The 72,089-nt window shown below is 46.6% G+C and overlaps 1 protein-coding gene and 1 pseudogene across 1 annotated transcript; both read left to right on the plus strand.

The window, feature by feature from the left end:
• The first annotated feature begins 18,776 nt into the window (after window positions 1-18,776).
• LOC116979349 lies at window positions 18,777-20,092 on the plus strand (annotated as a pseudogene).
• A 7,337-nt stretch (window positions 20,093-27,429) lies between these two features.
• LOC116979350 (interferon-inducible GTPase 5-like) lies at window positions 27,430-45,004 on the plus strand. Its single transcript, XM_033030953.1, has 2 exons — window positions 27,430-27,530; window positions 43,751-45,004. Exon 2 carries the CDS (start codon window positions 43,758-43,760, stop codon window positions 44,964-44,966), a length of 1,209 nt encoding a protein of 402 aa, XP_032886844.1. The 5' UTR covers window positions 27,430-27,530; window positions 43,751-43,757; the 3' UTR covers window positions 44,967-45,004.
• The last annotated feature ends 27,085 nt before the right edge of the window (window positions 45,005-72,089 follow it).

Below are 72,089 nucleotides of genomic sequence, written 5' to 3' on the forward strand. Positions count from 1 at the left end.
ACATCCATCCATACACACACACACACATGCACACACACACACATGCACACACACATCCACACATACATACATCCATACACACACTTCCATGCATGCACACACACACACATCCACACATCCGCACACACACACACACACACACATCCACACATCCATCCGCACGCAGACGTACATGCATACATCCACACACACACACATCCACACATCCATCCACACGCAGACGTACATGCACACATCCACACTCACACACACACACACACACACACATACATGCACACATCCATCCATACATACATACACATTTACATCCACACATCTCCAGATACACGTTTGACAGGTACAAACAGACACACACAAACTACAGATACTCAAACACTTTTAGGGTTATTTTAAGTTAAAGGTAATAGCCCTCATTTGCAAAGGCACCGTGGGGGGTCTCTCACATAAATATAGGCTCATTGTAGCTTAAAATGAATACTCATCGAGTAAACATCAGAGATATGACATTTACATTATAGAAACATAGAAACTTAGAAAATAAGTGCAAGAGTAGGCCATTCGGCCCTTCGAGCCTGCACCGCCATTCAATATGATCATGGCTGATCATCCAACTCAGTATCCCGTACCTGCCTTCTCTCCATACCCCCTCGTCCCTTTAGCCGCAAGGGCCACATCTAACTCCCTCTTAAATATAGCCAACGAACTGGCCTCGACTACCTTCTGTGGCAGAGAATTCCAGAGATTCACCACTCTCTGTGTGAAAAAAGTTTTCCTCATCTCGGTCCTAAAAGATTTCCCCCTATCCTTAAACTGTGACCCCTTGTTCTGGACTTCCCCAACATCGGAAACAATCTTCCTGCATCTAGCCTGTCCAAACCCTTAAGAATTTTGTAAGTTTCTATAAGATCCCCCCTCAATCTTTTAAATTCTAGCAAATACAAACCGAGTCTATCCAGTCTTTCTTCATATGAAAGTCCTGACATCCCTGGAATCAGTCTGGTGAACCTTCTCTGTCCTCCCTCTATGGCAAGAATGTCTTTCCTCAGATTAGGAGACCAAAACTGTACGCAATACTCCTGGTGTGGTCTCACCAAGACCCTGTACAACTGCAATAGAACCTCCCTGCTCCTATACTCAAATCCTTTTGCTATGAATGCTAACATACCATTCGCCTTCTTCACTGCCTGCTGCACCTGCATGCCTACTTTTAATGACTGGTGTACCATGACACCCAGGTCTCGTTGCATCTCCCCCTTTCCTAATCGGCCACCATTCAGATAATAGTCTACTTTCCTGTTTTTGCCACCAAAGTGCATAAGCTCACATTTATCCATATTATACTACATCTGCCTTGCATTTGCCCACTCACCAAGCCTATCTAAGTTACCTTGCAGCCTCCTAGCATCCTCCTCACAGCTAACACTGCCCCCCAGCTTCGTGTCATCCGCAAACGTGGAGATGTTGCATTCAATTCCCTCGTCCAAATCATTAATATATATCGTAAATAGCTGGGGTCCCAGCACTGAGCCTTGCGGTACCCCACTAGTCACTGCATGCCATTCTGAAAACGACCCGTTTACTCCTACACTTTGCTTCCTGTCTGCCATCCAGTGCTCTATCCACATCAATACTGAACCCCCAATACCGTGTGCTTTAAGTTTGTATACTAATCTCTTATGTGGGACCTTGTCGAAAGCCTTCTGAAAGTCCAGATATAACACATCCACTGGTTCTCCCTTATCCACTCTGCTAGTTACATCCTCGAAAAATTCTATAATATTCGTCAGACATGATTTACCTTTCATAAATCCATGCTGACTTTGTCCAATGATTTCACCACATTCCAAATGTGCTGCTATCCCATCTTTAATAACTGATTCTAGCAATTTACCCACTACCGACATTAAACTAACTGGTCTGTAATTCCCCGTCTTCTCTCTCCCTCCCTTTTTAAAAAGTGGGGTTACATTAGCTACCCTCCAATCCTGAGGAACTACTCCAGAATCTAAAGAGTTTTGAAAAATTATCACTAATGCATACACTATTTCTGGGGCTACTTCCTTAAGTACTCTGGGATGCAGCCTATCTGGCCCTGGGGATTTATCGGCCTTTAATCCATTCAATTTACCTAACACCACTTCCCGGCTAACCTGGATTTCACTCAATTCCACTATCTCATTTGAACCCCGGTCGCCTGCTATTTCCGTCAGATTATTTATGTCTTCCTTAGTGAAGACGGAACCAAAGTAGTTATTCAATTGGTCTGCCATGTCCTTGTTCCCCATGATCAATTCATCTGTTTCTGACTGAAAGGGATTTACATTTGTTTTAACTAATCATTTTCTCTTCACATATCTATAAATGCTTTTGCAGTCACTTTTTATGTTCCCTGCCAGTTTTCTTTCATAATCTATTTTCCCTTTCCTAATTAAGCCCTTTGTCTTCCTCTGCTGGTCTCTGAATTTCTCCCAGTCCTCTGGTAGGCTGCTTTTTCTGGCTAATTTGTACGCTTCATCTTTTGTTTTGATACTAACCCTGATTTCCCTTGTTATCCATGGATGCACTACCTTCCCTGATTTGTTTTTTTTTGCCAAACTGGGATGAACAATTGTTGTGGTTCATCCATGCAGTCTTTAAATGCCTTCCATTGCATATCCACCGTCAACCCATTAAGAATCAATTGCCAGTCTATCTTGGCCAATTCATGTCTCATACCCTCAAATTACCTTTGTTTAAGTTCAGGACCCTTGTTTCTGAATTAACAATGTCGTTCTCCATCCTAATGAAGAACTCAACCATATTATGGTCACTCTTGCCCAAGGGGCCACGCACAACAAGACTGCTAACTAACCCTTCCTCATTACTCAATACCCAATCTAGAATAGCTTGCTCTCTCGTTGGTTCCTCTACATGTTGTTTAGAAAACTATCCCGCATACATTACAATAAATCCTCTTCTTCAGCACCCCTGCCAATTTGGTTCACCCAATCTATATGTAAATTGAAGTCACCCAATATAACTGTTTTACCTTTGTTGCACGCATTTCTAATTTCATGTTTGATGCCATCCCCAACTCCACTACTACAGTTAGGTGGCCTGTACACAACTCCCACTAGAGTTTTCTGCCCCTTCGTGTTTCGCAGCTCTACCCATATCGATTCCACATCCTCCAAGATAATGTCCTTCATTTCTATTGCGTTAATCGGCTCTCTAACCAGCAACGCTACTCCACGTCCTTTCCCTTTCTGTCTATCCCTCCTGAATATTGAATATCCCTGGATGTTCAGCTCCCAGCCTTGTTCACCCTGGAGCCATGTCTCCGTGATCCCAACTGTATCATAGTCATTAATTGCTATCTCTACATTCAGCTCATCCACCTTATTACAAATGCTCCTTGCATTGTGACACAAAGCCTTCAGGCTCGTTTTTACAACACTCTTACCCCTTATACTATTATGTTGAAAAGTGGCCCTTTTTGATTTTTGCCCTGGATTTGTCTGCCTGCCACTTTTACTTTTCACCTTGCTACCTTTTGCTTCTACCCTCATTTTACACCCCTCTGTCTCTACGCTCACACATTTAAGAAACCCTTCCCCTTTAACTCCATCCTCAACTATCCCATTCGACACCCCACCCCCCTTATTCAGTTTAAAACCACCCGTGTAGCAGTGGCAAATCTGCCTGCCAGAATGCTGGTTCCCCACCTGTTAAGATGCAATCCGTCCCTTTTGTACAATGCCCCCTTCCCCCAAAACAGATCCCAGTGATCTAAGAATCTAAAACCCTGCCCCGTGCACCAGTTCCTCAGCCACACATTCAGGTCCTGTATCTCCCTGTTCCTGCTCTCGCCAGCACGAGGAACTGGAAGCAAACTGGAGATAACAACCCTGGAGGTCCTGCTTTTCAACATTTTTCCGAGCTCTCTAATGTTACGCTGCAGAATATTCATCCCTTTCTTTCCGACATCGTTTGTGCCGACATGCACTTCCGGCTGTTCACCTTCGCCCTTGAGGATTGTCTGCACTCTGTCGGTGACATCCTGGATCCTGGAACCAGGAAGGCAGCACACTTTCCTCGAATCCCGTCTGTTGCCGCAGAAACCCCTGTCCGTACCTCTCACAATGGAGTCTCCCACTACAATGACGTTGCCTGACGTTGGCCTCTTTGGTTTTGGCTCAACAGCCCTATTCGCATCACAAGCCAGTCCACCACTCAGTGTAAAAACGTCTTCTGTCCCGACAGCTTCTAAGTGGGTGAACCTGTTCACCAGAGGTACAACACCCAGGGACGTTTGCATTCCATGCTTCCCTCCCTTTCTCACTGTCTCCCACCTTCTCTCTTCCAGTACCTTAGGTGTAACAATCGTACTGTAGGACTAGTTGAGGAACGACTCCGTTTCTCGGACGAACCTGAGGTCATCCACTTGCTTCTCCAGTTCCCCAACACGGTCCTTCAGGAGCTCTACCTGGATGCACTTCACACATTTGTAGCAGCCAGAGGCACCAGCAGTGTCCTTGACCTCCCACATACTGCAAGCATCGCACTGAATCAGCTTGCCTGACATCTCCTTCTTTCGTCTCTCCCTCTGCAGTGTTTTGCGTAGTCTCCTCTCCTCAGCCTCCTCTCCGAAGACTCTCGAGCCAAAGACTTGCACTTTACTCACAGGGCACTTTACTCACAGGGCACTTTACTCACAGGGCACTTTACTCACAGGGCACTTTACTCACAAGGCGCTCCCTCACTGCCGCTCCCCAAGAGCTGTCTTGCTAATATTAACTGATAAATTGCCTAATTTACCAATTTACAAACCAAATTCCTTAGTTTTCAACTGTTTTCCCTGCACTGACTCACTTCTCTCCTCCCACTTGGGCTAGAGCCAATCAGTCTTATCTCTTGCTAATTTTCTCATGTCTTATCATAAATAAGACTTTACTCTTACAGGTCTGTACCCCAGCTTGACACTGCCCCAGTCCCACTATGGCCGTGACCCCCACTCTCCCCAATATGGCAGTCAGTGGGCTTCAGTAAACGGGGGAACGCAGAGGATCTGTCCTGACCCTTTAATTAGGCAGGTTCATGACCCCTTAAAACATGGGACATGTTTGATGTTCGGCCCGCAGCCTACACCTCATATTTCGTTTGTGCAGCTTAAACCCCTGTGCAATGAACATTGACTACTGTAACTTCAAGTAACCCTTGCTTTCCCTCTCTCTACACCCTTTCCCCTTACCAGTTCTCCTACCAGTCTCTAGCAGTACATAACAAGGCGAGTTGAGTATAGGAGCCAAAAGGTCCTTCTGCAGTTGTACAGGGCCCTAGTGAGACCAAACCTGGAGTATTGTGTGCTATTATGGTGTCGAAATTTGAGGAACAACAATAGACAATAGGTGCAGGAGTAGGCCATTTGCCCCTTCCAGCCAGCACCGCCAGTTAATGTGATCATGGCTGATCATCCCCAATCAGTACCCCGTTCCTGCCTTCTCCCCATATCCCCTGACTCCGCTATCTTTAAGAGCCGTGATTCTTGCTATTGAGGGAGTGCATCGTAGGTTCACAAGGTTAATTCCCGGGATGGCGGGACTGTCATATGCTGAGAGAATGGAGCGTCTGGGCTTGTACACTCTGGAGTTTAGAAAGATGAGAGGGCATCTTATTAAAACATATAAGATTATTAAGTGTTTGGACATGCTACAGGCAGGAAACATGTTCCCGATGTTGGGGGAGTCCAGAACCAGGGGCCACAGTTTAAGAATAAGAGGTAAGCCATTTAGAACGGAGATAAGGAAACACTTTTTCACACAGAGAGTTGTGAGTCTGTGGAATTCGCTGCCACAGAGTGCGGCGGAGGCCGGTTCTCTGGAAAGTTTCAAGAGGGAGCTAGGCGGGGATTTTAAAGATAGCGGAGTCATTGGATATGGGGAGAAGGCAGGAACGGGATACGGATTGCGGATTGTGGATGATCAGCCATGATCACATTGAATGTCGGTGCTGGCTAGAAGGGCGGAATGGCCCACTGCTGTACGTTGTCTATTGTCTATTTCCGACTACTGTTTATGGGGTCAATGAAAGAGCGTTCAGGTTGCAGCCCTGTTTTCACCAATCTTCCCACCACCAGCACAAGATGCACAAGAAGAACATGACAGGCACCATTGAGCAGACGCAGAGAAGTCTGTTCAGTTCTGGCTGATCAACGTATAATCTTGTGTATGGACTAGATAAGCGGAAGACTACATTTTATCTCTGTTTGCTTCTTTGATCCCTTCTCCCAGCTAACAATGTTCTTTTCTACATTTGATCCGCATCCCCTTTGTCCCGATTTTACATCTTACTCTTCCTTATCTATGTATCTCCCTCACTACTGACTTCAGTCTGAAGAACGGTCTCCGTCCGATTCGTCATCCTTTCCTTCTATCTAGAGATGCTCCCTGTCCCGCTGAGATACTCCAGCATTTTGTGTATGTCTTGTTTATCCCCAGTGATGTATTCAGTCCATTGCCGGTGACCCCAGACAGGGCGGCACGGTGGCGCACCGGTAGAGTTACTGCCCTACAGCGCTTGCAGCACCAGAGACCTGGGTTCGACCCCGGCTACGGGTGCTGTCTGTACGGAGTTCTCCCTGTGACCTGCGTGGGTTTTCTCATTGTAGGTATAACTGTCCCCCACGCCGGCAACAAGTGAGCTCACACACATCTTGAACCTTATTGGATAACGTGCAGCAATCCATCCAGGTACTTGACACGGGGAGAGGGAAAGTCCAGACACACAGCGGACTGGAGTAGCGATCACAGCGGACGTTCACTGACGGAGTCTCCTCCTGAACCGAAGTAGGTAAGGAGCAGAATCGGAGCAGCGACACTGGAAACTGTTCAAAACACTCAGTGAGGCAGGCAGCAGCCGCGGAGAGAATCAGTTATCAGTTTCTGAGTTATCTCTCTCCAGAGATGCTGCCTGTCCCGCTGAGTTACTCCAGCTTTTTGTGTCTATCTCTAAGTTATCAAATGTGAGTGAAGTGTTTCAGCTCGAGGATCCATTGGCTGCCTGGGCTGCTGAACGTTTCCAGCGTTTGATGTGATTTTTATTTCAGATCTCCAGTGCACTTGGTTTTCATTAACGGGATGAATTGAAGTGAGAGTTGGCAAAAGTGTTCACTGGGTTTGATCGACCAGGGCAGCAGTTGTGTGTGTGTGTGTGTGTGTGTGTGTGTGTGTGTGTGTGTGTGGTGTGTGTGTGTGTGTGTGTGTGTGTGTGTGTGTGTGTGTGTGTGTGTGTATGTGTGTGTGTGTGTGTGTTTGTGTGTGTGTTTGTGTGTGTGTATGTGTGTGTGTGTGTGTGTGTGTGTGTGTGTGTGTGTGTGTGTGTGTGTGTGTGTGTGTGTTTGTGTGTGTGTATGTGTGTGTGTGTGTGTGTGTGTGTGTGTGTGTGTGTGTGTGTGTGTGTGTGTGTGTGTGTGTGTGTGTGTGTGTGTGTGTGTGTGTGTGTGTGTGTGTGTGTGTGTGTATGTGTGTGTATGTGTGTGTGCGAGAGTGTGTGTGTGTGTGTGTGTTGTTATCTTGCTAAACCTTGCTCGTGTATACAGGAAACACCCTTCCTTCCTCGGAAATGTGGTTCTCTGTGGCAGTTTTTGTAGATGTGATATGCATGTGCCTTTAATATAGTTACCTCATCACTACTAACCACTCCCCATATCACAAGTATAATTACAACCTCCCCACCCACATATCGCTCTCTAGTTTCCGTGACAGACCACGTACAGCTAGTGCTCTCTGTAATGCTACAGTATGAATAAAAGAAGTAAAGTTACAGTGTGTCGATAACACATCTTTACATGGTGTCAAACCTCTTACCTTTGCGCCTCCTGTTTATCGGTTGTTTCTTTACTTTTGACCCAGTTCCCCGTTTCCTTTCTCTATTTCCTCGTTATGGCCACTTCTTGCCGCAAGTCCGATGTGCTCGTTTTCGATTCAGACATTGCCCATCGTTGGGATGTCTTTAGACGTGACTTCGACCACTATGTCACAATCGCTCATCCTGCCGCCACCCCAGAAGTCAAAGCTTCTCTGCTTCTCAACCTGGCTGGTCCCGATGCCCTGGCTCGGTCAGACTTATTCGTCTACGCTGCGGGTGAATCTGCCCGGGACCCGGTATGTTTATTGGCTAAGTTTACCACGATTTGCGACATTCCCTCTAACTGCATTTTAGAACGTTTTCAACTGTTCGGGCGGCGTCAGCACCCTGGTGAATCTGCCGAGAAATATGTCGCTGCGCTGCGACACCTGGCCAGACAGTGCAGCCTTGACACGCTGACCCCTGAGGAACTGACCAGGGACCTTCTGGTTTACGGTCTCCGCGATGAAAAGCTAAGGGCTGAACTTTTGCGCAAGCCGACCTGTCTTTTAACGTGGCTATGCATGCCTGCTGTTTAGCCGAAGCTGTCACCTTGGCGGTGTCACCGGCTGATCACGACATTAACTTTGCCAGCGATACCAACCGTCGGCGGAACACGTCCCCGCTACGACCCCCGGGGTCCGGCACTGCTCCCGGGGGACATGCCCAGCTAAGGTGCCCCAATTGTAACTTTGCCACTCATCAGTACAATGTATGCCCTGCTTTGGGTAAAACATGCAATTACTGCAAGAAACTGAATCATTTTTCTGCTGCCTGCCATTCCCGTGGGAAGCCTGTTGCTGCTCCAAGGCGTATGTTAAACAACTTGGAGCAAGCTGATAGCGAGCTCGGTTCCCAGTACCATTTCAATGAACTCCCTGTGTCTGAGTCTGGGTCCTCTCAGGGGGAGACCAGCATATTTTCTCTGTTGGATGCACCTGCTGTGATAACAGACCCTTCAGTTCGTAACTGTGAACAACTCGACCTTCACCGCTAAGATTGATACCGGAGATGTCGCAAATGTTATGTCAACAAGCCTCTTCAAAAAGATAAGGACTAATGAGCAAGTTACTTCTGATCGCTCCACTTTGCATGCATACGGGGAGGGGTGCTTGTTCCTGTGGGAAAGGCAACTCTGCGCTGCAAGATACTGGAGACCCCTCTGTCCTCAAGCCCGCTGCTGTTTAGGAACGCATTGCCCTTAAGCGCGATGTTCAGAAGCGCTCCCATGACAAGTCCTGCCGCCCCCTGCCGCGCCTTTTCCCCGGTCAGGTCGTCCGCATGCAGACCCCCTCCGGTCACTCCAGGCTCGCTACCGTCGTCGCCTCTGCTGGGTCGCCTAGGTCCTATCTTGTCGACCATGCGGGAACCGTCTACCGCTGGTCCCGCCAACACCTGCGGCTCGTCAACGAGCCACGACCGCCGCCCGCAGATCCTTTGGCTCCCCGAATGCAATTTCGGCCTCCGGGTTATGCTCTGCCCGCCGCTCCTCGCATGCCACGGTCTCTACCCTCTCAGCTCTATCAGTCCGATCCTCCTCCGGCTTGTCCTCCATCGCCTGCCGCGCGCTGCCCGCTGCTGACCCCGCATCCCCTCCTGCCCTTCTGCCCTTGTCTTCTCTGTCCCCTCCCAGCTCCCCCGTTCCGTTTCGGCCGTCTGCACCTGTTCCACTTCTTCCTGCAGGGAGGGGAGATAGCGAGATGCGAACCCGGTCGGGACGTGTTGTCAAGCCGCCTGTCCGCTATGGCGACTTTGCTTAACCGTTTCTAGCGCATGAGACGTGGTCGCCCGGTCACAACTTTGTTTGCCTTTCGTTTCCAAGGGGAAGGATGTAGATGAGATATGTATGTGCCTTTAATATAGTTACCTCATCACTACTAACCACTCCCCATATCACAAGTATAATTACAACCTCCCCACCCACTTATCGCTCTCTAGTTTCCGTGACAGACCACGTACAGCTAGTGCTCTCTGTAATGCTACAGTATGAATAAAAGAAGTAAAGTTACAGTGTGTTGATAACACTTCTTTACAGTTTTCGAGAAAGGTAGGGTGCTACCGTGGGTCACATTTTTCAAAATTTCACTGCAAAAGGAAACTGCCAAATGGTGAAATTGTGGATGGTCCATGGCTAACATACTCTGTATCAAGTGATGAAATCTTCTGTTACTACCGCAAGTTTTTTGATAATAACACAGCAAATGCACTTGCAAGTTGTGGTTTTAATAACTGGCTGAACATTCATACGAGACTTGCTAAGCATGAGTACTCCAAAAAGCATTTGCAGGCTATGCTCAGTTGTTGTGAACTGCAGCAAAGATTATCTGCTGAAAATGCTTGAATTCCTTGCTTGCAACAACAGATCGACCACATTTCCAAATGTATTTATTGCTCTTTGGATTTTCATGACACTCCCTGTGTCTGTGGCATCTGGAGAAAGGAGTTTTTCCAAGCAAAAAGTGATGAAAACTTACTTGAGATCATCAATTCACCAAGAACGTTGGAACAGTTTGGCAATTATGTCCATTGAATCTGAAATTAGCTGGAGTTTAATCTGAGACAAAATTCTAAAAGACTTTGCAGAGAAAAAAGCAAGAAAGATAACTTTCTCATAATAAAATGCAATAATAATATGACTGATTTATAATTATGATTGTTAATAGAAATCCAAAAAAGATAATTTGTTTCCAACAATGCACTTAAATTCTGAAATGTTTTTTTCTGAAAACAAAATTAATATTTTTAATAAATAATTTCACAGTATGGGAGGATGGGGGGGACCACACAGTTGAAACTGAGCAACATATAATGTTGTAATGATGTTTTCAGTATAGACACCGCATCTATATGTGGAAAACACCACTCAACTCTCAATACATGTCTGGATTTGAATTTACCACCTTCTGGAGAGAAGCGGCCAAATGTGATTTTTTTAAATATTTGGTTTAAACGATCTCTCGTGGGGAAGGTTGGAGAGAGTCAACTTGGTAGGGAAACCAAGTAGTTAAATCGCCAAATCCGTGGTTTTATAGCAAGTCTTCCACTCAAAAAGGTCTGCAGTAATCAAAGCCCGAAAGGGTAGGGTGGGGCTGAAGCCCAAAATGTAATGCCTGGATTGGTTTTTCACCAATGGTTATTGGTTTTCCAGGATCTAGTTAATTAAATTACTTTTTTTTTCATTTCGTAGTCACTAAAACAAGTGGTTTTGTAACTATGCACTTTTCAGAGGTGATCTACACATTTTGTTTTGTTACTTGTAGGCTTACATGTATGCAGTTTTATATTAAAATGTTGCTTAGATCTGTTTACTCGCATGCACTTTTTAAAGCGCACATTTTGATTCCATTCCACCATAGAGATAGAAAGTTTATAATAGACGTGGGCCCCGCACCTCCTAAGGCCGGCCCTGCACGCGCGCGCGCACACACACACACACACACACACACCATTTCTTGATCACACTGTCTCCATCACAGGAGATAGACTATCGACTGACATCTATTATAATCCCACTGACCCCCACAACTATCTAGACGACACTTCTCCCCACCCTGCTTCCTGTAAGGATTCCATCCCCTATTCCCAATTCCTCCATCTACGCCGCATCTGCGCCCAAGTTGAGGTGCTCCATACCGTCATCGGTGATGTCCTCATTCATTAGGGAACGGGGGTTCCCCTCTCCCATCACAGATGCGGCCCTCACTAGGGTCTCCTCGGTACCCTGCAGCTCTGCCCTTACTCCCCTTCCCCCCAGTTGCAACAGGAACAGAGTCCCCCGTCCTCACCTTTCACCCCATCAGCCGTCGCATACAGCACATAATCCTCTAACATTTTCACCACCTCCAACAGGATCCCACCACTGGCCACATCTTCCCATCTCCACCCCTTTCCACTTTCCGCAGAGACCATTCCCTTCGCTACTCCCTGGTCAACTCATCCTTTCCCACCCAAACCACCCCCTCCCCAGGTACTTTCCCCTGCAACCGCAGGAGATGCAACACCTATCCCTATACCTCCCCCTCGACTCCGTCCAAGGACTCTGATAGTCTTTTCAAGTGAGGCAGAGGATCACTTGCACCTCATCTACTGTATCCGCTGTTCCAGGTGTGGACTCCTGTATATCGGCGAGACCAAACGCTGGCTAGGCAATCGTTTTGTTGAACACGTCCGCTCAGTCTGCCTAAACCTATCTGATCTCCCGATTGCCAAACACTTTAACTCCCCCTCCCATTCCCACATTGACCTTCCTGTCCTGTGCCTACTCCATTATCACCGTGAGACGCAGCGCACATTGGAGGAACAGCACCTCATGTTTAAGAAGGAACTGCAGATGCTGGAAAATCAAAGGTAGACAAAAGAGCAAATGGGAGGAGTCAAACAAAATGTTATTAAGGGTAAGGACCAGCTCCGCGAGGCGGAGGAGAGTATTGATAGACGGGGATTGGCTGGTTCTACGTTTGAGGAAGAAACGGAGGGCTTTGAGACACCCCCCCCCCCCCCACCCCTGGTGAGGGATGGAGGTGTAGGGTCACAGGACATCCATAGTAAAGATGAGGGAGAGGGGGCCTAGAAAAGCGGAAGACCTGGAGACGACCTGGACCTCTCTCTCTCCACACTTTCCCCTTCCCAGTTCTCCAACTAGTCTCTATCTCCGACCTCATTTTATCTCTGTTAGCTTTGCTGTTCCCTTCTCCCAGCTAACAATGATCTATTCTACATATTCCTTGATCAGCATCCCCTTTGTCCCGTTTTCACACAATTCCTTATCTATATATCTCCACCTCCCCTGACTTCAGTCTGAAGAAGTGTCTCGATCCGAATCGTCACCCATTCCTTCTCTCCAGAGATACTCCCTGTTCCGCTGAGTTACTCCAGCATTTTGTGTCCATCTTGTTTTTCCCCCGTGATCTATTCAGTCCATACCCGCTAGAATTTAGCAGATTGAGGGGGGATCTTATAGACACTTACAAAATTCTTAAGGGGTTGGACAGGCTAGATGCAGGAAGATTGTTCCCGATGTTGGGGATGTCCAGAACAAGGGGTCACAGTTTAAGGATAAGGGAGAAATCTTTTAGGACCGAGGTGAGGAAAACATTTTTCACACAGAGAGTGGTGAATCTGTGGAATTCTCTGCCACAGAAGGTAGTTGAGGCCAGTTCATTGGCTATATTTAAGAGGGAGTTAGATGTGGCCCTTGTGGCTAAAGGGATCAGGGGGTATGGAGAGAAGGCAGGTACATGATACTGAGTTGGACGATCAGCCATAATCATATTGAAGGGCGTTGCAGGCTCGAAGGGCCGAATGGCCTACTCCTGCACCTATTTTCTATGTTTCTATGACCCCAGATTGGGCGGCATGGTGGCGCAGCGGTAGAGTTAGGGCCTTACAGCGCTTGCAGCACCAGAGACCTGGGTTCGATCGCGACTACGGGTGCTTTCTGTACGGACTTCTCCCTGTGACCTGCGTGTGTTTTCACATTGTAGGTATAACTGTCCCCCAGCGATCACGCCGGCAGGTAAAGAGTAAAGTCACCCGGCAACAAGTGAGCTCACACACATCTTGAACATTATTGGATAACGTGCAGCAATCCATCCAAGTACTTGACACGGGGAGAGGGAAAGTCCAGACACACAGCGGACTGGAGTAGCGATCACAGCGGACGTTCACTGACGGAGTCTCCTCCTGATCTGAAGTAGGTAAGGAGCAGAATCGGATATCAGTTTCTGAGTTATCTCTCTCCAGAGATGCCGCCGGTCCCGCTGAGTTAACATGGACACATAGAAAATAGGTGGAGGCCATTCGGCCCTTCGAACCAGCACCGCCATTCATTGTGAACCTGGCTGATCATCTCCTATCAATAACCCGTGCCTGCCTTCTCCACATATCCCTTGACTCCACTAGCCCCGAGAGCTCCATCTCACTCTCTCTTAAATCCAGTGGAGTGATTTGGCCTCCACTGCCCTCTGTGGCAGGGAATTCCATAAATTCACAACTCTCTGGGTGAAAAGGTTTTTTCTCACCTCAGTCTTAAATGACCTCCCCTTTATTCTAAGACTGTGGCCCCTAGTTCTGGACTCGCCCAACATTGGGAACATTTTTCCTGCATCTAGCTTGTCCAGTCCTTTTTTTAATGTTATATGTTTCTATAAGAAAACCCCTCATCCTTCTAAACTACAGTGAATACAAGCCTCGTCTTTTCAATCTTTCCTCATATAACAGTCCCGCCATCCCAGGGATCAATCTCGTGAACCTACGCTGCACTGCCTCAACCACAATGATGTCCTTCCTCAAATTAGGAGACCAAAACTATACACAATACACCAGATGTAGTCTCACCAGAGCCCTACACAACTGCAGAAGAACCTCTTTACTCCGATACTGAAATCCTCTTGTTATGAAGGCCAACGTTCCATCTTCTTCTTCGAGTCCGTTGCAATCTCAGATGTCGTTCTGCCAGTATCTGGCGCAGGTCACAGCTGGTCGGGTCGGTTCAGCCAGGTACTGGGGGCTGCACTGGGGGGCGTCGTCACACTCCAGTAGGTGGGACATTGTCTGTACTGCTCCACAGCTGCATGTGTCTTCTGCCTGGTAGTTCCATGCTTTCATAAGTGCTTTGCACCTCCCGTGCTCCAGTCGTAATCTGTTGAGGGTCTTCCAAGTTGGCCATGGGAGGTCGTGCCCGCTGGCGAGGCATTCAGTCGGAGTGATTCCTCTCTCCATCCAGTCGTGGGCTCGTGTGTTGAGCTGGTTCCATTCATCTTTCCAGATGTTGGTCCTTGCTGTTTCTTTGGTTGTCTGTAGAGGTGGGACTGTCTGCAAGAAACTGGCTCTGGATTTCAGTCGGGGTGGAGGTGCTGTGTGTCCGTGCAGGGGGTGCCTGATATCGATCTCCTGTGCTCTCCGCTCGTCTTGGGTGACGATGGATCGTCTGATATAGGGGGGGGGGGGTGGGGGTGCAATACCAGCTAGGGCGTAGAGGCACGGGACTGGCGTTGTCTTTATGCATCCCGTGATAATGCGGCAGGTGTCGTTGAGGGCTGTGTCAACCAGTTTGGTGTGGTGGGAGCGGCTCCAGCTTGAGCACGCGTATTCAGCTGTGGAGAAGCACAGGGCTAGGGCAGTTGCACGGATGGTTGGTGGATCAGCGCCCCACTTTGAGTTTACCAGTTTGCGCAGGATGTTGTTGCGAGTGTTGACCTTGGCTTTGGTGTTCTGAATGTGGGTTTTGAAAGAGAGTGTCCTGTCGAGTGTGACTCCGAGGTACACGGGGTGGAAGTGGTTGGAGAGTTTGTGGCCATCCCATGAGACGCTCAGTTGTTTTCCTGCATCTCGATTTTTAAGATGGAAGCTGCATAGTTGGGTTTTTGATGGGTTGGGTTTCAGGTGGTTGTTATTGTAGTAGGTTGTCATCTCTTGGAGGGCGCTTTCCAGGACAGACTCGATCTTCTGGAAGTTCTCCTGTTGGGTGGTGATGCAGAGGTCATCAGCATAGATGAAGCGGCGGCATTGTGGGGGAAGTGGTTGGTCGTTGGTGTAGATGTTGAAGAGGAGGGGGGCCAGTACGCTGCCTTGTGGTAGGCCATTCTTTTGGGCTTTCCATTTGCTCTTGTTGTCATTTAGTTGAACGAAGAAGCGCCTGTTGTTGAGAAGGCTTTTGATGACTTGGCATAGGTCGAGGTCACCAGTCATGTCAAAAAGTTTCCTGATCATGGTGCGGTGCTGGACAGTGTCGTGGGCAGTGGTGAGGTCTATGAAAGCTGCTCTGGTGATGAGTTTGCACTCAAACCCGTCCTCAATGTGTTGGGTGAGGTTCAGTAGCTGGTCGGCACAGGAGCGGCCAGGGTGGAAGCCAGCTTGATCTTTAGTAAGCTTGGAGTCTATAAGTGGCATAAGGCGTTGGAGTAGTAGCCTCTCGTAGAGCTTGTAGGTGATGCAGAGGAGGGAAATGGGTCTGTAGCTCTTTGGGGATGATGGGTCCTTTCCAGGTTTGGGAATTGCGACAGTCTTGGCCTTTCTCCATACAGGTGGGGTTGTTTTCTGTGCCGCGCATGAGTTCAGCATTGCTAGGAGCCAGGTCTTTGCTTTAGGTCCAAGGTGCTGTATCATTTCCGTCAGTACATCATCGATCCCTGCTGCTTTCCCAGGTTTCAGCATGCTCATTGCAGCTTCGAGTTCTTCTAGGTCGAAGGGCTTGGTGAGAGCACTGGCTGGTTGTAGGCGGTCTGTTACCGCTGTCCGGCGGTATTCTCCTGTGGGTCTGCGCCGGTTTTGGCTACGACCGTTTGCCACCAGCTGTGCTGCAACTGAGTTTGCTGTGACTGTTGTGAGCATGGGCGGTGTGGTATGGTCTTCACCGAGGGGGCGGATTGTGGCCCATGCCTTCCTGCTGTTATTGGTCATGTTGGTGTTTTCTATCAACTCCTTCCAGACTTGCCTTCGGTCCTCCCCGACTGTGTTCAACAGGATCTATCCGAGTTCCATGGTGGTGGAGGAGAAAGGGTCCTCGTGGTATGCCCGGTGGTAGGCTTTCAGTAGATCGCTGGATGTTTCCGACAGCCCGGGGATGTACTCGGTCTGGCATCCTCTTGGTATATGTCGCCTGGCTGACCTTTTCAGCAGTTCTGTGAGCATGGTATAGTTGTTGGGGTGTGATGGAATGCTGGGGATGGAGTCTTCGATCTCCTGTTGGAATGACAGCCAGTCGTCCTTCCGCAGATTGAACCTGCGGAAGGGGACGGTTGTTGCTAGGAGAGCGGATCGGATGGTTATGGTGATTGGCCGGTGTTGCCAATGGGGGGATAGGGTCCAGGACCTCTTTCACAGCTCTGGATGATAGTTCGCTGCTCACACAAACAAGGTCTGGGTTATATCCTCGTTTCCATCTGGCACTGTGGAAAGATTTTGGCAGCTTGGCGTCATGGATCAGGGTCAGGTGTTTCGACTCGAGCCAGGTTTCGACTTCATCTCCATCTTGATTGTTCACTTCATAGCCCCACAATGAGCTATGGGCATTGAAGTCCCCAATGCTAATGTGGTATTTCCTCTTGCATCAGTCTGGCAGTTCAGTGGAGGAACGGACTTTGGGATGGTTTATACACTGATGTGACAGAGATGTTTGGGAGGGCAACTGTGATGGTTTCCATTTGCCCTTCGGTGGTGTGGGTGCAGACCTCTTCGATCGCGAGGTTTGGTCTGCTGAATACAGCTGACCCATACTGTCTGTGTCGGATCTCGGCCACCAGCTTCATTCCAGGGATGGCTGGTCGGTGTTGTTTAGGGCCGGTGTGGGTTTCCTGCATGCACACTATGTCGAAGCATTTGGCCGCTGTCGCTAGTATGTCTGCCTTGCATCTGGAGAAGCCTTCAATATTGATTGAGGCGATTGACAGTGCATGCCCCGAGGAGGGCGAGTGTCTGTGGCGCTTCGGCATCGTCATCTAGTAGATTGCTTGGGTAAGTATACAGATATTGGCCTACTGGTGGTAATAATATCAGATTATACCATTCAGTGTTTCCCAGGCTGCACCACGGGGAGGTTTCTGTATTAACATTCCATTAGGTTTCTTCACCGCCTATATGGCGTATGTGCCAGAGGAAGTAATTGAAGCGAGTCCTATAACAGCATCTAAAATACATTTGGACAGTGGCATGGATGGAAAAGGTTTATAAAGGTATGGGCCAATTGTGAACAAGTGGGACTAGCATAGATGGGGCATTGTGTTGGCACGGACCAGTTGGGCCAAATGACGTACATTGATTAAGAGGGATATACTTTGCTGCCTTACATACACCTCTGCTACAGAAAGAACCACCAGCAACCTCTCTGCTTTCCTCTAGGAGAACACACACAACTGAAGACAAGGAGGAGCCCCGGTGCCCAGACCTCTCCTCCCCGGGCAGTGCTGGGACCACTGGATCATCACACAGGCGAGACAAGGACAGACAGAGAAGGAGAATGGGAAATGCCAGCTCCAGGTATGTCCGGATACATCACACAATGTTACTTCTCCACCTCTCCTCCCTCACCTCAAGCACAGCGCTGGAGTAACTCAGTGGGTCAGGCCGCATCTCTGGGGGACAGGGGGCGTTTCGGGTGGGACCCTTCTTCACTCTGATTGTGATTGGAGGGAGACGGCTGGATGAGGATTGGGGGAGGACTAAGTCAGGCAAGTGATAGGTTGATAGATGTTGGGGGTTGGGGGAGGGGGGTGATGATTGAAGGAAGGCCGGTGATGAACAGACTGAGATAAGGAGAACTCACGGGGTAGATGGGCCGAATGGCCTAATTCCGCTCCTATGACATGAGAATACAATCTCGTTTATTGTTATTTGAACCTCAAGTGAAGTCCAAACGAAATTTGGTTTATGAAGTCATACAACAAGAAGAAACATTTAACAAGACATACAATTAACATAAACATCCATCACAGTCAATCTTCTCATCGCTGTGATGGAAGGCAAAGTCATTGTATCTCCCCTGTTTTCCATACTTCTCCTGATGTTAAAGCCCCCGGCGGACGATTTCAAGTCCTGGGCCGTTAATGCCGCGCATGGCGATGTAAGATCCCGCTCAGGGTCGTTTTCAACACCGCAATTCGGGCGGGAGAAGTTGCCGTTGCGGGCGCTCCCAAAAGCGGTCTCCGACCAGGGACCCGCGAGATCCCGATGTCATGGTCCACCGGGCCTGAGGCCGGAGCCTCCGAAGGTCCGGAGTCGGGCCGCAGCATTGTGGGATAAATTGTGTGTATCCAGGTGGAACAATGGCAAGAGAATAGAGAAAGGGAAAGAAGGTGCTTGTCCTTTAGTTGGTTTCATTTCAATTGGAAACTATCACCGAACATTTTCCTTTCAGCCAACAGGCGGCTAAGTCTGAGACCCCCGCATTCTTCACAATGAAAGAGCTCAACAATCTGAAGTCTGAATTTGAAACGGGAGGTGTGGAAAAGGTTAAATCACTGCTAGAGAAGAAGGTGAAAGAACTGGACACCACCGAGCTGAACATCGCCGTGACGGGAGAGACGGGTGCAGGAAAATCCAGCCTCATCAACGCCATGAGAGGGCTTTGTAGCGAAGATGAGGGAGCGGCTGCGGTTGGGTCCACGGAAACTACAATGGAGCCAACCGGATACTCACATCCCAATCTGCCCAATGTCCGCTACTGAGACCTGCCGGGGACCGGATCTACACGATTCACCACGGGTTCATACCTGAGGAAAATGCATTTTAAAATATATGATTTCTTCATCATAGTGGCAGCTACTCGATTCAAAGAGAATGATGCAAAACTTGCCAAGGAGATTAAGCGGCTGGGGAAGGAGTTCTATTTTGTTCGCTCTAAGATTGACACTGACCTTTATTCAATGCGGAAGGAACGGAAGGAATTTGATGAAGTTGCAGAAATGGAAAAGATCCGAAGCGACTGCGTCAGTGGGTTGGGAAAGGCCGGGATACCTGATACCAATGTTTTCCTGATATCCAGTTTTAAGAACAATATGTATGATTTCCCTCGATTAACGGAAGCACTTGGAGATGGTTTACCAAATATAAAGGAATCTGTCTTTGTCCTGTCCCTTCCCAACGATAGTGTGGAGGTTATTCGGAAGAAAGTTGAGATGTTGAAGAAACGTATCTGGATGTTGGCGATCATCGCGGGAGGAGTGGGAGCGATCCCGGTCACGGGTCTCTCTGCCGCCTGTGACATTGGGATATTGATTGGAGCCATAATCTATTTCCGTAAATGCCTGTGTATGAATGATGCTGCTCTCCGCAGATTGGCCGGCAGAACAGGCACGTCTGTGGAAGAGTTGAAAGCCGCAGTAAAATCTTCCCTGCTGGGAGAAGTAACTGTGAAAGAAATAGTAAGGCTGGGTTTAGGTGCAGTCGCCATTGCTGTTTCAGCCGTCGAAGCCTTTTTTTACTTTGTCCCAATCATTGGTTCCGCTTTTGGAGCCGGGACATCATTTCTGATGACCTACTGGATACTGAATGACGCGCTGAAGCATCTGATGGAGACCGCAGAGAAGGTGCTCGCTGTTGCCAAAGGCGCCCATTAACCGCTCTGCATCAATATACATCCCGTCAGTTCACGTTGTGCTGGGCTTCATCCTTTGAAGAAACCTAACGCCAAATCATGCGCCAATTCTACTCGAGCTGATTGCTGTTTGCTTGGAGCTGTGCGTTATTCCGCCTAGTCCCATGTGATCTCCCGTTTGCTAAACACAGGCTGTGGGCCGAGCATCAGAAATGTGTCTAGAAATCGGTTTTCGTGACCCAAGTCACAGAACTACATGAACATTTCCACAGATTTAGATGAAATATAATTGAGAATGATTTCATAACTCGTCATTGCCAAACATTAATTAATTAATTAAACTAATTAGAAAATGAGATCGTGAAAGTAAGCGCCATCTAGTGGCCAATGCCCATATTACACCATAGGGGGCATATTTCCGTGTTGCAGTCCATTTAAACTATATATTATTTTCCCAATATATATATATTTCCCAATATATATATATGACTTGTAAATATGACAGTAATCATATAAAATCAAGTATAATTATATTATATAAAAATAATATGATGAATATAATTGTGAGTGTTTTTTTAATGACTGTCCCAGAGGTCCTGAACCAACCTAATTAATGGGTGAAGGTAGTTCTTGTGGGTTCCTCCCTTTACTGAACCCCACTAACTGCCAGTGTGTAGAGTGGGGGTCAGGGCCATAGAGGGACTGGGGCAGTTCCAGGCTGGGGGACAGACCTGCAAGGCATCTTCCAGTCGCTTTAATAGGAAATGTAATGAGACTGCAGCAGAGGTCCCAGGTTTTAAGGGCTCATGAACCTGCCTAATTAAAGGGTCAGGACAGATCCTCTGGGTCCCCCCCTTTTACTGAACCCCACTAACAGCCAGAGTGGGGGTAACGGCCATAGTGGGACTGGGGCAGTGCCAGGCTGGGTGGCAGACCTGTAAGAGACCTGTCTTATTTCTGATGTAAATGTCACATCCTGACCAAAAATCGAATGCTCTGATGTTTACTCGATGAGTATTCATTTTAAGCTACAATGAGCCTATATTTATGTTAGAGACCCCCCACGGTGCCTTTGCAAATGAGAGCTCTTACCTTTTACCTAAAATAACCCTAAAAGTGTTGCATTGTTTGAGCATCTGTAGTTTGCGTGTTTGTCTATGTATACCTGTCAAACGTGTATCTGTGGATGTGTGGATGTAAGTGTGTATGTATGTGTGGATGGATGTATGTGTGGATGTATGTGTGTGGATGTATGTGTGTGCATGGATGTGTACATGTATGTCTGCGTGCGGATGGATGTGTGCGTGTGTGCGGATGTATGTGTGCATGTATGTGTGTGTGTGTGTGTGTGTGCATGCATGGAAGTGTGCATACGGATGGTTGTGTGTGTGTGAATGTGTGTACGTATGTGTGGATGGGTGGGCTGTTGCACTGTCATTCACCAGCATGCCATTATCATAAGTAATTCACTCATTGTTTAAATAATTCGACCAAAGAAACAGTGAAACGATCGACATAAAAATAAAACTTTATATAATCATTTATTTCCCAAATTAGTTTATTTATATTACATCTGATCTTCATCTGAATATTCCTCATCAGATTCCAAGTCTTTTGATAAGTCCATTGATGTTAGTTCAAGTTCAAGTGAAGGGTCAGGCAGAGACTACAAAAAAAACATCTCATAGTCATTAAGTCTGCATGGACTTCAATTCATAAAATTTCAACCTCTTCTTAATGTTAATGAGAATAACACTGGTATCCACACATACATACACACATCCACACTAGAGATAAATTAGTTCAAGTTTACATACACCAATTCATTTCTACATAAACATCAGCCATTTCTGACCATTTCTCATTCCAATGGCAGCCTATAAAGTGCAATGAATATTCCTCCGTTTTTCTCCCGTGGTCGGGGCCTGGAAACAGCCGCTACGGACGACACTATGCACAGCCTCCTCCCCCCCCCCCCCGCCAGCGGAGATGATCCAAACACACTCCGCGGCTGCGCGTTCGCGAATCGTCCGCTTCTTAATTGAGACCGCGGCTTCACTATGTTAAGTACATAGGCCCCGCGATCGGAGCACTTTTCCCCGGTAAGTGATCGCAGGCAGCTCCAAGATTAGATGTTAAAGACTTATTACACTACAACAAGCTGGCATTAGTGAAAATGTTTAATTTACCTTGTGTTATTGATACACATAATTTAGGCCCTCAACTTCATGAATGAATGAATGAGTGAATTAATGAGTGAGTGAATGAATGAATGAGTGAATGAATGAGTGAATGAATGAATGAATGAATGAATGAATGAATGAATGAATGAATGAATGAATGAATGAGCCTCCAAATCTCATTTTTCACATTATAAAAGGGTGCAATTAAATTAATTAATGTCCATACAGATTAATTTTCATAAATTCAGACTTTAGATCGTACCTTGCAGTTTGAGTTGATTCACAAAGTTTCACTGGTTTCACAATGTTGTGTTGCAGCATCTCAGCAGGGACCTGCTTTCAATGCTTTCTTCCACTTCTATCCACTTAGCTGCACATTCTTCAGACTTCTTAATGTTTTTCTCACTCAATTCAATTACCCTGCTGCAAGTTTCCACGACATATATTCCACAGAACTAGAAAGAACCTTCATCGGAATCTCCAGTAAAACAGGCACCAGTGAATTCCTCTCAGCCATATTGTGTGCTCCCTGCGTGATTGGCCTAAAAAAACTCAATGTTAAACGTGCTTTGATTGGACTAAAAATACCCGAAAATATTCATCTGTTTCTCTAATTTAATTTAAAAATGTGCAAGTTTTGTTCTTGACGAGTTTCAGGGGTGAATTGTATAATATCTTTACACAATATGTGAAAATGTCATGTAGTTCTGTGGGTTGGGTCACGAAACAGTAGAATAAAACAGTCTGAAGTAGGGTTTCGGCCCGAAACGTTGCCTACTTCCTTCGCTCCATCGATGCTGTTGCACCCGCTGGGTTTCTCCAGCATTTTTGTGTAACTTCGATTTTCCAGCATCTGCAGTTCCTTCTTAAACCAAATGACAATAAATTGAATTGTATTGTATTGTATTGTATTAAACACAGTAGGATAAAGCTCCTCATCCTCCACGTTAGCTCGCTTCAGCAGCGGCGGCGCAGTACTACATTCCACCGCTGGCGGCGCTGACCAAAGATCATAGAGCGGAGCAAGTTACGCCGCTCGGCGAAAAACCGGTCATTGGGATGGTAGACTTTTTCGGTGCATTAAAAAGTTATTCGATTTTTTAATGAAAAGATCTATACTTATCAAAATAATAAAGTCATCAGTTTTTGTACTTTGTACATTTTTATTTAGTTCATGTAAGGCAGAGGTCTCTAAAATATGGCCCGCGGGACACATCAGGCCCACCACCTGATTTTTTCAAGTTCAGATTCGAGTCGGGGAGCGCGGAAACCCGGGGCTGCTCTTAGTGTTGTTACCGGTCTGGTCCCTCGAATTGTCAGAGCCGAGACATCGTTGGGCCGCCGTGAAAAGGGTGCAATGGTGCGGTGGAGGGATCGGCGGCGGTCAGAATGGGACGGCTGCGGGTTATAACGTGCCATCGTTCATCTCCCCATTCTCAAAGAGCGCGAGCAACAAGGAGGGAGCGAGCAAAGGAGGGGAAGAGAGGAGAGAGGAAAGAGCAACAAGAAAGAGGAGAGACGACGGAGAGAAGGGAAAGAAGAAAGGAGCGAGAGGAAAGGAGAACGAGAAAAGAGAGGGAGAGGGGAGGAGAGAGAGGAAAGGAGAGGGAGGGCGGAGAGAGAGAAGGCGGGAGCAGAGAGAGAAGGCGAGAGCAAGAGGAGAAAGAAAAGGAGGAGAGAAGGGAGAAGAAGGAGAGGAGAGGAGAGGAGAAGAGAGAGAGAGAGAGAGAGAGAGAGAGAGAGAGAGAGAGAGAGAGAGAGAGAGAGGAGGAGAGAAGAGAGAAGCGAGGCGAGAGAGAGGAGAGCGAGAGAGACGAGAGGATAGCGATCTCGAGAGAGCTATATAGGCGCTCTCTCGGAAGCATCTCTCTCTCTCTCCATTCTCTATTTCTCTCCCTCCTCACTCTCTCTCTCTCACTCTCCCTCTCTATCTCTCTCTCTCTCTCTCTCTCTCTCTCCCTCCTTTCTCTTCTCTATGTCTCCCTCAGCCACGGCTCCATCCCGCTCTCTCCTCGGGGAGACGTGGTGATCAATACAGTGAGGGCCGGTTCACTCATACTAGCCAGTGCCCCCCCCCCCCCCACCACAGCCATTGACCTCACCGCACGTCACTGGAATGTGGGCGGCACAGTTGCGCAGCGGTAGAGCTGCTGCCTCACAGCGCCAGTGACACGGGTTCAATCCTGACTACGGGTGCTGTCTGTTTGTGCATGGGCTTCGACCAGGTGCGACGGTTTCCTCCCACACTCCAAAGACATACAGGTGTGTGTGTTAATTGGCTTCTGTCAGCATTGTAAATTGACCCTAGTGTGTAGGATAGTGCTAGTGTACGGGATGATCAATGGGCCGCATGTAATCAGTGGGCCGAAGGGCCTGTTTCCGCGCTGTATCTCTAAACTAAACTAAACTGTAACCACGACTGTTTTGGTATTATTTTGCATTCTGTTATTATATGAAAACATTGTTTCTAATGTAACCGACAATTACTATTGCAGCTTTGATCATATAGCTCGTTGATTGAGCAGGAAATGCTGATGGTAAAATAAGCCACATTGGGGGGTTTAATATGTACTTGTGTAGTAATGTGGACCCTGTTCCCTTCAACTGACTTGTTGATGGTGAATGTGTGTAATCAGATTAGTCTCGCACTGCAACAGGTGACTCTTTGACATGATATGTAACACTGTTGCTGTTGATGGGTCAACACATGTGAACTGTTTAGACAAGTAGAGTTGTATCTATTGTTAATTAACAAGCTTGCTTCAGTACAAATATACACAATAAAAGTTCTATATAAAGCCTAACTCTTAGTATTCGTCCGTTAACTAAAATGACTGCAGCTGACCCGTGTTAGTGAAACTTGTGAGATCCGGTTGTGTTTCAACATGCTGAATATAGAGACAGATATTTCCCCTGGAGGAACGGGTTACATATCACTGCCAGGTCGTGCGGCATTGTGGTCAACCCAGTTCTATAACCCGGCCATTGATGTTGAGAATGGGGCAGCACAGTGGCGCAGCGGGTAGAGCTGCTGATTCACGGCGCGGGTGATACAAGTTCCATCCTGACATCGGTTCTTGTCCGCGTGGAGTTAGCACAGTGTGGAGTTTGCACCCGTGGGCGAGAAAGTGGGATAACTTAGAACGAGCGTGAAGTTGAGATCGATGGTCGCCCTCGACTAGTTGGGCCGAATGGCCTGTTTCCATGCTGTATCTCTAAATAACCATTCTGTGTCACGTCAAGGGAGGTCTGCTGCCGTCGCCATGAAGTGGAAGACCACACACAGGCCTTGTCTTTGGTTTGTACTGAAGCAGTAAGGTGGGAAATAGGGCTCCCACATGTTTGGGGAATCTGGCCGCGTTGACATTTATAGAGGATTTGATCATTAAAGTGTTATGTTTACAAAACCCAATCTGATGAGGGGGATGTTAGATACAGATCTTGGGGCTAACGGAATAAAGGGATATGGGGAGAAAGCAGGAACAGAGTACTGATTGTGGATGATCAGCCATGATCATATTGAATGGCGGAGCTGGCTCGAAAGGTCGAACAGCCTCCTCCTGCACCCATTGTCTATGTCCCTATGTTCCCTTTGATCTTAGATGTCCATATTTCGCTTGGGCAGCTTAGACCCCAGTGCAATGGACATTGACTTCTCTATCTTCAAGTAACCCTTGCTTTCCCTCTCTCTCCATCCTTTCCCCTTCCCACTTCTCCTATCAGTCTCCATCAGTTCATAACAAGGGGAGTTGAGAATAGGAGCAAAGAGGTCCTTCTGCAGTTGTACAGGGCCCTAATGAGACCAAACCTGGAGTACTGTGTGCAGTTTTAGTGTCGAAATTTGAGGAAGGAGAATAGACAACAGGTGCAGGAGGAGGCCATTTGGCCCTTCGAGCCAGCACCACCATTCAATGTGATCATCGCTGATCATCCCCAATCAGTACCCCATTCCTGCCTTCTCTGCATATCTCCTGACTATGCTACATTTAAGAGCCCTAATTCTTGCTATTGAGGGAGTGCAGCGTAGGTTCACAAGATTAATTGGCGGGATGGCGGGACTGTCATATGCTGAGAGAATGGAGCAGCTGAACGTGTATACTCTGAAATTTAGAAGGATGAGAGGAGATCTTTTTGAAGCATTTTAGATTATAAAGGGTTTGGACACGCTACAGGCAGGAAACGAGAATTAGAGGTAAATCATTTAGAACGGATATGAGGTATCACTTTTTCACACAGAAAGTTGTAAGTCTGTGGAATTCGCTGCCACAGAGTGCGGTGGGGGCCGATAGTTTTAAGAGAGAGCTAGATGGGGATTTTAAAGATAGCGGAGTCATTGGATATGGGGAGAAGGCAGGAACGGGGTACGGATTGTGGATTGGGAATGATCAGCCATGATCACATTGAATGGCGGTGCTGGCTAGAAGGGCGGTATGGCCTACTCCTGTACCTATTGTCTATTGTCTATTTCCGACTACTGTTTATGGGGCCAATGAAAGAGCGTTCAGGTTGCAGCCCTGTTTTCACCAATCTTCCCACCACCAGCACAAGATGCACAAGAAGAACAAGACAGGCACCATTGTGCAGATACAGAGAAGTGTGTTCAGCTCTGGCTGATCAACGTATAATCTTGTGGATGGACTAGATAAGCGGAAGACTACATTTTTATCTCTGTTTGCTTCTTTGATCTATTCTCCCAGCTAACAATGTTCTTTTCTACATTTGATCATAATCCCCTTTGTCCCATTTTTACACCTTACACTTCCTTATCTATGCATCTCCCCCACTCCTGACTTCAGTCTGAACAACGGTCTTGAACCGAAAACTCACGCATTGCTTCTCTACAGAGAAGCTCCCTGTCCCGCTGAGTTACTCCAGCATTTTGTGTCCATCTTGTTTTCCCCCCGTGATGTATTCAGTCCATTGCCGGTGATCCCAATGGGCGGCACGGTGGCGCAGCGGTATAGTTACTGCCTACAGCGCTTGCAGCACCAGAGACCTGGGTTCGATCCCGACTACGGGTGCTGTCTGTACGGAGTTCTCCCTGTGACCTGCGTGGGTTTTCACATTGTAGGTATAACTGTCCCCCAGCGATAACGCCGGCGGGTAAAGAGTAAAGTCACCCGGCAACAAGTGAGCTCACACACATCTTGAACCTGTTCAAAAAGGAACTGCAGATGCTGGAATATCGAAGGTACACAAAATTGCTGGGGAAACTCAGCGGGTGCAGCAGCATCTATGGAGCGAAGGAAATAGGCGACGTTTCGGGCCGAACCCCTTCTTCAGACCTTGAACATCTTGAACCTTATTGGATAACGTACATCAACCCATCCAAGTACTTGACACGGGGAGAGGGAAAGTCCAGACACACAGCGGACTGGAGTAGCGATCACAGCGGACGTTCACTGACGGAGTCTCCTCCTGAACCGAAGTAGGTAAGGAGCAGAATCGGAGCAGCGACACTGGAAACTGTTCAAAACACTCAGTGAGACAGGCAGCAGCCGCGGAGAGAATCAGTTATCAGTTTCTGAGTTATCTCTCTCCAGAGATGCTGCCTGTCCCGCTGAGTTACTCCAGCTTTTTGTGTCTATCTCTAAGTTATCAAATGTGAGGGAAGTGTTTCAGCTCGAGGATCCATTGGCTGCCTGGGCTGCTGAACGTTTCCAGCGTTTGATGTTATTTTTATTTGTGTGTGTGTGTGTGTGTGTGTGTGTGTGTGTGTGTGTGTGTGTGTGTGTGTGTGTGTGTGCGTGCGTGCGTGCGTGCGTGCGTGCGTGCGTGCGTGCGTGCGTGTGTGTGTGTGTGTGTGTGTGGCTAAACCTTGCGTGTCTGAACAGGAAACATATTTTCTTTCTCGGAAATATTTGTTTTCTCGTCTGCAGTTTCCGCTCCGAATTCGCAGTTTATGTGAAACAAATCTCGCAGTTTGTAACGTGTCCAAATTGCACACTTCACGCAAACACACACACACACTCACATATCACACTCGCACACTTCACACGCTTCACACAAACACACACTCACTCACACACACATATCGTTTCTTGATCACACTGTCTCCATCACAGGAGATAGAGTATCGATCACGGTAGTGATTGTGGGAGATTTCAATTTTCCACACATAGACTGGGAAACACATTCTGTAAATGGGCTGGATGGTTTGGAGTTTGTAAAATGTGTGCAGGATAGTTTTTTGCAGCAATACATAGAAGTACCTACTAGAGAAGGGGCGGTGCTGGACCTCCTGTTAGGAAATGAGACGGGTCAGGTGGCAGAGGTATGCGTTGGGGAACAGTTCGGGTCCAGTGATCACAATACCATTAGTTTCAATATAATTGTGGAGAGGGTCAGAACTGGACCTCGAATTGATATTTTTGATTGGAGAAAGGCTAACTTTGAGGACATGCGAAAGGATTTAAAAGGAGTAAATTGGGACATTTTGTTTTATGGGGAAAATGTGGAAGAGAAATGGAGGACATTTAAAGGTGAAATTTTAAGAGTACAGAATCTTTATGTCCCTGTTCGGTTGAAAGGAAACAGTAAACATTGTAAAGAGCCATGGTTTTCAAGGGAAATTGGACACTTGGTTCGGAAAAAGAGAGAGATCTACAATAATTATAGGCAGCATGGATTAAATGAGGTGCTTGAGGAGTATAAAGAATGTAAAAAGTATCTTAAGAAAGAATTAGAAAAGCTAAAAGAATATATGAGGTTGCTTTGGCAAGTAAGGTGAAAGTAAATCCAAAGGGTTTCTACAGCTATATTAATAGCAAAAGCATAATGAGGTCCATTAGAGAGTCAGAGTGGACAGCTATCTGCAGAGCCAAAAGAGATGGGGGAGATATTGAACAATTTATTTTCTTCGGTATTCACCAAGGAGAAGGATATTGAATTATGTGAGGTAAGGGAAACAAGTAGAGTAGCTATGGAAACTATGAGATTCAAAGAAGAGGAAGTACTGACACTTCTGAGAAATATATAAGTGGATAAGTCTCCAGGTCCGGACAGGATATTCCCTATGACATTGAGGGAAGTTAGTGTAGAAATAGCAGGGGCTATGACAGTGCTGGAATAGTGCCGGAGGATTGGCGTACAGCGCTTGTTGTTCCATTGTTTAAAAAGGGGTCTAATAGTAAATCTAGCAATTATAGACCTGTTAGTTTGACGTCAGTGGTGGGCAAATTAATGGAAAGGATACTTAGAGATAATATATATAAGCATCTGGATAAACAGGGTCTGATTAGGAACAGTCAACATGGATTTGTGCCTGGAAGGTCATGTTTGACTAATCTTCTTGAATTTTTTGAAGAGGTTACTCGGGAAATTGATGAGGGTAAAGCAGTGGATGTTGTCTATATGGACTTCAGTAAGGCCTTTGACAAGGTTCCTCACGGAAGGTTGGTTAAGAAGGTTCAATTGTTGGGTATAAATGCAGGAGTAGCAAGATGGATTCAACAGTGGCTGAATGGGAGATGCCAGAGAGTAATGGTGGATGGTTGTTTGTCAGGTTGGACGCCAGTGACTAGTGGGGTGCCATAGGGATCTATGTTGGGTCCACTGTTGTTTGTCATCTATATCAAAGATCTGGATGATGGTGTGGTAAATTGGATTAGTAAGTATGCAGATGATACTAAGATAGGTGGGGTTGTGGATAATGAAGTAGATTTTCAAAGTCTACAGAGAGATTTATGCCAGTTGGGAAAATGGGCTGAAAGATGGCAGATGGAGTTTAATGCTGATAAGTGTGAGGTGCTACATCTTGGCAGGACAAATCAAAATAGGACGTACATGGTAAATGGCAGGGAATTGAAGAATGCAGTTGAACAGAGGGATCTGGGAATAACTGTGCACAGTTCTCTGAAAGTGGAATCTCATGTAGATAGGGTGGTAAAGAAAGCTTTTAGTGTGCTGGCCTTTATAAATCAGAGCATTGAGTATAGAAGTTGGGATGTAATGTTAAAATTGTACAAGGCATTGGTGAGGCCAATTCTGGAGTATGGTGTACAATTTTGGTCGCCTAATTATAGGAAGTATGTCAACAAAATAGAGAGTGTACAGAGGAGATTTACTAGAATGTTGCCTGGGTTTCAGCAACTAAGTTACAGAGAAAGGTTGAACAAGTTAGGGCTTTATTCTTTGGAATGCAGAAGGTTAAAGGGGGATTTGATAGAGGTCTTTAAAATGATGAGAGGGATAGACAGAGTTGACGTGGATAAGCTTTTCCCACTGAGAGTAGGGAAGCTTCAAACAAGGGGACATGACTTGAGAATTAAGGGACAGAAGTTTAGGGGTAACATGAGGGGGGAACTTCTTTACTCAGAGAGTGGTGGCTGTGTGGAATGAGCTTCCACTGAAGGTGGTGGAGGCAGGTTCGATTTTATCATTTAAAAATAAATTGGATAGTTATATGGACGGGAAAGGAATGGAGGGTTATGGTCTGAGCGCAGGTAGATGGGATTAGGGGAGAATACGTGTTCGACACGGACTAGAAGGGTCGAGATGGCCTGTTTCCGTGCTGTAATTTTTATATGGTTATATGACTGACATATATTACCCCCACAACTATCTAGACTACACTTCTCCCCACCCTGCTTCCTGTAAAGCCTCTATCCCAACGGTGGGGATCCTTTTCATGTTGGAATGTCGCATTAAGTTAGCTGTAATCTAATAAGGCCCCATGAAAAAAACTTCAATTAGATATACTTAAAAAATGTACATTATTTTGTAAAAATCTAACTACTATGTACTAACTGAAGAAAATGAAACTATTTTGTGAATTCTAAAGTTAACTAACCTTTTAATGACTTTGTTGTGGGAAAGGATTTGAATATTTGGTTGCAACATGGAGGTACGCAGTTTCAGCTGATCTTCTAGATGGGTATCCGTCATTTGTGAGCTTAAAAGCATCTTGGTTTGGGTTAGGTAGGAGAATGTAGATTCGCAGCAATAAATGGTTGAAAAGCAAGAAAGCATTTTTCATGCATGTTGCCGAAGACGTGGGTATTCTATTGCATTTTCTCCTATATCTTTCTTAGCGTCAAATAAGGACTTGAAAATGTCATCTTCTTTACTCAGAGAGTGGTAGCTGTGTGGAATGAGCTTCCAGTGAAGGTGGTGGAGGCAGGTTCGTTTTTATCATTTAAAAATAAATTGGATAGTTATATGGATGGGAAAGGAATGGAGGGTTATGGTCTGAGCGCAGGTGTATGGGACTAGGGGAGATTATATGTTCGGCACGGACTAGAAGGGTCGAGATGGCCTGTTTCCGTGCTGTAATTGTTATATGTTATATTATATGGTTATCTTCAGAGAGCTCAATCAATTCCATCTGTAGTTCTTTAGGAGCCTTGGAGACATCAACTAGGTGAGGTTGAAATGCTAATTTGAGTGTGATGTCATGATTCTCAAAGTCAGTGAATCTTTCATTGTATTTCTTTAATTAATAAGTCTATAACAGCTGAATATTCTTCAAATGATTCGCATGAATCCTTATGCTCATCAATGACCTTCGCTAACAGCGGAAAAAGTTCATCCGAAATTTCATCTTGAAAAAGAATTTTGAAAAAAGATAAGTTTATTTGTAAATGCTTGGATTTTTTGCCACATTCAATTCAACTTTAATGTCATTGCACAAATACTGAGTATCGGTACAACGAAATGCAGTTTTGCGTCAGTCTGTAGTAGTGCAATATAGAAATTTTTTTTAAAAAACGAGGATACAGAACAATAAAAAATGCAGAATAATTAAACAATGGGGACGGAGGGACCGGAGGATTCTATCGGCGGGACTCCGAGTTCAGCAATGCGACGGTATGATTGTAGAAGCTGTTCCTCATCCTACTGGTACGAGACCTGAGGCTCCTGTACCGCCTCCCTGATGGGAGGAGGGCAAACAGTCCATGATTGGGGTGGGAGGGGTCTTTAATGATCTTCCCAGCTCGTTTCAGACACCGTTTTCGGTGGAGGGCATCCATGGCAGGGAGCGGGGCGCCGATGATGTGCTGCGCGGTTTTCACCACCCGTTGTAGTGCCTTCCTGTCCGCAACAGTGCAGCTGCTGTACCATACCGTGAAGCAGGCGGTCAGGATGCTCTCGATGGTACACCTGTAGAAGTTGGTCAGGATCTGGGGGGACAGGTGGGCTTTCTTGAGCCTCCTCAGGAAGTAAAGGCACTGCTGTGCCTTTTTGATCAGCTTGGAGGTGTTGAGGGACCAGGACAAATCCTCCGAGATGTGTACCCCGAGGAATTTGTAGCTGGAGACGCGCTCCACCTCAGTCCCGTTTATGTGGATGGGGGTATGTCTGCCCCCTCCGACCTTCCTGAAGTCGACAATAAGTTCCTTCGTCTTCTTGGAGTTGAGGACGAGGTTATTATTCGCACACCAGGTTGACAGGTGCTGGACCTCCTCTCGGTAGGCTGACTCATCGTTGTCACTGATCAGTCCTACCACCGTGGTGTCGTCAGCAAACTTAATGATGGCGTTGGATCCGTACTTAGGGATGCAGTCGTGGGTGAAGAGGGAGTAGAGGAGAGGGCTGAGCACACAGCCCTGTGGCACGCCGGTGTTCAGTGTTATAGTGGTGGAGTTGAGGTTGTTGACCCTAACAGACTGTGGTCTGTTGGTGAGGAAATCCAGTGTCCAGTTGCAGAGGGAGGTGGAGATGCCAAGCCCGCTGACTTTGGTGATCAAGCTGGCGGGGATGACAGTGTTGAAAGCGTAGCTGAAATCAATGAACAGCAACCTGATGTAGGAGTTGTTGTTGTCCAGGTGGGTCAGGGCAGAGTGTAGGGCCGCCGATATGGCGTCCTCTGTAGACCTGTTGGCCGGGTAGGCAAACTGATGGGGGTCCAGTGTGGGGGGAGGCTGGCTTTGAGGTGAGCCAAGATCAGCCGCTCAAAGCACTTAGCAATGACAGGGGTGAGTGCCACTGGGCGGAAATCGTTGAGGCTCCCTGTGGCTGACTGTTTGGGCACTGGCACGATGGTTGATGTCTTGAGGCAAGTGGGGACAACACCCTGGGCCAGTGAGTGATTAAAAATGTCGGTAAAGACTTGGGATAGTTGTCCAGCACATGCCCTAAGCACCCGGCCAGGGATGCCATCGGGGCCGGCAGCTTTGCGCTCATTCGCCTTGCTCAGTGCATCTTGTACAGCAGAGGTGGAGAGACTGAGGGGTTGTTCATTCGGGGGTGGAGCAAATTTGATGTCTGGGGTTTTGTTATCACGGTCAAAGCGAGCATAGAAATGGTTTAGCTCGTCAGGAAGGGTGGCGTTGTCTGGGGGAGGGGTGTTAACTTTCTGGTAATCGGCAAGGGATTTGATTCCTTGCCACATGCGCCTGGGGTCAGAGTTGTTATGGAAGTGCTCCTCAATCCGCCGTTTGTGATTGAGTTTGGCATTCCTAATTCCCATTTTCAGATTGGCCCTGGATGAGCTGTATCCCTCAGCGTCGCCAGATCTGAAAGCGGCATCGCGAGCTTATGCGCCAGTGGCATATGCGCCACTGAAAGCGGCACATATCATATATATACTTAGTTTTACCTTGCAAAGAAACATTCAAGTCATTTTGCTTTGACATGATATCACACAGAAATGCAGTATTCCTATAGAAACCTTCATTCAATAATTCACATTGCTGATTCTGCACCATAAAATTTAACTATCTGTTCTCGCAAAAATAAACATTTTGCTAACACCTGTCCCTGCGATATCCAACGCACTTTACAATGATACGGCAAATCCACACTGAATGCCTCATCGTCCAACTTTAGCATATTATGTAACTGACGATGCCGTGTTGCATTTGCACGAATAGAGTTAACAATATTTATAACTTGTTGCAAAGTGCCACTTGAAATAGTAGATTCAACACAGAGATTTTGCTGATGTAAGATACAATGAAATGAGATCAGCAGGTTCTGATAATACCTTTTTTATCTGTGCAATAAACCCTTCACGTTATCCTGTCATGGAAGGTGCTCCGTCTCACTAGTACATACACTCACTAGTCGGGGAGGATTATTTTGGTCAATCTTCTTTTATTCTTTGGTATTTTAAACACATTCATTTTAAGATTAAAATAAAAATAATAAAAGGTGACCAAAAATATTAATAAAAATAAAAGGATTTGTTCTACAAATTTTGGATTCATTCAAAAGGCCTCACTTAATGGCCTAGAAGGCCGCATTCAGACTTAAGAGCTGCAGGTTCCCCACCCCTGCTCTCTTCCCTACTCCCAATTCCTCTGTCTACGCCACATTTGCACCCAAGATGAGGTGCTCCATACCAGGTCATCAGAGATGTCCTCATTCTTCAGGTAATGGGGTTCCCCTCTCCCATCATAGATGAGGCCCTCACTAGCGTCTCCTCGGTACCCTACAGCTCTGCCCTTGCTCCACCCCCCCCCCCCCCCCCCCCCCCAGTTGCAGCAGGGACAGAGTTCCTCTTGTCCTCAACTTTCACCCCATCAACCATTGCATACAGCACATAATCCTCTGACATTTTCACCACCACTAACGGGATCCCACTACTAGCCACATCTTCCCATCTCCACCCATTTAGACGTTCAGCAGAGACCGTTCCCTTCGCAACACCCTGATGAACTCACCCTTTCCCACCCAATCCACCCCCTCCCCAGGTACTTTCCCCTGCAACCGCAGGAGATGCAACACCTGTCCCTATACCTCCCCCTCAACTCCGTCCAAGGACCGTGACAGGTTTATCAGGTGAGGCAGAGGTTCACTCGCACCTCCTCCAACCTCATCTACTGTATCTGCTGTTCCAGGTGTCAACTTCTGTACATCGGTGAGACCAAGCGCTGGCTTGGCGATCATTTTGTTGAATACCTCTGCTCAGTCCACCATTCCCACATTGACCTTTGTGCATGAGCATCCTCCATTGTCAGAGTGAGACCCAGTGCAAAGTGCAGGAACAGCACCTCATATTTCGCTTGGGCAGCTTACACCCCAGCAGTATGAACATTGACTTCTCTATATAGATGTGGATAGAGAACTGCCTGGCAAACAGGAAGCAAAGAGTAGGAGTAAAGGGTAATTTTCAGCAAGGCAGGCAGTGACTAGTGGGGAACCGCAGGTCTCAGTGCTGGGACCCCAGCTATTTACAATATATGCTAGACCAAGTGCAGACCCATTGGGTCTGTTCCCCCAATGTGCGGTTGTGGGGGGGGGGGGAGGTGGCATGCAGCGTCACACACACTAAGTACCCCCCCCGGACACACTAATTACCCCCTTTGATATTATATTAATGTTATTAATTTGCTCCTTTTACCCCATAACCACCCTATCTACTGACGCATAGCCCCCAACTTGCAGTCACATCTAGAGGGGGGGGGTAGAGAGTAAGGGCAGAGACAGACAGAGAGACAGAGACACAGAGAGATGGGCAAGAGGGAGTGGGGGGGGGGGTGGAGATTAGGATAAGAGGGGGGGGTGGGTTAGGGGGGAAAGGTGGGGGAGGAGGGGATGAGAGAGAGAGGGTGAGAGTGAAGGGGAGAGAGAGGGGGTGAGGGGGAGAGGTGGGGAGCAGGGAGGGGGAAGGAGGGGGAGGATGGAGGGAAGAGGGTAGGAGGTGTGGAGGGGAGGGGGTTTAGGGGAGGGAGCGGGGGTGGGGGAGGGGATGGAGGGGAGGATGGAGAGAGAGAGGAAGGATGAGAGAGGGGGAGGAGAGAGGTGGAGGGGGGAGAGAGGGGGTGGGCGAGGGGAAACGGGAGGGGGAGGGAGGGTGGAGGGAAGGGGGTAGGGCTGTGTGGGGAGGGGAGGAGGGTTTAGGGGAGGGACGTTGGGGGAGGGGATGGAGAGGAGGAGGGGGAGAAAAAGAGGGGAGGGAGATGGGGGAGGGGGAGAGGAGAGGAGAGGGGGGAGGAGAGGGGGAGAGGAGAGGGGGGAGAGTAGCAATGTTACAAAATTTTGAGATTTTAAAAATCAAGTCTGTAATTTATCCCATCAGATAAAGCATAAAAATAAGTTTAATTTGACACCTAATTCACTTTCATATCTCAAGTATTTAAAAAGTTATGGCCATTTTCATACTGGGAAATGAGCATCTTGTTCCCTATTGATTTTCTATGGACATAACAAAAAAGCTGTGATCGTGAACAGTCAAAAGCCCATAACTTTCTTAAAAATTAAGAGAACTGAATGAAATTTTCAGTTATCAAAGATTGAAGCATTCTGAAACAAATATAAAATAATCTTACTTGGATGACCTGAAATTAAAGCATATAATTAGTTAGTTACCTAATTGTAGCTAATTTCAGACTTCAATTACTAGATCTAAACATCTATCCATTTCTTAATAAATGATTAACATTTTTAAATAGCCTAAATGTCCAAATAATATTCACAAATAATTCACAATAAAACATGATTTTAAAATCTCATTTACATTAATTTATAGGCCAAATGGAAGGAATTTAGTGTTTAATTGCTGTAAATAAATGCCCATTTAAATCAGCTTTCCAGTGGGTCCCTGTGGAACGCGCTGGTTTAGAACGTTCACATTGCGGTAGATTTGTGCCCCAAATGCCGAGAAAAATACTGCGGGATATAATGGGCCCAAAATGAGCTACTCGCAATATTAAACTTTGTATAAAGGGATCTTTAGAAGCCCTTTTTAATGTAAAAATATACAGCCAACCTTCTGTGGTTTGCTTTATGAGACCCTGCGGTTGCTGGCGGTCGCGGGTTTAGAGATTGATTTTTAAACTACTATAACTATTATTCAAGGCCTTTAAACCTAATAATAGCTTTTGCGACGGGGTCTTTCAGCGATTTTTCGTTAATAATTAACTAGGCTGAACATTTTCGATTGGAACAGCTTAGAGAAAATCGCATTTTAAACCCGCCCCCTCTAAACGGCGCCAAAATCGCGCACACCCGCAACGGCAGATTTTCACCGACGCTTCAGGTAGGCTTTGCAACATACCTAGGTAGAGGAGAGGGGGAGAAGAGGAGAGAGGGAGAGGAGAGGAGGGGGTACAGGAGAGGGGGGGAGAGAGGAGGGGGGAGAGGAGAGGGGGAGAGGAGAGGGGGTGAGAGAGGAGGGGGGGAGAGAGGAGAGGGGGGAAGAGGAGAGGGGGGTTGGGGGGAGAAGTGGGGAGAGAGTAGATGGGAGAGAGAGGAGGGGAGAGACAGAGAGAAAGAGAGAGGGATAGGGAGAGTGAGATGTGGGGAGAGAGAGATGTGGGGAGAGAGAGGAGGGGGGAGAGAGAGAGAGAGTGCATTTATACTTCAACCCAAACCTCCCAAACAACCATTTGCAGGCAGTGCTTTTTTACTTCAAACTAACCATATTTTCATTTTCAAACCACATTAAGGGTACTCACAGCTGTGTAGACATTTGTTCAGTGTCATTCAGAGCTCAGAGTGACCTCCATATTGATTGAGGCACACCACTTCCTGGTTTTATAGATCCTCCCCCTCCCTCCAGCAGGGGCAGCAGAGAGAATGGTGATTTGTTTTTAAAACACTAACTTTTCTCTGATTTTTCATCGATGGGAAAAATACTCTGGTCCAGGAAGGCAGACGTGGGCCCTGAATGAGGTGGCCAAAAATGACGGCCATAAGTGGCGGCGTTCTCTCGGAAATTGCAGCACAGTGGGCCAAAAGCAGTCAAGATCAGACTTTTAGTAATATAGATCAATGATTTGGATGAGGGAATTGAATGCAATATCTCCAAGTTTGCAGATGACACTAAGCTGGGGGGCAGTGTTAGCTGTGAGGAGGATGCTAGGAGGCTGCAAGGTGACTTGGATCGGCTGGGTGAGTGGGCAAATGCATGGCAGATGCAGTATAATGTGGATAAATGTGAGGTTAGCCACTTTGGTGGCAAAAACAGGAAAGCAGACTATTATCTAAATGGTGACCGATTAGGAAAAGGGGAGATGCAATGAGACCTGGTACACCAGTCATTGAAAGTAGGCATGCAGGTGCAGCAGGCAGTGAAGAAAGCAAATGGTATGTTAGCATTCATAGCAAAAGGATTTGAGTATAAGAGCAGGGTGGTTCTACTGCAGTTGTACAGGGTCTTAGTGAGACCACACCTGGAGTATTGCGTACAGTTTTGGTCTCCAAATCTGAGGAAGGACATTATTGCCATAGAGGGAGTGCAGAGAAGGTCCACCAGACTGATTCCTGGGATGTCATGACTTTAATATAAAGAAAGACTGGATAGACTCGGCTCGTACTCGCTAGAATTTGGGAGATTTAGGAGTGGGGATCTTATAGAAAACTACAAAATTCTAAAGCGGTTGGACAGGCTAGATGCAGGAAGATGGTTCCCGATGTTGGGGACGTCCAGGACAAGGGGTCACAGTTTAAGGATAAGGGGGAAATCCTTTAGGACCGAGATGAGAAAAACATTTTTCACACAGAGAGTGTTGAATCTCTGGAATTCTCTGCCACAGAAGGTAGTTGAGGCCACATTTCATTGGCTATAATTAAGAAGGAGTTAGATGTGGCCCTTGTGGTAAAAGGCATCAGGGGGTATGGATAGAAGGCAGGTACAGGATACTGAGTTGGATAATCAGCCATGATCATATTGAATGGTGGAGCAGGCTCGAAGGGCCGAATGTCCTACTCCTGCAACTATTTTCTATGTTTCTATGTTTCTAAGTTGGGAAAATGAGAAGTACATTGGGATCCAGGGATCCTTGTTCATCCGTCAATGAAAGTAAGCATGCAGGTACAGCAGGCATTGAATAAAGCTAATGGCATGTTGCCCTTCATAATAAGTGGAGTTGAGTACAGAAGCAAAGAGGTCCTTCTGCAGGTGTACAATGCCCCAGTGAGACCACACCTGGAGTATTGTGTGCAGTTTTAGTCCCCTAATTTGAGGAAGGACATTCTTGTTATTGAGGGAGTGCAGCGTAGGTTCACCAGGTCATTTCCCGGGATGGCGGGACTGTCATATGCTGAGAGAATGGAGCTGCTGGGTTTGTACACTCTGGAGTTTAGGATGGGAGGTGTTCTCATTGAAACATATAACATTATTAAGGGTTTGGACACGCTAGCGGCAGGAAACATGTTCCTGATGTTGGGGAAGTCCAGAACCTGGGGCCACAGTTTACGAATAAGGGGTAAGCCATTTAGAACGGAGACGAGGAAATACTTTTTATCACAGAGATTGTGAGTCTGTGGAATTCTCTGCCTCAGAGGGAGGCCTCCTCGGTGGAGGCCGGTTCTCTGAATACTTTCAAGAGAGAGCTAGATAGGGCTCTTAAAAATAGCGGAGTCAGGGGATATGGGATATGGGGAGAAGGCAGGAAAGGGGTACTGATTGGGGATGATCAGCCATGATCACATTGAATGGCCGTGCTGGCTCGACGGGCTGAATGGCCTACTCCTGCCCCTATTGTCTATTGTCTATAGTCTAAAATCAACGCTGCCATGAGAAATAACTGCACAAGTAGTAGGGATGGGTTTGAGTGCGGCTCTCTTTGCTGTTTCTGTCGTTGAAGCCGTTTAATATAGTGGTTCTTAACCTTTTTGGCCCCATGACCCCATCAGACATTCACTCGTGACCCCCGAAACACAAATTGAAAAAACCCAGCCGGATTTATTAAAACATGTCCGCCAATACTCAGTCAATGGGGTGGCTGAAATCGCTTCACAGCCATCAGTTGGTCAAAACGAGGACAAATGCTCGCCAGGCAGCACCTCATGTCAGCGTCAATCACAAGCCTATTGCATACCTTCGTCTTCAGAGTTACCATGGTTGAGAATCCAGCCTCACAGCAATAGGTTGAGGGGTTGAGGGGGACTGGACCAATAGGATCAGGGCCCTCTTCGAAAGAACAGGACATTCCTTCACTTTCAGCCAAAACGTGGCGCGCTCTTGTTCCATGAAGTAACTTGAGCTGCGCATCTTCAAGAATTCGGTAAAATTCAACCTTTGCAGCCACGTCAGTATCGCTGATGGCCACGTCTTCAATGGAAAAAGATGATCCACTCCTCACGAGAGTGGTCGTCCAGTCGTTCGATGGCTTCACTAATTGCCAGAAGGTCGGTTGAGATCTCCTCGTGGAAGTGGCATTCAGCATCTGGCGTAGCATCCAGGAGAGTCGTCATCTCAGGGAAGATAGTCGTGTCACCATCCTGGACTCTTCTCTGGTAAAGGCGAATCTTCCTCCTGAACGCTGCCACTTTGTCACGTGTGTAGTATTGGGAGGTTTCCTTGAAGTGACAGGTTCAAATAATTCACCTCGGCGAGGAAGTCAGCCAAGTAAGCAACCTTCATCACGAACAGTTCACCCTGCATCTTTTCATGAAGCTGATTCTCCTTCTCAGTACACCCTCTCTCCAAGAACAGCGCTATTTCCTCACGAAGTTGAATCACACGATTGAGAACTTTACCACGTGAAAGCCAACGCACGTCTGTGTGGAATATCAGAACAGTGAAATCGGAGCCCATTTCTTCACACTTCGCTTTGAAGATTCTTGTGTTTGTTGTGCTCCCTCGGATGTGGTTCCCAATCTTCACCACATCTGAAAGCACTTCTCGAAGACCAGGAGGGAGAGTCTTCATCACTAAAGCATGGTGATGCATCATGCAGTGGGTGAAGGACACATGGGGAGTGACATTCTTCAGGAAAGATTTCAAGCCGGATCTGCATCCGAGCATGGAAGGTGCCCCATCTGTACACACCCCAATAAGGCGTTCCCAACCAAGCTCATGTTTGATGAGGAAGGCTTCCAGCATTCTGAACACATCTTTCCCCCGAGTGGTAGTAGTCAATGGCTCCGAGTACAGGTACTCCTCCTTCATGGCTACACCGTCGAGGTAACAAACGTAGGCAACATCTGTTGACTCGTCCAGTTGCAGTCAATACACTGGTCTGCTCTTCACAGCGCTCACCACGTGCAGCAGAATAGCATTACTCATATCCGAGATTCAACTTTTGACTGTGTAATTCGAAAGGGAAATCTGCCTGAACTTGTTTGACTGCTGTTCCCCCAGTACCAACTTACCTGCTTCGAGAAGACATGGCTTGATAAGCTGTTCACCGATGGTGTGAGGTTTCTTAGTCTGAGTGATTCGATAAGCAAACCAGTATGAAGCCTCCAGGGACCCATCGAATCGATGTGGAAACCCTTGAGTTTGAAATAGTCCACGCCCTTCCCCACCAGCTCGCTGTGACAAGACTCCAAATGGATCTTCCGTTTGCTGGACTTTATGCTCTCGTGGCTCAAAACCTTGGCACAGATAACACATTGCGGCTTGACCACGGATGTTAGAACAATGCAAGTGAAGCCGAACTTGAGAAATGCTTCACTATCCGTGCGCTTCTTGGCAGACATGGTTCACAACACACAGAGTGCGTGTGTGTATACGTACGGGCATACACGAACAAAGTACTGTGTGAGGTATGGTACCTTAGTTAGGTTCCTAAAAATGGGCTCAACAAATTGATATTATTTATGACCCCCTTCATGACCCCTGGAAAAACCCCAAACGACCCCCATGGGGGTCACGACCCCCAGGTTAAGAACCCCTGGTTTAATACATTGTCCCAGTCACTGGTTCTGTTTTCAAGAGAGAGTTAGATTTAGCTCTTAGGGCTAAAGGAATCAAGGGATATGGGGAGAAAACAGGAACGGGGTACTGACTTTAGATGATCAGCATGATCATACTGAAGGACTGTGCTGGCTCGGAGGGCCGAATGGCCTACTCCTGCACCTGTTTTTTCTGTGTTTCAATGTTTCTAAGAACTAAATCTAACTCTCTCTTGAAAACATCCAGTGAATTGGCCTCCACTGCCTCCTGTGGCAGAGAATTGCACAGATTCACACCTCTCTGGGTGAAGAGAGTTCTAGAACCAGGGGCCACAGTTTAAGAATTCCATACCTGGGCGGTACGGTGGCGCAACGGTAGAGCAACTGCCTTACAGCACCAGAGACCAAGGGTTCAATCCTGACTACGGGTGCTGTCTGTACGGAGTTTGTATGTTCTCCACGTGTCCTTTTCTCAGAGATCTTCCATTTCCTTCTACACTCCAATGACGTACAAGTTGTTAGGTTAATTGGCTTAGTATACATTTACAATAGTCCCCTGTGTGTGCAGGATAGTGTTAATGTGCGTGGATCGCTGGTCGGTGCGGACTCGGTGGGCCGAAGGGCCAGTTTCTGCACCGTATCTCTTATCTAAATTAAACTTGATGGAAGCATTTAAAACCACGAGAGACATAGATAGGCGATTAAAACCTTTCCCATGGATGTAAAAATCATGTACAACAGGCATAGCTTTGTGGGCCGAACAGCCTGTCCCTGTGCTGTACATGTTCTGTGCTGTTTGATGTTCAATGACATCAGTTTAAAGGAGACAGTAACTTGTCATTACACACTGGGCAGAAAATGACTTCCTGTTTCAGACTCTGCCGACCTGTGGAGTTTTATATTTCTCTGCTTCACACTCTGCTATGTTCCTCTCCTTTGTAACACGTCAGGATCAAAGAATACTGGGTTCAGGAAATTCAATGTGGGAACCAATGTCTCTTCCACAGGGGGCAGCCGACTGGTGTTTGGGGAGTGTGTAAGGTGGCGCACGCTTATCAACACACAGACTGGGCCATGCGTGACCCCGTGCATGGTCACCGGCGTTTACAATGTGGTCCCTAATGCCCCCCTCTCCGCTTTGAGCAGTCCTGGGCTAGTGATTCGCTGGTTTCAGAGAGAGAGAGTTGCATTCCTTCAAGAAGGATTGGAAACCTTTCCTGCCCTGGCATTTAGTTTCTGACAACACTGTCTTTCTGTCTCATCCTCAGAACAGAAATCCAGCCTCCCGTTTACCCGCAGTGTAAACACACGTCAGCCCATTCACTCCCTGCAGGAAAACCTCCTGAAAGAAACAAGGAGATCGGCTAACTCTACATTAAATACCAACGCTACCCTGCATGACCCTGTATACCTACCCTGAATGATTCATATTCTTTATCCACAAAGCACAACAAAGTTCATGTTACACAAAGTGAACACAACTGAAAGTATGAATGGATGGGGAAAACGTGATCAGTAATCTTTCTTAGTGACTGTGAACTGCAGATGCTGGTTGAAACCGAAGTTCGACACAGAAAGCTGGAGTAACTCAGCGGGCCAGGCAGCATCTCTGGAGAGAAAACTCAGGGAAAAGTAAAAACGAGAAAAAAAAGACGATGATGTAGTGAGATAAAGAACAACGAATGAAAGATATGCAAAAAGTATTGATGGTAAAGTAAACAGGCCATTGTTACTGTTTGTTGGGTGAAAACGAGAAGCTGGTGCAACTTGGTGGAGGAGGGATAGAGGGAGAGAGAATGCCAGGGTTACCTGAAGTTAGCAAAACCAATCTTCATACGACTGGGCTATAAGCTGCCCAAGCGAAATATGAGTTGTCGTTTCTCCAATTTGTGTTTAGCCTCACTAGCAATGGAGGAGACCTAGGACACAAAGGTCAGTGTGGGAATGGGAAAGAGTGTTAATGAGTGACCGGTTCATTGAATCTTCAGCCCAGTGTATCCCGCTATTTCTGTGAAGTGGGACATTCAGGTCCAGTGATCTCTGCTTTGATCACAAACATGTGACTGTGATTTTGCTTCTGTGTCTCATGAAATACACATTTAGAGATGTATTAAAAATACAATATGTTCATTTCTTTCCACAGAGAGACGATGGCTTCATCTTCAGAATCTGAATACTTCAGTCAGCACGAAATCTATCAACTGAAAGTTAGTTATGAGCAGGGTGGGCTGAGCATGTTTGCGACACTGATCATGAAGAAATTGAACGATATAGAAAATGCAGAGCTTAACATCGCTGTGACAGGGGAAGCAGGTGCAGGGAAATCCACCTTCATCAACGCCATGAGGGGGCTGCGGGGCTGCGATGAGGGTGCAGCTGAAATCGGGAACATTGAAACCACAATGGAGCAAACTCCATACAAACATTCCACCTTCCCTAATGTTTGCTTCTGGGACCTGCCGGGAGTTGGAACAACAAAGTTTCCAATGAAGGTTTACGTGAGCAGAATGGGATTTACTACATACGATTTTTTCATAATAATCTCACAGAATCGATTCACCGAAAACGATGCAAAGGTCGCCAAGGAGATTCAAAACTTGGGGAAGAAGTTCTACTTCGTACGAAGTCAAATTGACAATGATTTCAGTTCTTTAGAAATGCAAGGTATAGATTTTGACAGAATGAGGAAACTTGAAGAGATGAAACAAAACATAAGTTGCGGTTTGACGGAAGTAGGGATTTCAAACCCCATTATTTTCCTGATATCAAGCCTTCCCCCAGCAAACAGTAATTTAGATGAGTTAAAGCAAACGCTTCTAGATAATCTCAATGGAATAAAGAAAGATGTTTTATTGATGTCACTTCAAAGCACAACAGTGAAGATTGTGGAGCAGAAAGGAGCCCAGTTGAAGAAACGTATCTGGATGTTGGCAACAGTCTCAGTAGTTTTGGGAGCGGTGCCTGTTCCCGGATTGTCTGTCGCCGTTGACCTCGGGATACTAGTCGCTGCAATAATAGATTTCCGCAAAAGTCTCGGCCTGGATGATGCCTCCCTTCAGAGACTGGCCAATGTTGCAAAGAAACCTGTGGAATTTCTGAAAGCAGAAGTAAGAAGCCCACTGATGGGTGAAATAAATGAGGAGTTTGTGAAACAAATGTTGTGGCGTTCCAGTATTGTTGCTGTTTCAATGGTGGAAATGGCCCTTGACATGATACCAGTCATTGGCTCCATCTTCCGGGCAATATCAGCATTTAAAATGACTTACAAGTTGCTGACCGACGTACTGGATGAACTTGTGGACAATGCCCAGAGAGTGGTGAAAGTTGCATTTGCCACTGATCCTAGTCATCCACAATAACGAATCCGTTACTGAGTTGCTGCAAGTCATCACGGATGTGGGAATGGAAAATAAATATCATCTTTCACATCTTCATTAAGTTCCAAATTATTTCACAGCTGATGAATTATTTTAAAAGCTGTTGTCACTGCTGTAATCTTCACAACCAATTCACTTCAAACACCTTAAGCGTACCAACCCGCCGGAGAACAGAAGATAACTCTCCCGGGGAGACTCAGTGTGACGTTGCCACCTCGTTCAACAAGCTCTCACCAATGAAACCATATCAACATCTGGTCAAACCTCCAAGGGTCTCGAATGTTTCAAAAAGACGACATCTTCTTCCAGTCTCCAACGAATACAGATCTAACTTCTTCAGTCTTACATGAGAAGATGATCTTCTGATCCCAGTGGGCTGAGTGTGTTGTACTGTTCTGTACACTTGGCCAACTAAAACTATGCACAACATTCTAGATATTCTAGTTACAATTATGGCAACATTTCCCCATTTCTAAACTCCAACCCCATTGCAATAAAAGCCAACATGCCGTTAGCATTCTTAACCTCTTGTTTCACCGACCCACTAGTCACTTGTACCTCATGGATACAAACATCTTCATATTTATGTCTCCTTTATCTACAGACTTTCTCCATTTTGATCACATCCGGCTTTAGATTCCTCCTATCCAAATGTATGGCCTCACAATTTCCTGCGTTAAACTCCATTTTCGAAGTGGCTTTGCTCACTCACTCAACCTATCTACATCATTTTGCGGAATCCAAACAACCCCATCATCCCCTGCCTTCCCAGGTATCTCTCGTGTCCTTGGCCATTTGCAGGTGTCCAATCCAATATTAGTCACCAATATTAATGACCTGCCCCAAACCCCCTCTCCTGCAGAGAGAACTATAACATTTAGTCATCTGACATAGACACAAAATGCTGGAGTAACTCAGCGGGACAGGCGGCACCTCTGGAGAGAAGGAATGGCTAGCGTTTAGGGTCGAGAGACGTCTTTAGACTAGACACCTGACATTTAACTCCTGAAGCAGCCACTCTACACTGAGCCGTATCACCACGGACGAGCTCCACAGAGACAGAACAAACAATGTATAATGATCTCAAACCCTCCTTGATTAAAACTTTAAACCTGTCACTGATTCTGTGGAATTCCTGGCCCGTGGCTGATGAAAGTGGCGATAATTCGGGATGCTACTGAGAACCTGGAGGCCAAGTGAAATACAGGAGTGGCCACGTCACAAACTAACCACCTGCCCAGCCCATCAAGCGCCACCTGAGGTACAGTCCGCGGGACCCACATCCATCTCACCAGCCACCGCGTAAACAACAGAACCCGAGTGGGAGCAAGTTCTTCTCCATCTCCAATGAAGTCTGCGCGTTAACCTCAGATTACCGAGCCTGTTCTACACACATTCTACAGGTTACTGGCAGTCCAGTTCACGTACAGATTCCTCCTAAATTATAACAGGCCAGGAGCAGTTCACTCAGTAAAAATACAGTGAACGATGGATGTTTTTTTAATCTGTTCAATGACAGAATTTAGAAAAATTGAAGCATAGAAACATAGAAAATAGGTGCAGGAGGAAGCCGTTCGGCCCTTTGAGCCAGCATCGCCATTCATTGCGATTTTGGCTGATCGTCCGCAATCAATAGCACGTGCCTGCCTTATCCCCATATCCCTTGATTCCACTAGCCCCTAGAGCTCTATCTAACTCTCTCTTAAACCCATCCAGTGACTTGGCCTCCACTAAACTCCCTGGCAGGGAATTCCACAAATTCATATCTATCTGGGTGAAAACGTTTTTTCCCACTTCAGTTTGAAATTGGCTCTTCTTTATTCTAAAACTGAGGCCCCTGGTTCTGGACACGTCCAACATTGGGAACATTTTTCCTGCATGTAGCTTGTCCAGTACTTTTAACATTTTATATGTTTCTATAAGATCCCCCTCGTCCTTCTAAACTCCAGTGAATACAAGCCTAGTCTTTTCAATCTTTCCTCATATGACAGTCCCGCCATCCCAGGGATCAATCTCGTGAACCTACGCTGCACTGCCTCAATCACAAGGATATCCTTCCTCAAATTAGGAGACCAAAACTGTACACAATACTCCAGCTGTGGTCTCACCAGAGCCCTATACAACTGCAGAAGAACTTCTCTACACCTATACTGAAATCCTCTTGTTATGAAGGCCAACATTCCATTGGCTTTCTTCACTGCCTGCTGTACCTGTAAGCCAACTTTCAGTAATCGGTGTACAAGGACACCCAGGTCTCGCTGCACCTCCCCCTTACCTAACCTAACCCCATTGAGATAATAATCTTCCCCTTGTTTTTTCCACCAAAGTGGATAACCTCACATTTCTCTATATTATACTGCATCTGCCACGTATCTGCTCACTCACTCAACATGTCCAGGTCACCCTGCAACCTCCTAACATCCTCTTCACAATGCACACTGCCACCCAGCTTTGTGTCATCCGCAAACTTGCTAGTGTTGCTCCTAATTCCCTCTTCAAAATCATTAATATATGGTAAACTGTTGCGGCCCCAACACCGAGCCTTGCGGCACTCCACTCGCCACTGCCTGCCATTCTGAAAAGGACCCGTTCAATCCTACTCTTTGCTTCCGGTCTGCCAACCATTTTTCTATACATGTCAACACCCTACCCCCAATACCATGTGCTCTAATTTTAGTCACCAGTCTCCCGTGCGGGACCTTATCAAAGGCTTTCTGAATGTCTAGATACACTACATCCACTGGCACCCCTTCATCCATTTCAATTTTCACATCCTCAAAAAAATCCAGAAGATTAGTCAAGCATGATTTCCCCTTCATAAATCCAAGCTGACTTGGACTAATCCTTTTACTGCTATCCAAATGCCCCATTATTACCTCTTTAATAATTGACTCCAGCATCTTTCCCACCACCGAAGTCAGGCTAACTGGTCTGTAATTCCCCGTTTTCTCTCTCGCTCCTTTCTTGAAAAGTGGGATAACATTAGCTATCCTCCAATCCACAGGAACTGATCCTGAATCTATTGAACATTGGAAAATGATCACCAATGCATCCACTATTTCTACAGCCACCTCCCTGAGGACCCTGGGATGCAGACCATCAGGCCCAGGGGATTTATTATCCTTCAGTCCCATTAGCCTTCCCAATACTATTTCTCGCCGAAGGAAAATTTCTTTCAGTTCCTCTACCCCCATAGATCCTCTGACCCCCAGTACATCTGGGAGATTGTTTGTGTCCTCCTTAGTGAAGACAGATCCGAAGTACCTATTCAAATCTTCTGCCATTTCCTTGTTCCCCATAATAATATCACCCGTGTCTGCCTTCAAGGGACCCACATTTGACTTTGCTACTCTTTTTCCCTTTTACATGAAATATTTACTAAAACCCCACGGTGTCGGAGTTTCGGTCACAGTCTGAGTTTTTCATCCGATTAACTTCTAATTATGGATTGTAAATCTTTCACCGTTTCACAAACAGCATAGCCCCTTTCAATGTTATTTTGCCAGACATTAATTCCTTTAAAGGTACACAAGAATGCTGGAGAAACTCAGCGGGAGCAGCAGCATCTATGGAGTGAAGGAAATAGGTGACGTTTCGGGCCGAAACCCTTCTTCAGACGGAAAATTAATTTCTTTAATTTCTGTTAAACTTCCTCCAATTTTCACCACAAATGTTATTTCCCACTTGTGTCCGGAGCTGGAGATCAACAATACAAAATAACAGGCAAAAATCCACTCAGGGCCGCCAGTCCCCGTGAAAGAGGAGCAGAGTGAATTTCCCCTCCACAGACGCTACATCACCTGATGAGCTTTTGCAACAACCCCTGTTATTAACTGCAGGTGACTTTATTGAACACAGTCCGGTCAGTTTACACTTACTGACAGAGAAGATATGGACCAAAGATGGAGGCTGGTTAAAGAAATAACTAATGAAACCATTCAGCGTTGTACAGTCGGGCGGGTTTGTACAGTCGAGTCGCTGACTGGACCTCAACGGCCACGGCGGAGTCTCCGGAGCGAGCGGGGAACGAACTTCTACTTGGCTGCTTCCGGCCACCAGACCGCGTGTTTGGGAACATGTTAAACCGAGCTCAGCGGTGTGGAGGGAATTGTGTTGGCGTGACAGGGCAAATCTTACTGAGGTGTCATCTCTTGGAAGACGAATCAAATTTGATCTAATCGCATAGAGATAACGGCAATAATTGGGACGACAGATGGCACAATGGGCTAAGTGTTCGGCTGGCAACCGGAAGGTAGCCGGTTCGTATCCCGCTTGGAGTGCATACTGTCGTTGTGTCCTTGGGCAAGACACTTCACCCACCTTTGCCTGTGTGTGAGTGATTGGTGGTGGTCGGAGGGGCCGTAGGCGCAGATTGGCAGCCACGCTTCCGTCAGTCTGCCCCAGGGCAGCTGTGGTACAGAAGTAGCTTACCACCACCGAGTGTGACTGAGGAGTGAATGAATAATGCGATGTAAAGCGCCTTGAGTATTAGAAAGGCGCTATATAAATCCCATCCATTATTATTATTATTATAATAAAATTCACACGGCGGAGACAAGTGCAGTAAATTCTAATAGTATCAAGATATTCGAATATTAATCCACGAATGTACGGAAATTCGAATCTGAAGGCAGATGCCAACCAAAATGTTAATTAATAGTAGTGAGCTGTTTGCAGCAGAACCCAGCAGCGTAAGGACAACATAACAGAGATGATTGCACCCGAGTCGAGCAGCCGGGAAGCATTGTAGCATTGTAGTGTAGTGTAGAACTAATTGTGTTATAATCTAATGTTCTACAGTAGATGTCATCATTTTACACAAGTTAGCACAGAAATAGTCTGATCCTTTAGCAGGGCGGTAACAGAAACATGATCTATTAGTAGAGCGCTTATTTCAGCAAATAAGAATTATATAGTCACATTTAACTTAGATCTTAACTATACCAAAAAACGGAATAATAAAGAAAAATATGAGGGGAAAAGTGAATAAAATGATGAGACGTGAAATGTGATGCAGTGGTGGGGCCCGGATGTAACCAGGCTACCGCAGCAAGAAGTGACCTTTAGAGACACTTGCAATATTATCCATCAGGATACAGTGGACCAGTGGACAAGTGGACCAGTGGACCAGTGGACCAGTGGACCAGTGGACAAGTGGGCAAGTGGACCAATGGACCAGTGGACCAGTGGACCAGTGGACCAGTGGACCAGTGGACAAGTGGACAAGTGGACCAGTGGACCAGTGGACCAGTGGACAAGTGGACAAGTGGACCAATGGACCAGTGGACAAGTGGACCAGTGGACCAGTGGACAAGTGGACCAGTGGACAAGTGGCCAAGTGGACCAGTGGACCAGTGGACCAGTGGACCAGTAGACCAGTGGACCAGTGGACCAGTGGACAAGTGGACCAGTGGACAAGTGGACAAGTGGACCAGTGGACAAGTGGACAAGTGGACCAGTGGACCAGTGGACCAGTGGACCAGTGGACAAGTGGACCAGTGGACCACAACTGCATCCACGCAGAGGCGCCGCGCCGTCATTGTTAAGCCAGTTGATGTTGTATTCGCAATGATTTCTCTAAACATTGGGTTTCTCTTGTACTGGGAGAGTAAAGCAATAAAGTCCTCGTTGGCATCACACTCAATGGTTTCCTGTCCAGTTTATCTGTGGAAGCTCTTTGTAAACCGGCCGCCCTGTCCCTGCTGCCCCATCACCAGCTCCCCGGGTGGGATTCTGCAGGCAAATTAATTCACCCCCTTCTTTCCCGGTCTCCCCCCACCCTTACATTGGAACCTGGCTGACACCCGCATCCCTGGCCCTTTGTCCCACAATCAGCCTGTCAAATAACCCCCTCACCGGTTCACCTATTACCGGCCATGCTTTGTCCTGCTGCTTCTCCTTCCCACTTTCTCTCCCTCCCCCACCCGCCCCTACAATCAGTATGATTTACTCCCTCCCTCCCGACCCTCCTCCCTCTGTACCGGGCGCCGAAATATCATGAGCTTAGGACTAAAATGTAGCCAAAACGTGAGAAGCAGCCCCTTCAGATAGTCGATCAGGGGCTCCAACCTCTCACACCCCATGTACATATGGAACACGGTCTCTTCCTCGCCGGAGAAGTGACAGGCGTTCTGGCGAGTCCGTGAACCGGTTCCACTGGGCGGAGTGGCGTAGCAGTGTATACACCCGCTCACCACAACGCTCGCTGTTTCACAGGTGAGTGACGTGAACAGACTGAGACCAGTGAAGTGATGGGTAGAACGGTGTATAACCAGCTTCTGCAGTTCCTTCCTACATAGAAACATAGAAACATAGAAAAATAGGTGCAGGAGTAGGCCATTCGGCCCTTCGAGCCTGCACCGCCATTCAATATGATCATGGCTGATCATCCAACTCAGTATCCCGTACCTGCCTTCTCTCCATATCCCCCTGATTCCTCTAGCCACAAGGGCCACATCTAACTCCCTCTAAAATATAGCCAATGAACTGGCCTCAACTACCTTCTGTGGCAGAGAGTTCCAGAGATTCACCACTCTCTGCGTGAAAAATGTTCTTCTCATCTCGGTTCTAAAGGATTTCCCCTCTATCCTTAAGCTGTGACCCCTTGTCCTGGACTTCCCCAACATCGGGAACAATCTTCCTGCAACTAGCTTGTCCAATCCCTTCAGAATTTTGTAAGTTTCTATAAGATCCCCCCTCAATCTCCTAAATTCTAGCGAGTACAATCCGAGTCTATCCAGCCTTTCTTCATAAGAAAGTCCTGACATCCCACGAATCAGTCTGGTGAACCTTCTCTGCACTCCCTCTATGGCAATAATGTCCTTCCTCAGATTTGGAGACCCACTGCAGTTCGCGTACCGCCACAACAGATCAACGGTGGATGCGATCTCGCAGGCCCTCCACTCCGCACTGGACCACTTGGACAACAAAAACTCATATGTCAGGCTGTTATTTATCGATTACAGCTCGGCATTTAACACAATCATCCCATCCAAACTGGTTGCCAAACTCGCAGAACTGGGTCTCTGCGCATCCCTCTGCAACTGGATCCTCGACTTCCTCATCCACAGACCACAGTCTGTTCATATTGGTGGATATGTGTCAACCTCGATAACAATCAGCACGGGAGCACCTCAAGGCTGCGTGCTCAGCCCCCTGATGCACTCACTCTATACCCATGACAGCGTAGTCAACCACAGTGCGAACTCCATCATCAAGTTCGCTGACGACACCACTGTTGTGGGGCGTATCACTGATGGGGATGAGTCAGAATATAGAAGAAATATCGAGCAACTGTCCATATGGTGCCAGCGCAATAACCTGGCGTCAACACCAGCAAAACCAAGGAACTGATTGTGGACTTTGGAAGGAGTAGGTGGGGGACCCACAGCCCCATTTATATCAACGGGTCTATGGTTGAAAGGGTCAAGAGCTTCAAATTCCTGGGCGTGCACATCTCTGAAGATCTTTCCTGGTCCGAGAACACTAACCCAATTATCAAGAAAGCTCATCAGCGCCTCTACTTCCTGAGAAGATTACCGAGAGTCGGTTTGTCAGGGAAGACTCTCTCTAAATTCTACAGGTGCACAGTAGAGAGCATGCTGACCAGTTGCATCGTGGCTTGGTTCGGCAATTTGAGCGCCCTGGAGAGGAAAAGACTACAAAAAGTAGTAAACACTGCCCAGTCCATCATCGGCTCTGACCTTCCTTCCATCGAGGGGATTTATCGCAGTCGCTGCCTCAAAAAGGCTGGCAGTATCATCAAAGACCCACACCATCCTGGCCACACACTCATCTCCCTGCTACCTTCAGGTAGAAGGTACAGGAGCCTGAAGACTGCAACAAACAGGTTCAGGAATAGCTACTTCCCCACAGCCATCAGGCTATTAAACCTGGCTCGGACAAAACTCTGATTATTAATAACCACTTTCTGTTATTTGCACTTTATCAGTTGATATATTCATGTGTGTATATATTTATATCATGGTGTATGGACACATTTATCTGGTTTGTAGTAAATGCCTACTATGTTCTGTGTGCTTAAGCAAAGTAAGAATTTCTTTGTCCTATACAGGGACACATGACAATAAACTCACTTGAACTTGAACAAAACTGTACGCAATACTCCAGGTGTGGTCTCACCAATACTCTGTACAACTGCAGCAGAACCTCCCTTCTCCTATATTCAAATACCTTTGCCATGAATGACATCCTCTAGGGGCGCTGCCCTGGCCTACAGCCTGTCTGTCATTTCAATCTTTTTTTTAATTTCTAGTTAGTCTAAAGTGTTGTGTTGGGGGAGACTTTAACTTTTCTATGTGGGGGAGGGGGGCAGGGTAAGGGGAAAACCGTTTCCCCGTCTCTTCCTGGCGGGGACATGACTATTTCTCCGAGTCGCGTCCTCGCCCCCCACCTCGAGGCGAACCAGCTGGATCGGAGCGGCCTTTCCTGTCGGGGACCGAGAACCGGACTGTTACAGCGGCGGCGCAGCGCTGGAGTCACCGCGGAGCGGGCGATGCCTACCTGGGTCGCCGGTTGGAGCTCCGGAGCGTTGGGCCGCTGCTCCAACATCGTGGAGCTCTGGTGCGGAGAGCTTCCAATGCGGGCGGCACTGACCGTCATCGTGTAGTCCTGGGGCGCCTTGCAGAGGGCCGCCAGCAGCAGTCTCCACCCGGCGCGGCCTGCGGACTTTTGAAGCCGCCGACTCCGGTAGGAGGGGGCCGACTCTGGTGTCCACGTCGCTGAGGACGTCCCGCAACCCCGACGTCGGACTTGTATCACCCCGGCGAGCGGTCCTGGACATCGGGCCGCCCGTAGCTGTAACTGCGGAGGGCTCGGGGAGGCCCTGTCCACGGGGAGCAGTGGAGGCAGAGACTGACTTTGGTGCCTTCACACACAATGGGAAACTTTGATTCTGCTGTGTGGGGATGTTTTATGTCAAATTCTATAGAGTGTGTTCTTTATTTTTTTTATTGTATGGCTGTATGGGAATTTCATTTCATTGAGCCATCTGGCACATGTGACAATTAAATGTCTTTAAGTTTAGAACCATTAACCATATAACCATATAACCATATAACAATTACAGCACGGAAACAGGCCATCTCGGCCGTACAAGTCCGTGCCGACCAACTTTTTCCCCTTAGTCCCACCTGCCTGCACTCATACCATAACCCTCCATTCCCTTCTCATCCATATGCCTATCCAATTTATTTTTAAATGATACCAACGAAGCTACCTCCACCACTTCCACTGGAAGTTCATTCCACACCGCTACCACTCTCTGAGTAAAGAAGTTCCCCCTCATGTTACCCCTAAACTTCTGTCCCTTAATTCTGAAGTCATGTCCTCTTGTTTGAATCTTCCCTATTCTCAAATGGAAAAGCTTGTCCACATCAACTCTGTCTATCCCTCTCATCATTTTAAAGACCTCTATCAAGTCCCCCCTTAACCTTCTGCGCTCCAAAGAATAAAGACCTAACTTATTCAACCTTTCTCTGTAACCTAGTTGCTGAAACCCAGGTAACATTCTAGTAAATCTCCTCTGTACTCTCTCTATTTTGTTGACATCCTTCCTATAATTGGGCGACCAAAATTGTACACCATACTCCAGATTTGGTCTCACCAATGCCTTGTACAATTTTAACATTACATCCCAGCTTCTGTACTCAATGCTCTGATTTATAAAGGCTAGCATACCAAAAGCTTTCTTTACCACCCTATCTATATGAGATTCCACCTTCAAGGAACTATGCACGGTTATTCCCAGTTCCCTCTGTTCAACTGTATTCTGCAATTCCCTACCATTTACCATGTACGTCCTATTTTGATTTGTCCTGCCAAGGTGTAGCACCCCACATTTATCAGCATTAAACTCCATCTGCCATCTTTCAGCCCATTCTTCCAAATGGCCTAAATCACTCTGTAAACTTTGGAAGTCCTCTTCATTATCCACAACAACCCCTATCTTGGTATCATCTGCATACTTACTAATCCAATTTACCAAACCTTCATCCAGATCATTGATGTACATGACAAACAACAAAGGACCCAACACAGATCCCTGTGGCACCCCACTAGTCACCTGCCTCCAACCCGACAAACAGCCATCCACCATTACCCTCTGGCTTCTCCCATTCAGCCACTGTTGAATCCATCTTGCTACTCCTGCATTTATACCCAACAGTTGAACCTTCTTAACCAACCTTCCATAAGGAACCTTGTCAAAGGCCTTACTAAAGTCCATATAGACAACATCCACTGCTTCACCCTGTTTATCCAGATGCTTATATATATTATCTCTAAGTATCTTTTCCTAAGTATCATTAATTTGCCCACCACTGAAGTCAAACTAACAGGTCTATAATTGCTAGGTTTACTCTTAGACCCCTTTTTAAACAATGGAACAACATGCGCAGTACGCCAATCCTCGGGACTATTCCCGTTTCTAATGACATTTGAAATATTTCTGTCATAGCCCCGGCTATTTCTACACTAACTTCCCTCAATGTCCTAGGGAATATCCTATCAGGACCTGGAGACTTATCCACTTTTATATAATTCAAAAGTGTCAGTACTTCTTTTAATTTGAAACTCATAGTATCCATAGCTACTCTACTAGTTTCCCTTACCTCACATAATTCAATATCATTCTCCTTGGTGAATACCGAAGAAAAGAAATTGTTCAATATCTCCCCCATCTCTTTCGACTCTGCAGATAGCTGTCCACTCTGTCTCTCCAATGGACCAATTTTATCCCTCGTTATCCTTTTGCTATTAATATAGCTGTAGAAACCCTTTGGGTTTACTTTCACCTTACTTGCCAAAGCAACCTCATATCTTCTTTTAGCTTTTCTAATTTCTTTCTTAAGATTCTTTTTACATTCCTTATACTCCTCAAGCACCTCATTTACTTCATGCTGCCTATAATTATTGTAGATCTCCCTCTTTTTCCGAACAAGATGTCCAATTTCCCTTGAAAACCAGGGCTCTTTCCAATTTTTACTGTTTCCTTTCAACCGAACAGGAACATAAAGATTCTGTACTCTTAAAATTTCCCCTTTAAATGTCCTCCATTTCTCTTCTACATCCTTCCCATAAAACAAAATGTCCCAGCTCACTCCTTTTAAATCATTTCGCATCTCCTCAAAGTTAGCCTTTCTCCAATCAAAAATCTCAACCCTAGGTCCAGTTCTGACCCTCTCCATAATTATATTGAAACTAATGGTATTGTGATCACTGGACCCGAAGTGCTCCCCAACGTATACCTCCGCCACCTGTCCCGTCTCATTTCCTAACAGGAGGTCCAGCACTGCCCCTCCTCTAGTAGGTACCTCAATGTATTGCTGCAAAAAACTATCCTGCACACATTTTACAAACTCCAAACCATCCAGCCCATTTACCGAATGTGTTTCCCAGTCTATGTGTGGAAAATTGAAATCTCCCACAATCACTACCTTGTGCTTACTACTAATATCTGCTATCTCCTTACATATTTGCTCTTCCAATTCTCGATCCCCATTTGGCGGTCTATAATACACCCCTATAAGTGTTGCTACACCTTTCCCACTTCTCAGTTCCACCCAAATAGCCTCCCTAGATGAGCCCTCCAATCTATCCTGCCAAAGCACTGCTGTAATATCTTCCCTGACTAGCAATGCAACACCTCCACCTCTTGCCCCTCCAATTCTATCACACCTGAAGCAACGAAATCCTGGAATATTTAGTTTCCAATCACAGCCCTCCTGCAACCATGTTTCACTGATCGCCACAACACCATACTTCCAGGTGTCTATCCAGACTCTAAGCTCATCTACCTTTCTTACAATGCTCCTAGCATTAAAATATGCACATTTAAGAAACACCCCGCCTCTTATTCTCTGTTTATTTCCTTTTTTTTCTTTCTCCTCTTGTGTCCGAGTGCTTCCCTTTTCTGCTTCCTGCCTCCCATTCTGTCTACTAGCTTTCTTTATTTGAGTCCCTCGCCCCAACCATTATAGTTTAAAGTCTCCCCAGTAGCCTTTGCAAATTTCCCCGCCAGGATATTGCTCCCCCTCGGGTTCAAGTGCAACCCATCCTTTCTGTACAGGTCCCACCTTCCCCAAAAGAAGTCCCAATGATCCAGAAACTTGAATCCCTGCCCACTGCACCAGTCTTTCAGCCATGCATTTATCCTCCACCTCGCTCCATTCCTACTCTCACTGTCGCGTGGCACAGGCAGTAATCCTGAGATTGTTACCTTTTTGGTCCTTTTCCTTAACTCTCCTCCCAACTCCCTAAATCCTCCCTTCAGGACCTCTTCCCTTTTTTTACCTATGTCATTGGTACCTATATGTACCACGACCTCAGGCTCCTCTCCCTCTGATTTCAGGATATCTTGGATGCGTTGAGACACGTCCGAGACCTTGGCACCAGGGAGGCAGACCACCATCCTGGTCTCCCGACTGCGTCCACAGAATCGCCTATCCACCCCCTAACAATAGAGTCCCCAATTACTATTGCCCTATTCTTTTTGTCCCTACCTTCAGGAGTAACAGGGCCGGTCTCTGTGCTGGAGGCCCGTCCGCTCTCGCAACCCCCGGGCAGGCTGTCACCCCCAACTGTACTCAAACAGTACTTATTTGCAATGTGTACTGACATTGGAGTACTCACTCGGCCCTGCCTCTGCCCCTTGCCCTTCCTTAGCGTGACCCATATGTCTCTCTCCCGTGGTTTTGGAGTGACCACCACCCTATAACTCCCCTCTATGACCTCCTCACTCTCCCTGACCAGACAGAGGTCATCGAGCTGCTGCTCCAGGATCCTAATACGGTCCCTTAGGAGCCCCATCTCGCTGCACCTGGTGCAGATGTGGACGTCTGGAGGGCCATCCGACACCATGACCTCCCACATCTGACATCCCGAACAGTACACTGCTCTGGCTGTCATTCTCCCGCCTTACCCTGGATCCGATGCAAGTACAATACAATAGAAACTGCTGGGAGAAATCAGCAGGTATCTGACTCACAAACAGCTGCTCCCTCTTGACCTTTAAACTGCACCTTTATTATATAAACAAAAAGCACTGTACCCTTAACTCACTGTACCTTTAGCTCACTGTACCCTTAGCTCACTGTACCCTTAGCCCACTGTACCCTTAGCTCACTGTACCCTTAGCCCACTGTACCCTTAGCCCACTGTACCTTAGCTCACTGTACCTTTAGCTCACTGTACCTTTAGCCCACTGTACCTTTAGCCCACTGTACCTTTAGCCCACTGTACCTTTAGCCCACTGTACCCTTAGCTCACTGTACCCTTAGCTCACTGTACCTTTAGCCCACTGTACCTTTAGCTCACTGTACCCTTAGCCCACTGTACCCTTAGCCCACTGTACCTTTAGCCCACTGTACCCTTAGCCCACTGTACCCTTAGCCCACTATACACTTAGCCCACTGTACCCTTAGCCCACTGTACCCTTAGCCCACTGTACCCTTAGCTCACTGTACCTTTAGCTCACTGTACCCTTAGCTCACTGTACCTTTAGCCCACTGTACCCTTAGCCCACCGTACCCTTAGCTCACTGTACCTTTACTAAAGCACTGTACCCTTAGCCCACTGTACCCTTGGCTCACTGTACCTTTACTAAAGCACTGTACCCTTAGCCCACTGTACCTTGGCTCACTGTACCTTTACTAAAGCACTGTACCCTTAGCCCACTGTACCCTTAGCCCACTGTAACTTAGCTCACTGTACCTTTACTAAAGCACTGTACCTTTAACCAGAAAGCAGAAATGCTAACCTGAGGTTGCACCCAATCAGCTGCTTCCTCCAGTCTGCTTCCACCAATCAGCGGCTTCCACCAAAACCCTCCCTATGAAGTGTGGAACGTTACAGATTTCGGTAAAAGCCTTGACCCTCCTCCACTCGCTCCAACGGTTCCCGGGCCTCGGTGAAAGAAAGCCCCGCGCCCGATTTAAATACTCACAGCCCTGACCCACCTCCACTCGCTCCAACGGTTCCCGGGCCTCGGTGAAAGAAAGCCCCGCGCCCGATTTAAATACTCACAGCCCTCCTCCACTCGCTCCAACGGTTCCCGGGCCTATGTTTCTGAATTGTTTCTGAATAGTAAGATTAAACGAGAACTTACCAGTTTGAAGTTTGATCTTTATTTTATGAGGTGTTACGTTGAGGGACTACGTGAAGAAGACCCGTCCAGGCGCACGTACGTCAATCTGCAAAGCAGCGGTGTGAAATCACAGATAATAGATACCGAAGGATAAAAGTAAGCTACGTGATACCAACTTAACTTACCTTTGATCTTTATTAGGGTGGGAGAGGAGGGCACGTAGTCCTTCAACGTAACTCCTCATAAAATAAAGATCAAACTTCAAACTGGTAAGTTCTCGTTTAATCTTACTATTTTACTTCGGAGTCACGTGAGTGACTACGTGAAGGTTTTAAAGCTTCTGTGATTTCAGGCCGTAGATTCAACTCTGGCATATCACTGCATTTGATTGACTCTATATGAGTGAAAGACAGTCAATAACATGCAACCATAACATTTATGTAATCAGTTAATGGTTTTTATTTATCATAAACATATTGTGTCCCCTTTTTAATCACTGGGGAACATTTAATACTGAATCCAAAACAGTACCACCAAATACACCAGGGTCTGCAATCTCTTTATGGTAATACTTGTAAAACATCCTTTCATTTGCCAATCCTGCGGCCGCGAGGATATGGTCTATTGGTACGTCCAAATCCTTGGCCGCTGATGGTGCCGCTACCTGCATGGTGGAATGAGATTTAAATTTGTCAGTATCATATCCTGCATCCAATAGCACCTTCTTCAGCCATCTGGAAATTGTTTGTGTTGACACTTTCTAGTGTGTTTTTTTGTGGTTGATAAATAATGCAGATTCTACACCTCTTAGATCCTTGATGGTCTCAATGTAGTATTTTAAATGTGTCACTACACATAGTCTTGGATCTGAAGGATATGCTGTAAAGATCAATTTACACCCCGTGACTCCTGGTCTGCTCTGTTTTAGGACGTCATAGACATAGAATGTAATTTCCTCTGTGGTCATTCACATTCTGTCTATCCGTAGTTTGTGTAATGTCTGTACTCTTTGTGCTGAAACTAATGCCATTAACATGACTATCTTCATGGTAATTCTGTCTAAAGACAAATTTGAGATGGGATTCCAATCCCAAAGTAACATGAGCACATCCCTCACATTCCAGATTTCCATATATCTAGGTCTGGGAGGTTTAACATTGAAGATACCCTTCATGTATCTACAGACCAAGGGGTGTGATCTTAGAACCTGTTGTTCAGATGCTCCCCATGAATATGTAGAGGGCACTCCTAGCAGTGTTGATCGCACCATAACTTAAATTTACATCAAAATGTAATGTTGACAGAAATTCTAACACATCTGAAGTGTCTGCAGTGTGGTATGAAATGTTTTGTCGAACAAAACTCCTCCCATTTCTTAATGTAAGAAATGTACTGCTTCTGAGTACTATCCCTCCAGGCTCCTGCAATTACATCCATAGTGCGATTTGATTGTCCTCTTCCGACATATGGCCTTTTTAGAATCTGCAAATCAACAAATCAATACGATCATGTAAAGGATGAAAATCACCAGTTACAGGGTGCACCAGTAGGTGTTCTTGTCTTGGAATATGCATTAGAGTTTCTGTCACCATTTTTAACACTAGTGGATACCATGGTTGTGCAGTATAATGTGGATAAATGTGAGGTTATCCACTCTGGTGGAAAAAATAGGAAAGTAGATTATTATCTGAATGGTGGCCGATTAGGAAAGGGGGAGATGCAACGAGACCTAGGTGTCATGGTACACCAGTCATTAAAAGTAGGCATGCAGGTGCAGCAGGCAGTGAAGAAGGCGAATGGTATGTTAGCATTCATAGCAAAAGGATTTGAGTATAGGAGCAGGGAGGTTCTACTGCAGTTGTACAGGGTCTTAGTGAGACCACACCTGGAGTATTGCGTACAGTTTTGGTCTCCTAATCTGAGGAAAGACATTCTTGCCATAGAGGGAGTACAGAGAAGGTTCACCAGACTGATTTCTGGGATGCCAGGACTTTCATATGAAGAAAGACTGGATAGACTCGGTTTGTACTCGCTAGAATTTAGAAGATTGAGGGGGGTTCTTATAGAAACTTACAAAATTCTTAAGGGGCTGGACAGGCTAGATGCAGGAAGATTGTTCCCGATATTGGGGAAGTCCAGAACAAGGGGTCACAGTTTAAGGATAAGGGGGAAATCTTTTAGGACCGAGATGAGGAAAACCTTTTTCACACAGAGAGTGGTGAATCTCTGGAATTCTCTGCCGCAGAAGGTAGTTGAGGCCAGTTCATTGGCTATATTTAAGAGGGAGTTAGATGTGGCCCTTGTGGCTAAAGGGATCAGGGGATATGGAGAGAAGGAAGGAACAGGATACTGAGTTGGATGATCAGCCATGATCATATTGAATGGCGGGGCAGGCTCGAAGGGCCGAATGGCCTACTCCTGCACCTATTTTCTATGTTTCTATGTAGGCCAATCTGGGACAACCAATAATCCTGAAGCATTATCTTGTGTGATCTTTTGTAGACACCTACTAATAAGACAAAAGGGAGGAAATGCATATAAAAATGTTCCACCCCAATTTAACAATGCATCCACTGCTGTTGCACCTGGACCTGGTTCCCATGAAACATATTGAGAAATTGATGGTTCAGTCTGGATGCAAAAAAGTCCATTTCTGGCTTTCCAAATTTTTGAACGATGTTGTTGAATATGTCACGATTTAACATCCATTCTGTATTGTCATTGAATTTTCATGACCTACTGTCTGCAATTATATTGAATTTACCTGGTAGGTAAATTGCCGAAAGCCAAATGTTTCTAGTTATGCACCAGTGCTAGATAATATTTGCCAATCTGTCACAAGCTTCTGACTTCATTCCACCCATATGATTGACATATGGTACTGCCGTAGTATTGTCAATCTGAACCTGCACATGCAGATTTTGCATGCTTGGACCTTTGCTTGCTGCAGCTGCTGGTAATGCAGTGGACCAAACTGAACACTTGGAACAGAAGCAATTAGTTTGCCAAGTAGGCTTGCCACTTGCCTAATTGATGGCTGATGATCTGACATTAGTTTGTTACAACCGTCAATTAGCTGCAGCTTTTTGTCCTTGGGTAACGTGACTATCATCTGCTCTGAATTAATAGTGAAACCCAAGTAGTCAATTGTTTTGTTTGGTGACAGTCTAGATTCATCTGGATGTATAAGAAATCCCAGATTTTGAAATGTAAGTTTCATTTCTAACACTGATGCTTTTATTGTAGCTTCAGTGTCTCCCACAATTAAAATGTCATCCAAAAACCATTACTAAATGGCCCTGGGCTCTTAACAATGCTAAAATTGGTTTTAGCAATTTTGTAAACAAACTTGGGGCTGAGGTTAAACTATTAGGCAATGCTTTCAATTGCCACATTTGATTCATCCAGTTAAATTTTAAATACCTACGGTCATTCACATGCACAGCCACCGAATAATATGCATCTTGGAGATCTATGCTTGCCATATAGCATTCTGTTGAAATTAAAAGCAAAGCATTAATAAATGTCTCTATTTTGAAATGTTTATATTGTACAAAGGGGTTGCGACTTGTTAAATCTAGAATAATTCTACAGCCACCATCCTTTTTTGGCCTAGAAAAAACACTAGATATAAATTGGTGGTTCTGATAGACTGTTTTTTCAATAACCCCTTTTTTACTCAAAATGTCAAGTTCTACTTGAATGATTCTATTCTCTTCTTTAGAGAAAGAATGTATTTGTCTCGGAATATGTTGAGTAGGGGGATTCTCATTTTGGTAGAATTCAATTTTAAACCCCATTATACTGCACAGTATAAATGTGTCAGATGTTATTTTCAGCAATTCTTTGAGAAAGAATTGAAACCTTCCCCCAACTTGCGGATATGAAACATCTGATATGTTTCTTTCAGAACCAGAGCCACCTACCTCAGGGTTTGCTGGTGTCACTTTTTGTACCTTGCCCCTTGTGGGAATACCATAACCATATAACCATATAACCATATAACAATTACAGCACGGAAACAGGCCATCTGACCCCTCTAATCCGTGCCGAACACATAATCTCCCCTAGTCCCATATACCTGCACTCAGACCATAACCCTCCATTCCTTTCCCATCCATATAACTATCCAATTTATTTTTAAATGATAAAAACGAACCTGCCTCCACCACCTTCACTGGAAGCTCATTCCACACAGCTACCACTCTCTGAGTAAAGAAGTTCCCCCTCATGTTACCCCTAATCTTCAGTCCCTTAATTCTCAAGTCATGTCCCCTTGTTTGAATCTTCCCTACTCTCAGTGGGAAAAGCTTTTCCACGTCAACTCTGTCTATCCCTCTCATCATTTTAAAAACCTCTATCAAGTCCCCCCTTAACCTTCTGCGCTCCAAAGAATAAAGCCCTAACTTGTTCAACCTTTCTCTGTAACTTAGTTGCTGAAACCCAGGCAACATTCTAGTAAATCTCCTCTGTACTCTCTCTATTTTGTTGACATCCTTCCTATAATTAGGCGACCAAAATTGTACCCCAAACTCCAGAATTGGCCTCACCAATGCCTTGTACAATTTTAACATTACATCCCAACTTCTATACTCAATGCTCTGATTTATAAAGGCCAGCACACCAAAAGCTTTCTTTACCACCATGTCCTCCACGTCCTGGGGTTGTGCGCCTATAGCGCGTATACGGGTACACGCGGCTTGTCCCTTCACCAGCTCCAGCCACCCTTCGGTATGGATATTGCCTTCAAACTATTCTGCCAAACATCAGTGGTTTTATCATACCCATGGTTTTTGCCTCTTCAGTCAGGACTTTCAGCTTTTTGGCTAGTTCTTCTCCAAAGAGGAAGTTCGGCAATTGTATATTCGATGGTTTACAGAGCCCTGCAAACTTCGGATGCATGTTAGGTCTTATCGCACTTTTACGAATACAGTTTATTTCAAGGTGTGCATTACACATCATCCCCATAACATCCTGGTGTGACGTAGTCACATTTCCTTCTTCCAGGTCTCTGGCAAACGGCATAATGCTTGACCCCATTCATTTTATTACCCGCAGTATCCTAATTTCTTGTGCGTGTACTGCGGTGCCCAAATAACCCCATATTTCACTGTTTAGTGCTGGGACTGCTAGCAGTGCACAATTCTGTGGGATTTCGTATTTATTCATCATCATCATTCTTTATTGTCATCATGCAAAGCAACAATTGTACAGTGCAAAATGAGAAGACGTTTCTCAGGGAATACCGGAGCATCGCACATAAAACTTAAACATTTCACACATAAATAAAAACAATCCAGTTCCTGATAAAAACAGTACGAATAGTTTTAAAAAAGTGCAGGTAAAAAAGCAACATTAAAATACAATTTAAAAAAGTCATAAAATGTCCAGGGCAGCTGATTTAAGTGACCTGAGCCAGTGCCAGAGTTATTACTCAGTGCCAGTTATTAAAATGTCAGTGCAAAAGCTGCAGAATCAGGTGGAATGACTGTTTAGCAGCCTCACAGCCTGTGGAAGGAAGCTGTTTAGCAGGCTGGTTGTCCGGGCTTTGATGCTACGGTATCTCTTTCCTGATGGCAGGAGATCCAGGCATGTGTGGAGTGGGTGCAGTCTGTCCTTTGCTATGCTCAGATCTTTTTTCAGGCAGCGGCTCTGGAGCAGTTCTTGTACCGAGGGTAGGGAGATGCCAATGATCCTCTCTGCTCCCCTCACTACCCTCTGCAGAGCCTTCCTGTCTGAGCAGTTACAGTTAGAGTACCACGTGTTTATGCAGTACGTGAGTACAGACTCCACCGTACCCCTGTAGAAAGTCCTGAGGATGTTGGTGGGGAGTGAGGCCTGTTTGAGTTTCCTCAGGTTGTGCAGTCGCTGATGGGCGTTTGACAATCCCAGTGATGTTCCTGGACCAGGTGAGACTGTCTGTAATTTGCACTCCGAGGAACTTTATGCTCTCCACTCTCTCCACTCTGGTGCTACTGATGTTGAGGGGTGTGTGTTTGGGCTGCGACCTCCTGAAGTCGACAATCATCTCCTTTGTTTTTTCTACGTTTAATTCTAGATTGTTGTTGCCACACCAGTCCACTAGTTGTTTCACTTCCTCGCTGAACATTGATTCATCCTCTCCACTGATGAGTCCCACCACTGTGGTGTCATCTGCAAATTTTATAATCCCGTTGTCCCTGAATATAGCAGCACAGTCATGTGTGAGCAGTGTGAACAACAGCGGGCTGAGCATCCAGCCTTGAGGGGAGCCGGTGCTCAGCGTGATCGAGCCTGAGGTATTCTTGCCAACACGGACTGACTGCGGTCTCTGTGTCAGAAAGTCCAGGATCCAGTGACACAGGGTGGTGTTAAGGCCCAGCAGGGTTAGTTCCTCCACAAGTCTCTGTGGGATGATGGTGTTAAAGGCTGAGCTGAAGTCAATGCACAGGATTCTGGCGTAGGTGTTCTTGTTTTCCAGATGAGTGAGTACTGTGTGCAGCGTAGTGGAGATGGCATCTTCTGTAGAAGGGTTGGGGCGATAGGCGAACTGGAGGGGGTCTAACGATGAGGGGAAGCTGGCAGTCATGTGGGGTTTCACCAGGCATTCAAAGCACTTCATTACTATGGGGGTTAGGGCGACAGGGCGGTAATCATTTAGGCAGGCCACAACTGATTTATTTGCTATTGGGATTATTATAGAAGTTTTGAGGCATGTGGGGACAATGGCTTGACTAAGTGAGATGTTGAAGATGTCTGTTAGCACATCTGCTAACTCATCCGCACATTCCTTGAGCACCCGTCCTGGGATGTTGTCGGGTCCAACTGCTTTCCACGGGTTGACCTTGGACAGGATTCTCCGTGTGTCCATTGCTTCTATGATCAGGACTGGCTGGTCAGTTTGTGCGCAGGGGCTGGCTCTCCCCTTGGGTGTGGTGTTAGCTGCATCAAAACGGGCAAAGAAATTGTTCAGTTTATCGGGAAGAGAAGTGTCGGTGTTAGTCACCTGCTGCCTTGCCTTGTACCCCGTCAGTGTTTGGATTCCCTTCCACATCCTCCTGGTGTCTCCTGTGTCACAGAGGTGTCCCTGAATTTTCTCTGCATAGGCACGTGAATTCACAATCTCATCCATTGTTGGTTCTTCCAAATGAAGGGAAAGCAGGTAATTTATACTTTCTGCTATATCCTCTGGCAGAGGTTGTCCCTTGTGTCTGGGACTAAAGAATTTTTGGGCCAGACCTGGTACTTTGAGCTGTATTACCAGGCTCTGGTCTTCATATGATTCATTGTCAGAATCCTCTGGATATTCCTCCTCATAATGGGGTTCACCTGGCATTTCTCCTTCAGGTATTGCATGTGCTGACTCTCTGATAGGCCTACGCTTAGTCAACCCTTTTTTGGGTATCACAGGCTCTTCCATAGAACCATATTCTGGCAGCCTTCTTTTGGATGCTGCTTCATACGCTGGCTCTCCTGTAGACTAACATCTGTATTGTCTTTCAGACATTTCTGTTGCTGGCTCTGTGCTAGGCCAACATACATATTCATCATCATCAGGCATTTCAGTCACTGGCTCACTTATAGGCCAAAGTTTCCCAGGACCTCTCCTGGGTGTTCCATACGCTGGCTCTCCTGTAGGCCCGCGGTATTTATACTGCTTACGGAGTTTGCCTTTGTATATCATTTTCCCCATGAGGAATTTCAATTGTGAAACTCTGTCTGACATGACCTCTGGTTCCGACTCATCCGAGTCCACTGGCCTGTTTGTTTCCTTTTTGGCCTTACCTACTGTGGGTGTTTCAACGGGGCTTTTTTCTACTGTTTTAGAAGTCACTGTTTTTTTACAGGGCGCCCACTACTCTCAGACACTCTGTCCTCGTGAGTTCTTACTGCGGTGCGCTTCCCTTTACTTTTCCCACTTTTCTCCATAATTAGACTTGCCTGTTTCCCAGCACACAGTCTCCTTGGCAGAAAAATGGCCTGAAGTGAAAGTGAAACTACTTACCTTCAGGTTTACTTTCACTCACCGCTTGGAGGGCTCTGTTCCTCCTAACGCAGTCACAGTCGCTATGCGTCTGACGGTATGACGCGCGTGCGCCTGGACGGGTCTTCTTCACGTAGTCACTCACGTGACTCTGAAGTAAAATTAACAATGTCACTCTCCATCCTAATGAAGAACTCAACCATATTATGGTCGCTCTTGCCCAAGGGGCCACGCACAACAAGGGGCCACACTAACTAACCCTTCCTCATTACTCAACACCCAGTCGAAAATAGCCTGCTCTCTCGTTGGTTCCTCTACATGTTGGTTTAGAAAACTATCGTGCATACATTCCAAGAAATCCTCTTCCTCAGCACCCTTGCCAATTTGATTCAACCAATCTATATGTAGTTTGAAGTCACCCATTATAACTGTTTTACCTTTGTTGCACGCATTTCTAATTTCCTGTTTGATGCCATCCCCAGCTCCACTACTACTGTTAAGTGGCCTGTACACAACTCCCACTAGCGTTTTCTGCCCCTTAGTGTTTCGCAGCTCTACCCATATTGATTCCACATCCTCCGAGATAATATCCTTCCTTTCCATTGTGTTAATCTTCTCTCTAAACAGCAACGCTAGCCCACCTCCTTTTCCTTTCTGTCTATCCCTCCTGAATATTGAATATCCCTGGATGTTCAGCTCCCAGCCTTGGTCATCCTGGAGCCATGTCTCTGTGATCCCGATAATATCATAATCATTAATAGCTATCTGCACATTCAACTCATCTTCCTTATTACGAATGCTCCTTGCATTGAGACACAAAGCCTTCAGGCTTGTTTTTACAATGCTCTTACCCCTTATACAATTATGATGAAAAATGGCCCTTTTTGATTTTTGCCCTGGATTTTTCTCCCTGCCACTTTTACTTTTCACCTTGCTACCTATTGCTTCTACCCTCATTTTACACCCCTCTGTCTCTCTGCTCACACACTTAAAAAAACCACGCTTTTATCCTCCACCTCGCTCCATTCTTATTCTCATTGTTGCGTGGTACAGGCAGTAATCCCGAGATTGTTACCTTTGTGGTCCTTCTCCTTAACTCTCCTCCTAACTCCCTAAATTCTCCTTTCAGAACCTCTTCTCTTTTTCTACCTATGTCATTGGTACCTATATGTAGCACAACCTTGGCTCCTCTCCCTCCCACTTCAGGATATCTTGGACACGTTCAGACACATCCCAGACCCTGGCACCAGGGAGGCAAACTACCATCGGGTCTCCCGAATGCGTCCACAGAATCGCCTATCTGACCCCTTAACTATAGTCCCCGATTACTAATGCCCTCCTCTTCTTTTCCTTACCCTTCTGAGCAACAGAACCGGTCTCTGTACTGGAGGCCCGGCCGCTGTTGCTACCCCCAGGTAGGCTGTCCCCCCCAACAGTACTCAAACAGGAGTACTTATTGTCAATGTGTACAGCCACCGGGGTACTCTCTAGTCCCTGCCTCTGCCTTTGACCTTTTCCTTGTCGTATCTCCATTTTGCTGGGGCCTAACCTCGTGGAGCAGGCAGCCTCCGACCGGAATCGACATGAGGGCTCCAGTTGCAGAGCCTGCGGGCTCACCTCCTACTCACCCACCATCACGGAGCTGGCTGACTCAGAGGCTGAGGTGGAGCGGTGGCGGTGACCCGACTGCAGAACTTCGGAGACCTCGGCCGCAGGCCCTATGGACTTAAAAATTGGGAGCTCGCAAGTCCCTGGTGGGAGGCATATTTCCGAGAGCTCTCGCTACAGCAACTGGGACGACAGATGGCACAATGGGCTAAGTGTTCGGCTGGCAACCGGAAGGTAGCTGGTTCGAATCCCGCTTGGAGTGCATACTGTTGTTGTGTCCTTGGGCAAGACACTTCACCCACCTTTGCTTGTGTGTGTGAATGTAATTATGTGAAGCACTTTGGGGTCAATGCAAGTTGACTAAAAATGTGCTATATAAATAAAGAAATTTAATTTAATTTAATTTAATTTAACTTTGCCAGCTCCAAATCGCGGTGTTTGAATTGGCCCGTCGCAGGGCCTTATGCCCCTGTCCCACTTAGGAAACCTGAACGGAAGCCTCTGGAGACTTTGCGCCCCACCCAAGGTTTCCGCGCGGTTCCCGGAGGTTGCAGGTGATTGCTGGAGGTTGCAGGTAGTGGAAGCAGGTAGGGAGACTGACAAAAACCTCCGGGAACCGCACAGAAACCTTGGGTGGGGCACAAGGTCACCAGAGGTTTCCGTTCAGGTTTCCTAAGTGAGACAGGGGCATTACATCGCCTGGTGTTGGCTTGCAAAGTGTTTGACAATTGGCTTGGCTTTTAAAGGGCTTTCAGCAAATGTGTTTTGTTGGCCTGCAAAGTGTTTGCCCAATTGGCTTGGCTTTTAAAGGGCTTTCAGCAAATGTGTTTTGTTGGCATGCAAAGTGTTTGCCCAATTGGCTAAATTAAAGCTAAATTTATCGTTAAAAAATCTCCAGACTTACGAGTCGTGTGTGGAAAAGTCATTATGGTATTGAGATGTATATTTTGGCAAATTATAAAATGTCCTGAAAGCTTCAGCACCAACTCCCTTTCAATAGGGATATTGTCAATTTGCGAGGTTGATTATGTCCAATTAACAGCAAACAACTATGCCATTGCTTGGCTTGCATTTGAGTAAAATGTAATTCAAAACCCACATACGGTTTGCGATTTTTTTAAGGATACTGCCAGCCCACCAGCTGCGAGTGACTGAACTTCCAGCCCACCAGCTGTGAGTGACTGTACTGCCAGCCCACCACCCGTGAGTAAGTGAACTGCCAGCCCACCAGCTGTCAGTGACAGAACTGCCCGCCCACCAGCCATGACTGCACTGCCAGCCCACCAGCTGTGCGTAAGTGAACTGCCCGCCCACCAGCTGTAAGTGACTGAACTGCCAGCTCACCAGCTGTGAGTGACTGCACTGCCAGCCCACCAGCCATGAGTGACTGCACTGCCAGCCCACCAGCTGTGAGTAAGTAGACTGCCAGCCCACCAGCTGTAAATGACTGAACTGCCAGCCCACCAGCCGCGAGTGACTGCACTGCCAGCCCACCAGCCGTGAGTAAGTGAACTGCCAGCCCAATAATCCATTCGGTCCATCCTCTCCCCCTTCTCTCTCTCAGAGTCTGTCACATGTTTTGGGCAGAATTTTTGGCAGTTTCTCCAGCCTGCCAGGTCCGAGTGACTGTACTGCCGGGCCTCAGTGACTGAGCTTCCGGGCCTCAGTGACTGAGTTGCCAGCCCAAGAATCCATTCAGCCCACAATGTCCATACTAACCTCCTGGAAACCAGTCCCTTCGGCCCATAACGCCCATACTAGCGCAACAGAAATCCCCCCCTCCCCCCACTGGCCAGCAATATTGGAATTGGTGGAGAGGTGGAATATTGCGTAGGGTGACCAGCCCTCCCATGTTATGCTGGGACCCAACGGGACCCACTTAGTCTAGTGTAATACCGTTGCTGTTGATGGGTCAAAACATTTGAATGTTTAGACAAATAGAGTTGTATCAATTGTTAATTAACAGTCTTGCTTCAGTACAAATACTTCACAATAAAAGATCTATATAAAGCCTGACTCTTAGTATTCGACCGTTAATTAAAATGACTGCAGCTGACCCGTGTTAGTGAAACTTGTGAGAACCGGTTGTTTTAGTAGACAATAGACAATAGGTACTCCTCGACAAGTCCTACAGTACGATTGTTACACCTAAGGTACTGGAAGAGAGAAGGTGGGAGACAGTGAGAACGGGAGGGAAGCATGGAATGCCAACGTCCCCGGGTGTTGTACCTCTTGTGAACAGGTTCACCCACTTAGAAGCTGTCGGGACAGAAGAGGTGTTTACACTGGGCGGCGGACTGGCTTGTGATGCGAATAGGGCTGTTGAGCCAAAACCAAAAAGGCCTAAGGCAGGCAACGCCATTGTAGTAGGAGACTCCATTGTGAGAGGTACGGACAGGGGTTTCTGCGGCAACAGACGGGATGCGAGGATGGTGTGCTGCCTTCCTGGTGCCAGGATCCAGGATGTCACGGACAGAGTGCAGAAAATCCTCAAGGGCGAAGGTGAACATCCGGAAGTGGTAGTGCATGTCGGCACAAACGATGTCGGAAAGAAGGGGATGAATATTCTGCAGCGTGACTTTAGAGAGCTCGGAAAAATGCTGAAAAGCAGGACCTCCAGGGTTGTTATCTCCGGTTTGCTTCCAGTTCCTCGTGCTGGCGAGAGCAGGAACAGGGACATACGGGACCTGAACGTGTGGCTGAGGAACTGGTGCACGGGGCAGGGATTTAGATTCTTAGATCACTGGGATCTGTTTTGGGGTAAGGGGGAACTGTACAAAAGGGACGGATTGCATCTTAACAGGTGTGGGACCAGCATTCTGGCAGGCAGGTTTGCCACTGCTACACGGGTGGTTTTAAACTGAATAAGGGGGGTGGGGTGTCGAATGGGCTAGTGGAGGATGGAGTTAAAGGGAAAGGGTTTCTTAAATGTGTGCGCGTAGAGACAGAGGGGTGTAAAATGAGGGTAGAAGCAATAGGTAGCAAGGTGAAAAGTAAAAGTGGCAGGCCGGAAAATCCAGGGCAAAAATCAAAAAGGGCCACTTTTCAACAAAATTGTATAAATTAAATTAAATTTTTTTAAATTTCTTTATTTATATAGCACATTTTTAGTCAACTTGCATTGACCCCAAAGTGCTTCACATAATTACATCCACACACACAGGCAAAGGTGGGTGAAGTGTCTTGCCCAAGGACACACACAGGCAAAGGTGGGTGAAGTGTCTTGCCCAAGGACACAACGACAGTATGCACTCCAAGCGGGATTCGAACCAGCTACCTTCCGGTTCCAGCCGAACACTTAGCCCATTGTGCCATCTGTCATCCCTGATTTCCCTTGTTATCCACGGATGCACTACCTTCCCTGATTTATTCTTTTGCCAAACTGGGATGAACAATTTTTGTAGTTCATCCATGCAGTCTTTGTCCTGTC

This window comes from Amblyraja radiata, chromosome 12 (assembly GCF_010909765.2).
Source record: "Amblyraja radiata isolate CabotCenter1 chromosome 12, sAmbRad1.1.pri, whole genome shotgun sequence".
In the NCBI taxonomy this organism is placed as follows: Eukaryota; Metazoa; Chordata; class Chondrichthyes; order Rajiformes; family Rajidae; genus Amblyraja; species Amblyraja radiata.

Coding starts and splice junctions, on each gene's coding strand:
- LOC116979350 (XM_033030953.1), top strand. CDS start 43,758: ATGGCTTCATCTTCAGAATCTGAATACTTCAGTCAGCACGAAATCTAT.